Below are 72051 nucleotides of genomic sequence, written 5' to 3'. Positions count from 1 at the left end.
CAGGATACAACTAGGCTTGAATCTCAAGAGAGTCACTGCTTTGCAAGGACAGATGATCTCTACCACACTTGTACTCAGCAAGCCAAATCAAGAAAAAGGAAGAAGAAGATTGGAGAGTCAGAAAATTCTTGTGTTTTCAAAAGACGAAAATAGAAGATATTTATAGACTTTTAGAGAGGCCAAAATGTTTTGCGATAAATGAGATTAATGGCCATAAATCTGACGGTTTGAAAATAGGATGAAAAGGTACCTGAACGATCACCCACCTTTGACTGTCAATCAAAGGCCTTCAAAACCGTCCAACAGTCACAATGCAACATTAACTCGATATACATGCAACTTAAAGCCTTTCAAACGGCCAGATAACTCAAAACCGAAAAGTCAAAACGAACATTTTCACCTTGCACCGCTGCGAGCATGCAAAGTGCGCCATCAAAATGCCACATTGTGCCTCAAGCGCCCTTGCGCACACATGCGCGTGCGTGAGAACGGCGCGTCCGTTGCTGCACGATGCGCAGCAACGTCCGCAAGCCACCCAAAGACTCAAGGCTTACCAAAGTAAAGAATAGAGAACAAAGCCTATATTTAAACCACTAGAAAAACTGATTTCTCTTAGACATGAGACTAAACCTTTTAAAGCACTTTTGGTGGAAAGAAATCACCAATTTTAAAACTTTCCTAACATGTTTTACATATGCTGATATTTTGGCAAGATTTTCCAAGAAAAATCAAAATTTCTAGAAATATCTTGCCGAGATTTTCCTGACAACCAGATTTGTCATGACTATGGTGACAATTATGCTTAGGCGGTGGAAGATCTTTTTTTTTTTTTACAGAGATGAAAATTCATTAAACAGTGTGAAAAGTTACAAAGACATGGGCAACCTTGTTTTAGGTAACAACTTAAGTATGATTGCCTCCCAATTAATAATTTTCAGTGATTTTTTTGATGATTTTAGATTTGTTTCCTATTGCGATCGATCCTTGCACCTTTCTTTGCATTGATTGGGTACCACGAAAACCTACTTTAAATTAATTCTGGATATTATTCCTGATTTATATGAATTTAAAATAGATTTAGATAATCTTGAAGTCGATCTATGGACTTGAGATACTAATATGATGATGGTGATAAGGTAAAGAAAGATGGTAGCAGGTAATGGTAATGATGAAATAGTAGTGATAATTACAATGATTTTAGATTTGTTTCCTATTGCGATCGATCCTTGCACGTTTCTTTGCATTGATTGGGTACCATGAAAACCTACTTTAAATTAATTCTGGATATTATTCCTGATTTATATGAATTTAAAATAGATTTAGATAATCTTGAAGTCGATCTATGGACTTGAGATACTAATATGATGATGGTGATAAGGTAAAGAAAGATGGTAGCAGGAAATGGTAATGATGAAATAGTAATGATAATTAAAATGATTTAAAGTTCATGATTTTAATAGATTACTCTTTACTAGAAGGATAAGTTTGCAAAAATTTCAGCCTTAAAGCACAATTTGTGATAAATCTTAGACAGAAAAACCAACTTAGAACTATGGTCCAAAACACACTATCTTTGAAAAAAAAAAATCTAAAACACATGGATTATAAAAAAAACACATTGTTTAAAGGTGACCAACGAGAGGCCAGGTTTGATGCCCATGTCTAAGTGACATGAGCTGGGCTTGTAAACGAACCGAACAAACCCAACATGGCATGTTTGGGCGGGTCGTTTACCAGTTGACCGAGCTTATGCTCATGTTTAACCATCTGATATATATATATATATATAAATATATATATATATATATATATAAATATATATATATATATATATGTATAGAGAGAGAGAGATCTACTGGTTCGGTCTACTTTCGTAGGTTTTTGGTGTTTTTTCTCACATCTAACCCCATAAATGTGATCTATAAGTTTCATTTAGTGGGAACCGCCTTTTGGATCACCAGAATCTGACCTGTATACAAGTTTTTCTGATGATCCAAAATCAATAGGTATGAAGGTTTTTTTGGCTCATAAAAATGTGTTTTTTCATCCAAAAAAATGATCCAAGAGCCGATTCTTACTAAATCATGCATGATAAACACATCTAACGGTTTAGATCTTTCATAGGACACTTCGAAACTATGGGGCAAAACAAAAAATGGAGCCTAAAATGTTTAGTTCTCTCTCTCTCACACACACACGTATATATATATATATATCTTAAAAAATAACCATACTGACCTCTAAAAATGAAGCGTTCTCTCAAAAACCAAGAAATATGTCAAAATTCTCGGCATGTCCAAGATGATTGATTTTTTACTTATTTAAGATCACTTTATCCTTCACAACATATTTGTGCGGGCCTCCTTAACGTTCACACAAATATGTTGCAAACCTTCAAATATGGTTAAAATCACTTAGGTGATTCACAACATATTTGTGTAGACCTCCTGAGGTTCACACAAATATGTTGCGAATATCTGAATATGATTAAAATCACTTAAAAAATTTGTAACATATTTGCTCAAACATCCTCATATTCGCACAAATATGCTGCAAACTTATGAATGTGGTCAAAATCATTTAGAAGTTTCACATAATATCTGCACGGACCTTCTGACATTCACACAATTATCATGCCAACATCTCTATATATGTATATTAATGGGTAGGTGCTAAATTAAATATGCTAAATGATACATGCTAAATGGGTTTTTCAAGTTTTTATTTTTATTTTTAAATTCTGACCATACATATGTGATCTATGTAGTTGATTTTTTAGGGATCAAGTCTTAAAGTGTTCGATTCTGACACATGGGTAGGTTTTTATAAGGCTAAAAAAATCAACGGTACAAAATCTTTGTAAATTTTTGAAGCTCCAAATTTTATTTTTTTTGTTGAAAACACATGATCCAAGTGTGGATTCCTTGTAAATCGACCATGTCCAACACATTTATAGCATCAAAACTGCAAAAGAAACATTGAAAGAATAGAAAAATCCATTTAGCACATGTATATATATATACACAGGGAAACTGAAATATGTTCACCAACCAAATATGTTGGCTGGTATGAATTGAGATTTTCATAGGTTTTTTTTGTAAATCTAACCCTGCAGATGGATTCAGCATGGTCCATTTGCTAAGAAACGACTGATAAAACGTCGTAATTGGATCGAAAAATGTGATTTTTTATGCTTGAATATTTATGAAAATCCTAATCCACTATAAAACCAAGCATCTAGATCACATCCTTACGGTAATTTTTTTTTAAAAAAGTACAAAAACTTATGAAAATCTTGGTTCATACTGGTAAACATATTTAGTTGGTAAACATATTTTAGTAACACATACATACACACATAAAAATAACAAAAAATGATTGTATTGTACAACAAAAATGACATGTTTCTCCAAATGCTCTAATTTTTTTAAAATTGGTCTGCTGCCCAAAACTGCAAATAGGTAATTTTTTAGGACCTTTTTACCCTTCATACATTCAAACATCATGAACTTCACACAATATATTGTTCCACCTATCAGCTAAGGTAAAAACTCAAATGTATATTCACATGTAGTTTTTGTAGTCATTGTCAATCATAAAATTGCAAATACCGTAGTAAAATTGCATATTTTATACCAAAATTGCGAGAAACTATGTGAACCTTCTTTCTCTTTTCTGTAACCCTCACTTAAATGTATATTTGCACTTTTTTTTTTGCAATCATCACAAAGAGTGCAAATATATTTATGCGGACCTCCTTATGATCACAACTTCACAAATACCTTAGTAAAACCATATATTCTATATCAAAGTCATGAAAAACCATGTGAACCTCCTTATCCTTTTTGTAACCCTCACTTAAATTTTATTCACACCTTTTTTTGCGGTCATCACAAAGAGTACAAATATATTTATGTGATCCTCCTTATGATCGTAACTTCATAAGTACTTCAGTAAAATCACATATTCTATGCAAAAGTTATGGAAAACTGTGAGAACATCCTTATCCTTTTTGTAACCCTCACTTAAATGTTTATTCACACATTTTTTTGCGGTCATCATAAAGAGCACAAATATATTTATGTGAACCTTCTTATGATTGTAACTTCACAAATACCTTAATAAAATCACATATTCTATACTAAAGTCATAGAAAACCATTCAAACCTCCTTTTTTCTTCCAGTAATCCTCACTTAAATGTATATTCACACCTTTTTTTTTGTCGTCCTCATGAAGAGTGCAAATAAAATTATGCAAACTTCACGTCAATCACAACTTTGTAAATAACATAGTAAAAGCGCATATCTTAGAGGCATAAATAAATTACTAACTACGTAAATACCATAGTAAGACTGCATATCTAAATTATGGTTTTCTTTCATTTTTGTGGTTTTTCTACTAAAATAAATACAACTCTTCGTGTATAAAAAGTGATTCTCCGCACCCCAATTCTATTTTTGCATATTCTAGGTTTCTTTGTGGTCTCCTCTCTTGACCTTCCATAAAAAATCTAGCAACTATTTTTGGCTACTCTTTTCCAACGACTCATTGACGTCACTTCATCATTGAGTTTTCTAGATTCATTGACAGTGAATTTTTTGGCAAGCACATTTGTAGTAACAAGTTCTTTTGGTAAGCACAATATTTCTGATGAGTATTTCAGTAATAATTTTCCTTAATATTTATAAAATACTGAGAACACTAACCCTATATATTTCAACAATTTTCTATATTGATGCATATTCTCTCTTGTATCTCTTTTTAACCTTCAGACAAAAAATATGCCTACTATCAATACATTGAAAAATGTAAGAAACTATAACAATATTAATTTACCTTACTAAACGCCAGGTTTGATGCTTTTTAAGAATGATTTTTAGTTTAGCTTTTATGTAATGCTTAATTTTCTTTAAGTTTTTTTGTATGCAGTGGTGTTCTTAAATTTTTTTTAAGCATGTTGTTGCTTAATTTCCATAAGCTTTTCTAGAATGCTTAATTTTATATCTATTGTTAGATCTTTTTTTTTGAAACTTCTTAAGGTCTATCTGTTACAAAAAAGGTTTTATGAGTTACTTGGCTTTTGTTATAGGTAAAGGTTTTTGACTTTGACATAATAGAGAGACTGAGAAGTTTGTGTTTGAAAAGTCCACACCCATATTGTTTGCTAGGGTTGGAGTGAAAAAAAATCAAAGAAGAAAAATTATGAACTGGGTCATTCTATATACTATGAAGTATGTAATAAACTTGACACATGGATATAGAGATAGCCTACTCCATGGGCAAAAGACTGGTTGTTTGACATTTACCACAAAAAACACAAGTTTAATTATCAGGCACTCGTAAAGGAACAACAAAAAACACCTGAAATGTTGACCAAATTGCAGTTAACAATTCCTAGGTGGCACAAAATTGAAGTAGAATGTACAAAAAAGGATAAGGTTTGTTATCACAATCATGTCTCATATCTCAAAAACATTTAAGGAGGGGGAAGTGGAGAGAGATTCAATGAACCAGAAGTTTGACCCATGCGCTTACTCTGACGTTGTTGATAACCTCAATAACCAGATAGACGAAGTTGGAGATGCCGTCACAGAAAATATGGATGATAGAGGGGCGCAAGAGGCACCTTTGTAAGGAAAGGAGACACCAATATTAGGGGAGGTTGCAAAGAAGAAAGTGCAAGCTTCGAGGAGGAGATCGAAGCAAGGACGAAGGTCTGGTGCTCTTGGACATGTACTTTGTTCATTTATTATTTTATATATACATGTTTCTAAGACGTTTGCAATCATTTTCTATTTGGCATTCAATCATTTATTAAATTGTCATATATATTATAGGAGCAATATGACGATGAGAGCCACATGCATCGGTTTGACTGGTTCCAATCACAACAGTGATTTCAAGTACTATCAGAGGATGCAAAGGTCATGCATGCATTTTCAAAATTTCTTGGTGATCACACCATAGAACATTAGTCATCCCCTCTTAGAGGTTGTTGTGTAGTTTGAGAATGCGATAGCCAATACATTCTAGTTCAAAGATATTAAAATGATTATCACATTGGAGGATGTGGCACAAATCACTGAATTTAAGTATCATAGAGAGCTAGTGAGTGGACATCGGTACAAAGATTTCAAGCATATGTAATCTTTATTTGAGAGTAAAGGAGGATGTGCTCATAAAAGAAAGCCTGAAATTATCATGGTGAGGAATCACCATGACTGCATCAAGGCGAGTAGAATGAAGGAGAAACTAACGTGTGTTGGAGGGAAGGTCAATAGTAGCTGGAAAAAAAATATGAGAGCATTCTTGTTCTACTTCTTGGGCACATGCATATTCATCGACAATGGTGATGCGTTAATCTATAGTTTGTATATTGAACTAGTGGGAGACTTGGATCATGTCGATCAATACATATGGAGAGCAGCCACACTTGCATACCTCTATACTAGTCAGTATAACATAAAGACTGTAAGAATAAATATCACTGGCATGATGGTGTTTTTGGAGGTAATTATACTACTTGAAAGCTATAATAAGATGAATGAGAAGCTACAAGTGCGCTTGAGGCATCTAGGATAGCGAACCATATTTGGTAATCACAGACTATTGTAATTTAGTAAACAATATTTTATAAATATTTATAGATGAAATTGTAATTCAATTCCTATTTCATAGTTTAACTTTGAATACCTATAGCAGTTTAAATGTATGCTGAGAATGAATGTATGTAGTTTTGAATATTAAAGGTAAATTGTATATAGTTTTTAATTTGAATGCTAATGTCTGCTGAATTATAATGTAAATTTGAATGTTTATAGTTTTAAATGTCTGCTAAATTCTAACAAGTGATAAACAATAAAAAATGTCTTATAAATTTGAATGTTACATGTTACATATATGTGAATTGTGATTTTAGGGAACTTCGCAAATAATAATTATGATTTGAGGGATATCTATAAAAAAAGATTTGTGTTAGATGTGAGAATGAGGAACTACATAAAAAAACTTTTGCGAACAAAAAGTTTTGGGACTTTCACAACAAATATATACATTTTTCTAGGAACTCTACAAATTTTTTTTGCAAACAATGATGAACGTATGTGATTTTAACATAAATATACTAATTTCCTATGTTTTGAAAAACATTAAACCTGAAAACTTGTAAAACATTACACTTGAAATATTTAAAGAATGATAACGAAACTCATAATTTACATAATTAAAGTTTGACAATTCATAGATAATCAACTATATGTTTTGGCCCAATCAAACATTCACAATTCAAAGAACAAATTTAAGTCTATTATAATTCATAAATTTTAAAGTTTGACAAATTATAATAAACAAATTTAAAGTTTGACAACTCCAAATCCTCCATAATTTATAATTTATAATTTAGGTCCATTACAATATTAATTATAATATTAATCAACTTATGATGCCCATAATTTCCCACAACTTTGGATCCACCGTTTCCACAACCTCTGTCTTGATAGCCTCTGTCTCCACAGCCTCTGCCTTGGTTTCTGTAGCCTTCGTCTCTGCAACGTTTATCCTTTTGGTTTATGCAGCTTCCACATGACATTGTTGTCACCCTTTGTTTTCTACTGCAATTCATTTTAGTTCTTTGCCTCCTTCGCAAGATTCTTCCTCATTGTCTTATAGAATGAGGCCATATGCATCCTACATTTTGTGACATCATTCTGAAAAAAGAATTATTAGCAACCAACTAATATGGCTTATCTCTCATAAACATCACAAACAAGGACATATAAACATGTACATGGGTGGAGGTCAATTCCTCAATTTTGCCCTAGTAGTGCATGTATAAAAGGACAAATATATCACAATATTTGATATAACAATCATATTCCAAGTCAAAAAGTCTTTCACAAATAGAACATTAATTGAATTAACAAACATATAAATAAAGTAATTACTCATTTTCTTGTCGAGGAATACCATCTGCAAGTGAGACCATCTACTCGAAGTAAAAATAATAACTCATTCACGCTACAAAGAAACGAGCCTGCAATAAAACATTAAACCTATTGAGTATGAGAGAGCAATACGATCATGTTTAAATAAATAATCTTAACTTACTATGTTGTCAACATTTTTATCTGCACAAGATGTGCTATGAATTGAATTGTACAACCCAAATTCCTTCTTCTTCAGGTTTATTTCCCAAAGAACCCAATGATTGTTGCCCCAATTGATAGGAACTAAAATCTACAACATAAATTAGGTTTAAGGCCGCATTAGGCACCCTAAATTTATGTTTGGTATGTATGAAACATTATCCCATGGATACCTTGTCAGCTTCAAACCAAGGATATAACATGTTATCATCATCCAAGCAATTATGAGCCCCATTTGCTGCCCTTTAGCTGTGAGCATTTGTTGTGACTAGTCATTGTTTATAAATTAGCTTTTGTTAATTGATAGTAAAATAACATAAACATCAAAAACATCAACTTTCAGACTTATAAAGAAATAAGGGGTAAGGTAAAGGGTCTTTGATAGTTTATCTCCTTTTTTCATGTATTTTTTGTGGGCGCATTCGTGAATTATGCTAAATGCTACATATATGGTACATTCATGCTATATTTAAATGTGTATACATACAAACATAACAAAAGAACGGACAAACAAACTTGCAAACCTATCACTTATATAACTTGCCATGCAAGAATCTTCGTAAAATTCATAATCTTTCAGTTTTTATTTTTTTCTTTGCTGCACATTTTGAGTTTCCTGACCAACTTGTTCTCATCAACAATTAAAATTGAATATAAACACATACATGTCAAAACCAATACTTGAAATTAAATGTAAACACATAAACATGAGTCAGGACATTCACAAGTACCTCGGGCACCACAATTGCTTCCTTGCTTGGGCCTGGGAATGAGAGTTTGAACGACTTTGTGCTACTATGTTTCTCTTTTGGTTTATAAGTATTCATTCCGATCTACGTAAGATATACATATAAACCATATGACATTGAAGCAATTCATTAAAAAAAAGACTATAAATACAAAGAAGTTCATTAAATAACTCCCAACAAATATAGATTTTGCAAACCAAAAATACTCTAACATACTATTATCTGTGTTTCCACCTATTGTGGATAACCTCACCACAATGACTGCACTTGTATGGTACAACATCCTTGCGTTTGATTCTTCATCTCTTCTTCTTAGGGCACCCCAGTTTAGTATCTACTTTTAGTGGTAAGACAAGAATAAAGTTCAGAGGAGTGATGTATGGGACATTATCCGCTATCAGCATGAATGAATTAGTATCATATACAACTTGATATGATTCAATAGTGTACCACTTGTTAGAGTAATCCTCTGGTAGCTTGACTTCATATAATATGCATATGATCACATGTTTGCATAAAATCCCACTAACCTGCCACCGTCTATAAGAGCATCTCTTTTTCAAGATTAATATTATAACCATGAGCTTGGTCGTGGGCTTCATATCGACAATGGAGGCAATGCACTACTTGCACATATAGCTTTTATGCTTCCTTCTTATCATCCTCCAACTTGTTTTCTACCTTAGGCACCACAATTTCTGACATCTTCTGCATATCATTCTTTTAAGTTTTAAAAAGTTTTATCACCATGTGATGAAGTTTTTCAATAAAAAGAATTAGTGGTTTGTCACATATTGTGAGAATCCACACATTGAAGCGCTTTGCTATATTAGATGTCAAGCACTCATACCTTCTAACTGAAAAGTGATTGCTAGTCTAATGTTTCTCTTTTGCGTCTACGACTGCATACTTGTATGCGTCTTCCGTTGCTGTAAGACCCGCGAATTTTTCTAAAGAATTCACTGTTTGCATAAAGTTGAAGGGTATACTTTCATGTGTTTATGATTGTAGCACGTAATTAGATATAATTTGATTATGCTTTGTATTTCAGCTCATTATGCGCGAGACCCAAATCACGTAAGTACAATATATGAGTAAGAAGAGCCCAATTCTGGACGAATTAACTTCTGAAAATTTAAGGATAAGTTCATAATGTATGCATTTAGTTTGTCCTCGAATTTGAGACCTATACAACGAAAAAACCCTGTCAGTGCATGTGAATTACGAGAATTGCTTAACGATAGTACGCGAGTCGTAACAAGTGTATTTCTCGCAAACGAAGGGAAATTTCTTTAAGGAGCTTTTAGCATTTCATGTCAATCAAGAATTTGAAAATGAGTATATGATTTATGTAAGTCAAATTTTATTTTAAAATCATTAAATGAGCATTTGTTTTTACAATATTGCATTATCGTTTTTGAATCTGGAGATGACCTAGATCCATGGATGACCCAACCCCTTTGTGCACTCCTCTAGGTGGACGTCCGTGACCATGAGGACCAGCTGGTCAATGGTTGACCAGCTAGGCGGTGGTAGGGGTGTAAAAACCCCAAGTTGGATTTGAATCCCAGCCATGGGTTAGCCAAGTGGGCAGCAACCCATGGCAATTTTGAAAAGTGTTTAGTGCAGCCAAAAGGGTGCACATGCACTGGTTGTAGGGGGCGGCAACCCTAGGACATCCCTTGTAATTTCTTAAAAACGTGAATGGCACTTTAAAACTTTAAAGAATGGCATTTTTGAAAAAAAATTCAAAGATTTCAAAAAGAAGCTTTTGATTGGCATTTTGGGCGGTTATGGGGAGGTGTGGAGCACCCTAGCCCTCCATCTTCCCACAATTAATCCCAGCCACTCCTTTAGAAAACCTAGGTATTTATCCCTTGAAGAAAGAGAGAGAAAGCCCAAAAAGGGGCGATTTTCCCTCTCTCGCTCTTCCACTCCGTCCCTCTCATTCCTTTCTTCTTCCCTAAATCGTGTAAATGGATTTGTGTGGGTGCTAAGCACCACTTTGGTTGAAGCTCCTAAGTTTCACTCTCATAGCATCCTCTCTATCGTTTTGAAAGCCTTGAAGGTGAGATTTCGACCATTTTCCCATTCACATGTCTTCTTGTTTTTGTTAAAAGATGAATATATTGTTCTTTCCGTCGTAATGGCATGAAACTGAATTCCCTATTATGCATTATATGATATGCATAGAGATTTTTGGTGGATTAGGTATTGCATGTTTGTTATTTTGATTCAGAAATGCTTTCTTACATTTAGTCGTGCTTTGAATGGGTTTGTTGCATGAATTTTTCCTTTTTCTCAAATGATGTGTTTCAGGGATACTTGTGCTTCTTTTTCCCATTTCGAGATGGTGGCGTGGGTGTGGTCTGCTCGGTTGCAGCCACCACTCACGGTGGGGGAGGTAGCAGCAACACTGCCATCCTTGTGTTTGTAGTTGGCGGTTTGGGATTGCACTTAGCCAAACTCACCATCCCCTTCTCTCTCTCGGTTTTGTCTCAGTCTGAACCAAGTTGGTTCAGACTGGACATTGGCACCCCGGGTCTGAGCACGGGCTCAGACCGGCCTGGGGTGGCTTTCGGTGTGCCCATGCCACGCCGAGTGCTGGAAGCACACTCGGTTAGCCTGTGGTGCTGGTGCCCATGCGCCAGGCTCTAGCGCCCTTGTGGCGCTGGCACTCATGTGGCAGGCGCAGGCTGCAGCGCCCTGCCTCTTTTGGTTGGTGCGCCTCGCACCCCTGCTGGTCTGGACACCTCTGTCTGGACCTGTGCTCAGGACCCCCGCATGGACCCAGACCTGTACCAGGCCTGAGTCAGACGATTGCAACACCTGAACCAAATCCGGTTCAGGTCGTGCACTTAGGTGCTTGCATACGGGCAAGTCTGGACCGAATGTCCAGACTTGCTGTCGGCTTTCTGGGGACCATCTGGTCCATTGGCGTGGGTATGGACCTTTGTCCAGACCAGTGGGCTGCATGACCTGCAGGGCAGCAGTATCCAGTGTGGATAGTTTATGGTGACTACGATTGGATTGTGTGAATGCCGGTTCAGGCAAGTCTGGACCGAATGTCCAAACTTGCCACTGAGTTTTTAGGGACCCAATGGTCCAGCTGCATGGGTCTGGACCTTTGTCTAGACCAATGGGCCGCTAGAATTTGCGTGGCTGCAACACTTTTACGGAGTTTTGTGAGGCCTTGCTCCCAAGTTGCACATTGAGGTGCGGCTGCGGCTCTTTGTCTGCAAATTGGGTTGATGTGTGTTGCGGTTTTGGGGCCAAGGCGTGACCTTAGTTGCCACCGGTATATGGGGTTGCTGCAGCGAATAGGGGCAGCATGTTGTCGGACTCTGTTCTCGCAATTTTACGGTTTTTCACGTATCGTGGCCTAAATGACCGTTTTGTTAGTAGCACGTCTCAAATGCACGACAATGGTTGTCATATCACCCCTTAGAAAAAGATTCTCCTTGATGCTGCTATGATAGCAAAAATATGTCGTTATATGTGTGCTTTTCCATACGTATGATGGCATTCCACTTATGTCATTACGTGCATCATAGTTAGCACTTTACGCAAATATGTGGTTTGCAAAATATGTAAAGCAAATTAATATTTATGAAATGATATAATTCAATGAAAAACAAGGAACTGAAAGTGCAGTAGAATTGAGGCAACGAGCACTAGAGCGGGGGTGAATAGTGCTTTTAAAAAATCGTCTTCAGAATTTTGACGGATTTTGCAATTCGCAAAGCAAACACACAAAGAACACAATAATTTATCCTAGTTCGGTCTTTCCCTACCTATATTCAGTCCTCAAGCAAAATTCGCTTGAGATTTTCACTATCAATCTTGTGTAACTATAACATCATACATACCAAATCTGGTCCCACTTTCAGTAACACACCTACTGAAAGCAAACAACTCCTTTAAACCAAGGAGTCCTTCCTTTTACAGAAAAAAAGAAATAAGTAACAACTTACAAAACAACCTATGAGCCCTTCTTATGAATGCAAATGAGATGCAATTGGCTTTTGAGGTTGTTGAAATACTCTACTCACGAATTCACTGTCTCTCAAAGGAATTTGAGTGAAAAACTGAAGTGAAAAATATCAAGTGAGTGAGAAACTGAATATGAGTGAAAAACAAAGAGTAATTCAATGTAATTATATTCGAAATTGATTGCTTTTGAGTGTAAAATGCACTCATATTTATAGTTGAAAGATTCCATACGTTGAGGGTATGAAAGGGTATCAAAACAGTCCATTTTGAATGATCAAAACATTTGAAAAATGAAAAGACATGTATTTTAAAAGTTTCAGGAAAAATGACAAAACTAGTCGACTGGAACAATAGTTAGTTGACTAAAAATTAACTATTAGTAAACTGACAGTTATCGTCGGTCGACTAATGTGTTTATCAAGCCGTTTGAAAATCTGAAGTTTTGAAACTTAGTCGACTAGAGAAAAAGTTAGTCAACTGATAATATTATCAGTAGACTGAAAACCTTTCAGTCAACTGCTGCTCAATTTTTTTGAAAATACATGTTCTATCTGGTCGACTGATAAAATCATTAGTCGACTGTTGCTAAATTTCCAGAAAACAGACATTCTGTCTGGTCGACTGATAAAACCTTTGGTCGACTAATTTGACAAAAATGACATTTTGTTCAGAAAATTTGGCGCGAAAGGATTAGTCGACTGGTGAGTCTATTGGTCAACTAATAAACACGAAAAATTAAATAAAGAGTTTTTTAAAAAGATTTTCATGAAGGGTTCTTTTAGAAAAGTTTTTCTAAAGATTTTTTTTAGGTGAAATGCAACCGAAATATGCACTCTAAGTAAGGCTCTTACAAGAATAAAAAACTTTTAATGAATTTTATATTTGCACACTAGTCTTCAAAGATTCTTCATCGAATTCTTCAATGCTTGTAATTTTTCTTCATTGCCTTAGTTGAAATGCAGTTAATTCACTTGTTCATCATCAAAACCTTGTACTTGAAGTATCATGTACGATTTCATTGTCGTAACAGAAACCACATGCTTAATTGCTCTTGCACCTTATCGGATTTATGTTGAATACATTGGTTCGATGGTTCGAACACTATGTCTCCCATTAAGTGTTCATGACACTTGTCACTTGCACATTTCTCGTCGCACATGGCTCTTGTTACGTAGTCATGGTAATTCTTGATGTGTGAGATAACTTGGGGATATCAACATGTATGGATATCTAAGTCTTCTGAGACTTATGTGATAGCTAGAACTCTTTGGCGAGTTTTGGTGTGGGTGATGGCCCCACCTCGTGAGACAAACTCACTTATGTTAGAGATATATAGTTTATATGTTTTTACACATCTCATGTTTCGTTTCTAGAGACGCCTTACCGTGGCTATATGTTTATAACTGTCTCATCATGATGCACCTTGCTCCGTAATGTTACATGGCTTGTTCACGTACTTGTCGCAGAATGCACACGTATGTTCACATACACTTGTGCTTTACTTGCATAACTCGTTTATTTGTATTGAATCATGAAGCATGCTATCACCCGATTGTTATCAAATATTGTTTCGTACAAACTCTTTAATGCCTCTTACTGGCTTATAGTTATGCCTGTTCAATTATTGAAATGAATGATAATATTATGTTGGCAAATGGATTGTTGTGGTTGATTTCTCACCAGCTCGCAAGAGTACTAACTCCGTTTTATGGGGATACAGGTATTTGATTCTAGGCGTGTGATGGAGCTCGATGTGCAGCGGAGGTCTGAACCCACACTTCTACAACCTCAAGATCTTGGCAGTGTTTTTGAAAAAGGGAATTGTTGTACTATTTGTGAAATGTGACAAATAAAAGATGTTTCATAAATGTTGTTGCTTCTCTCTGTAATCCGCCCAGAGTTTTCCACTTGTTTTCCCTTTTTGGTATTTCCGCATTTGCGCAATGTTTTAAAAAAAAATAGTTTACCCCAAAAATCTAAATGATTTATAGAGTCGAAAATTCTGGGGCGTCACAGTTGCTCCCAAATCTTTTCGAGAAAATAATTACATTTTTGTTTCGTCGGTGCTTCGGTTGTGCTCCACCAAAAGTTGATTGAGTGGTAGCCCAAAGTTATGCTTAAAGTTCTCAAATGCTTCATACAAAATTCAACATGACAATTTGGCCATATGTGGGGAACAACATATAAGAGCCCTGGGTGCCTATCTGAGATAACTATTAATTATTTTTAGTTATGGGTATGTTATCATCGTAGTGATTTAATTGTGTTTTCAAATACAAAAAAAACTATGCCCATGACTCGTTCGACTCCTTATCCACAATTTCAAATGCAAACCAAAAATCTCACTACAAGGATCAATACCATGGGCCAACAATAATATACTAATGTATTTTTTTTAGGAATGTGTCATCTACCATAAAAAGTGAAAGGCATCCATTCAAAAACCCATCGATGCATACACGAAAGGATACACACATATACATAAATCGATGTTGCCTATCAGTCTCAATGAACACCCTTGATCTTTGGTTAGTCATCATTAAATGATGGCAATAGGTGAGAAGCATACTAAAGGACTCTTCAAATGAACCATGTAGTGTTACCCTGGTCAATTTCTATCTATGTTGTGTTTATTTGTATTGTTATTCATGATTTCTCTTGGAGTTATCTTCGAGTTATCATGCAAGTATCCATGAATAATACCTAAAATCCACTTGAAAGACACCTTTTCTACTACTAGGTTGCCCAATAATCAATCACATGTATGCTCGCTTTGATACTTCTTCACTTAAAGGAACACTTTTCTCTATATCTTTGTGCAATGAAGCCTCTAGGTACAATCAACCATAGTATACATGTTCTTTCTCATGCACACCACATTGACTCAATTATCACAAATCTTCATGAATTTTTTTTTATAGTTATTATTGATCACATGATCTTTCACAAATTTATGAGAATACTTAAGAGCATTAAATATTTTGGCGATAGCAACTTTTCGATCAATTGACTCTATTCATAGCCATTGAAATTGTTCACAACCATTAAGTCTTTCATTATAACCTAGTAAAATGTAACATTAACATAAAAACATATGACAACTTTGTTGCCCAACAAATGCTCATATATCTCATACAACATACCAAGCTTTGGGCTTCTCATATGTCAATTATTTATTATTTTCAATAGCAATTATTCATCTCATGTCATCAGTGTCTTCGCCATCTCCTATCGTTTATGAGTCAGACTCAGTAGTTATGGTATAGTTATCATTATATTCTCCACCATGTTAGTCATCACTACTACCACTAATTGACTCTTCAGTTTCACAAAATAAGTCAAAATTAATTAGTTTATCATGTATTTTCATGCACGCAACAATCTAGCATTTCCAACTTTCAAGATAAACTATAAAAATATCACATCCATCCTCACACTTACATCAAAAATGTAAATTCCAATGTCCAACGACTTGTAGCAAACTTTGCCTTTAGCTCTGAAAGGATAGATATCATTCATATTGTTGCGATGAAGATCACTAGCACCGGGCTGCCCATGTGATTTTACATCTTTTTTAGTGATCTTATGATCATGTACACCATTAATTGTTCTTGAAAGTTCTTCATTGTTTGCATATCGAACATCTATATTTCTAACCAGTTTCAGCAATTGCATGCCCTCCACATGTATAACATTACTATCGTTCATTGTTTGAGACAGTTGTGTGTTTGGGACATCAACGTCATTCACTGTTTATGATAGATTATTGTTTGACAACACACTGACGTCGATAGATTATGCTTGAGATAGATGCATATTCTCTATAGGATTCTCATCATTGCATTCATCATCAACTTATTCTACATCCCTTCTAAGTACTTGTTTAACTATGCGAACCAGTACGTAAACATTGACAATAAATAACATCAATTTTATATCATCATCGTAAAAAATATCTACCCATATCTGTTCGTCATCTATCTTTTTGAAAATAAGTATATTGGAGGCTAACTAACTCTTCACTATATTCAGTTTTACTATACAACATAATAACAAATTTCTTAAAGCAAATATTTTTTGAGACCACTAAAGATGTCCAACTATGTTCATCAATAAGATGGTAGTATTGTTTAACAAATATTAACCAACTACCCACAATAACCCCCTAACCTTGTGCAAAGTCAACCTTAACCTCATTATATCATCACAAAAACACCAAAAATTAAATAAAGGACAAGCCTAAATACATAAATTATCTATAACACACACATATATTATTTGTATGAAACTGACCTTTCGACCTAACTAGGGAGACGATGCGAAGGATGCTACAACCTCGTCAGAATGCAATGATGAATGAAGTGTTGCCGATGAATCGTCAGAAAAGAGTAGTCAGAAAGAGTAGTAAAAAAAATCACTATTTTTTTTTGCAAAAGATCAAGCAAGTTGGGGACTACAAAGAAACACTAGAAAATGTTAAAATAATAATCACTTTTTATACCAAGAAAAACCACAAACATGAAAGAAGATCGCATTCTATGGGTACCTGATATATGCGTAGTTACTAACATATTTTCATTTCTCCACACAATTTGATATGCAATATTCTTATAAATTATGCACTTTTATTGTGTTATTTGTGGAGTTACGATTAATGTAAAGTCCACATAATTTTATTTGCGATCTTCGTGAGAACCTAAAAAAAAAGGTGTGAATATACATTTAAGTGAGGTTTACAAAAAGGAAAAAAGAGATCTGCACAGTTTAACATAACTTTGGTATAGAATATGCGATTTTACTGAGGTATTTGCGAAGTTACGATCATAAGGGTGTTTGCATAAATATATTTGCGCTCTTTGTGATGACTGCAAAAAAAATGGTGTGAATATACATTTAAGTGAGGGTTACAGAAAGGAGAAAGGAGGTCTGCATGGTTTTCCACTACTTTGGCATAAAATATGTAATTTTATTATGTTATTTGTGATTTTATGATTGACATAAAAGATTGTGTAAATAACATATTTATTTATGCGATTCTAAAGGACCACGTGCAAATATACATTTAAGTGAGTTTTTGCCTTAGCCGGCAGGCAGAATGATATATCATGTGAACTTCATGACATTTGTTCATGCAAAGGATAAAAAGGTCCTAAAAAATTACCTATTTGCTGTTTTGGATAGCGAACAGATTTAAAAAATTTTAGAACATTTGGGGAACCATACAATACTGTCATTTTTCATAGAAATAATGTATTCTATGCATTACAAATAATAGTTTATATTATATATATTTTTCATACATCTTCTTTGTATCTATATCTATGCATTCTTCCCTTTATATATATATATATAATATACATATTTTATCTATACGAGTTCACCTAAGCCGAGCTTAACACAGGATGTTTGGGCTTGACTCATTTAAGCTGAACGAACTGCTCATGGATCGGCTCACCAGTTATACGAACCAATCACAAAACAAGTTCATGATGAGCCGAACCAAACTGAGTCCTGCTCAGTTGGTTTAACATGAGATATGACAAACAATGCTGGTTGACACATCATGACACCGTCTACATTATTTTGATATTTTTCATAATGTGTTTAATACTAAATGTATTTTTAATGTTAAAATATAAAAATTATATTGTTTAAAAGGATCCGTGTCCTCATGTTCTAGCTTTGAAAAGAATCGTGTTTTAGTGTCTCCATTTGCATCGAGATGTCCATGTTCTAGTGAGGCTAATTAAAGATTCGGAGATCTCAAACAGCCAAAAATTGCATCATCCTGAACCTGACCCATTTTCATCCCTACACCATGTCCTTGAGACATGGTAAGACATTTATCTTTCAAACATGATGAGAAAATAAATGCCTCTTTTGGTACCTCGATGTATGCGTGCATGTCCCTCACGTTTTATTTAACAAAGTCAATGTGTAGGTGCCATCACATGGCACACTATTAGTGTACCTCTACACCTGACTGCCCTTCATCTGCTTTGCTTTTGGGCCTCATAACTGACCGACTGTCAGCCAAAGATAGAGGAAGGGCATCAGGTGCAGTGGCACACTTCAAAGTGTCATAGCGGCACACTTTCAAAGTGTCTCATGTGATGGATCGTGACTCCATTTTAGCCTTGTGCCCTAGTAGACTTCTCTCGTTTCGTAGGAGCAGCTAGTGCACGTCACCTTGTGTTGGGACGTTGCAGGTTCAAAACTCAATGGTATAATTGTATAAATGATAGGGGTCTTTCTAACCCCAGCTTGCCTTTCAAAAAAAAATGAGCGAACACGCACTGACATACAGATTAGGACTTATATTTGTGTACCAATTATTTTAATATCGATTAATAATTTTTATTAGTTTTTACCGAGTGGTAGTAGGCCTGGGGGAAAGGTGTTGACATCGGGTATGCAGGTGCCTGACATTGGGTAGTAGGGCTTTGGGTGTCCATGACCCCACTCAGAGATTATCCGCTTTGGCAGGAAACTTTATTATTAAAAAAAAAAATGGTTCTTATTAAACAACAACAAAAAATTGTGACCATGTGTCCTCTTTTTTTGATTTTTTTTTTTTGAAGTAGCGAGTTGAACCTGTATCTCGTGTTCTCCTGTCCACACATCTTCATTTTATGACGTGTGTGTGTGCATAGTTATATCACTTATTAAACTTCTTGAATTATGTCAAGTTGTAATCTCTTTTATTCCTTCTAATTTAAATGTTTTTGCTAGGCAAAGGGATCCCCTCCTCCAATGACCCACCGCACAGTAATAAGCTTTTAGTTGGTAAATCTCTTGAGGTCCTCCCTGGACATATATATGAGAGTACACCCAGTTTGGACATTGCGGCATGGACGCCCGTGGTTGTCACGTCAGTCAAGTTTGGGTGAGCCCATGTGGGCTCTAATTTAATTAAGACGATTTAGAACACAAGTTTATTCGAGTTTCCTGTCACTTTGTGCCTTTAATAGTTGTTAAACATACCTCATATTGTTATCATAATGATGCCTCTTGTGGTGTGGATGGTAGGACAGCCATTTATCCTAGAGAGAGAACATTTATCATTCAACATTACCAAAATACATCCAACCGAATATTGGATGAGAGAGGAACATAAGAGTAAGACAGCCACCATCTAGATGGTGACTATGCACAGTTTAGAGTACAAGTAGATCCAAACCCCCGTCTCTACTATGTAATTTAAGAGTCAGATACACATCAAACATAACCCGCTGACGTAGCCTTTCAAAATTGAATTTGATGCCCCTGAAAAAAATATCATTTCTTTCAGTCCATATCACCCACCATGCTGAAAACAACCATACCCGCCACAATAATCTCCCTTTTTTTTGTTTCGTAAACTCATGGGACCAAACAAGAGGTCCCGAATAACAGAACTCAAACGCGTTTGAACCGGCGGTGCACCCCAAGTTTGAAAGAATAGGTCTAAAACTACCCGACAAAACCAAAATAGGTGAGTCGTGTCCTCTACCGCCTTCTCGCAAAGAACACATGCTTGGAAACCAAAGCCCCCGTTTCCTGACATTAATCTGGGTTTGAACACGATCCAGAGCCACTAACCACGCCAACGCCTTTGCCCTTGGAGCGGGCCCTTTACGCAATTACACTTACCCTTGATGAATACTGAAAAGATTTTTTATTTCACAAGGCAAGACCCTAAGAGAGAGAGAGCCGAACTATAACCATCAACATTACATTACGAAACAGGTTCAACCAACATTGAACCTACCAGATAACCCACCAGGCCCAAGACATGCCAAGGAGCCCCAAAAAGTAGGAAAAAAGAAGAAAAAGAGAAATGAAAAATGAAAAAAAAAAGATAACAGAGAAACATGAAACAACTACAGGTTCCTGAGAGAGAGAGTTAGGATCACTTATCCATAAACTGATATATATATATATATATATATATATATATATATATATATATAGAGAGAGAGAGAGAGAGAGAGAGAGACGAAAGTAATTCAACATTACCACTCATGAAGATCAACAAAATGTTGAACCCATGAACTGAACAAGAACAAAAGCCAAAACAAATAAAGAAAGCACAAGAGAAAAGAACATTAGACAGATAAAAATGGGCTCACGCCATAGCCGCTTGCCCAGATTGTGACAAAGGATAGGTAGCATCAGTAGGAGGGAGTGGAAGATCACTAAGATGCATACGCAAGATCGCATAAACATCTACCAAAATTTTATGCACCAGGTTTTGAATGTTAACTCGAATATGACGAAAATGAGCATTGTTTCGCGCCATCCAAACAAACCACCAAGAGGTAAGCAACCACGTCCGCCAGATGAACCTCCACCTCTTGCTGCGCCTAATACAAACCGGCCCCAAGATCAGATCTAGCGCAAATGACTCCTCCTTAACAAATATTTCCGGATGCCTCCAGGTCCTACTAAAGATTTCCATAAATATTGGGCAAGACCAGAACAAGTGAAACGTAGATTCTTCTGCAGCTTGACAAAGCACGCACCAACTCGGGAGTTGAATGCTCCACTTCTTTAAATTACTGTGGGTTTGGATCCTATCGTGCAAAATTAACCAAGCCAGGACTCGCGAACGGGGGGAAGGACCCTTCGCCCAAAGCACATCCTCGGGGAACCAATCAGCCCCTGGCGGTAGCAACGATCTATAGACTTTTTTGGTGAGAAACTCTCCGCTTGGTGCCAACGCCCACTGCAACCACTGACCAAAATTTCTGGAGACCTCAAAATGGTCTCTAAAGCAGGCTAAAGCCCTCAACCACGATTTACGCAAGTGCGAGAGCGCCAAACCTCGGGTTCCCAGACGAACCAGAATAAGAGTTGGATCCCCATATTTAGCAAGAAGAAAACTAGCACAAGGGTTATCCGGTTGGTGGGCCAACCAACATTGCTTGGCGACAAGAACAATGCTTCGCAGTCTGGGCACCGGGATGCCTAAACCACCCATACGCTGAGGTAGAACCACCGAACGCCAACCAATCAAGTGACGCTTACCTGTGAGTTTACACCCAGACCAAAGAAAGCCTGCCAGCAAGCGCGTCAGCTGCTTCTCTACTCCCACAGGCATCACAAACAGAGACATGAAAAATTCTGGAATAGTTGAAAGAACATGTCTGACTAAGGTTAGACGTCCAGCGCTAGAGAGATAAGACGACTGCCACGAAAGCAATTTGCGCTTCACTTTTTGAAGCGTCAGAGCCCAAGCCGCTGAAGATAGAGGCTTCACTTGTAACGGCAAGCCAAGGTACATAATAGGCAAGTCAGAAGTAGTGCAATTAAAAATTATTTTTCCAGTTGCAAGCATATTGCCATTAACACTGAACATGGTAATAGAGCATTTGGTCTCATTTAGAGATAGCCCGGACATGGAGAGAAAGAACTGAATGATAAGCTTGAACCTAAGCATCTGTTGAACATTTGCACGACCAAAAATGATCATATCATCAGCATAAGTAAGAATATGACCCAGGAAGTTGGAAACCTGCAAAAGATCAATGAAACCCGATACAACATCCCGCTTAAGCAAGACCACAAGACCCTCAGCAACTGCATTGAACAACAAAGGTGATAGGGGGCACCCTTGCCGCAAACCCCGCCTTAGCTTGAACCGGTCTCCTCTAATACCATTGATATTTAACATGGCCTGGGCATTTGAGACCAGCTCTCTCACCCAACCAGAAAAACGATGACCAATACCAAAATTTGCTAACATTTGAAATAAGAATGGCTAATGCACAGAGTCAAAAGCTTTATGAAAGTCTAATTTAAGGACAAAGTAAGGTTGACCGTTATGTTGCAAGGAATGGACCACCTCGGACGCCATGATGAACGAGTATTGGACCCTCTTATTACGGATAAAGGCGAACTGAGAGTCTGAAAAAATCTGGTTAGCCATCGATTTCAGCCTATTCGCCAAAACTTTGGCAAACATCCGATAGAGAGCACTCATAACTGAGATAGGTCGGAATCGAGAAATATCATTGGCCTCATCATCTTTCGGAATGAGCGAAATAATAGCAACATGCAAATGATAAGACAGTCTGGAGTTACGATGAAACTCATCAAACATACTCACCACGTCTGATTTAACACAATCCCAAAAGATTCTAAAAAAGTCGACATGAAACCCGTCAATGCCAGGCGCTTTCCAACCCGACAGATCCTTAATGGCCGAAAAAATCTCATCTTCAGAGAACCTTCTTTGCATATATCTGGCTTGCTCTAGCTGAATTGAGCCAACTAGGATATTACCAAAAACACCGTCCGCAGTTAACGAAGCAGAATATAAGTCCTTAAAGTATAGCGAGACTGCCGGAAGAGAGAGAGAGAGAGAGAGAGAGAGAGAGAGAGAGAGAGATATGCTCACTTATCCATAAACTTGTTTCGACAGTGAAGGAAGAAATTCTTGAAAACCTGCTTTCAAAATATGAAAAACTTGATTCTCGTTAGCAAAATCTATTTTTCCTCTCCTTGATTTTTTTTTTGGTTGGCTAGGCCAAGGGAACCTCTCGTTCTCCCAATCACCAACCCAGCATTGGCAGGTCTTCTGTTGGAAAAAACCCTTGAGGTCCCGTCTCACTCACTTATCGAGGAGTAGAATCAGCATGGACCTTGCGGCAATGAACACCCTTTGTGAGCTTTGAACTCATAACATGCCTTCAACTTGGAGACATTCACAAGTCGCCCCTTATCAAATGAGAACAACCCTGGTGGGTTTCCTCTCCCAAACTTAAAGCCATGAAAAAGGCTTCTTTTTCGACGGCCAACTTGTGGGAACAGTTGATTCTGTGATCTTCCAAGGAGAAAAGTGCCACACACTGAGCATATTCATCTTTATTTAGCTCAGTTCAAGCCAACCACAATGAACAAGTGCTGCAGAAATTCACGTTTTATTCTCTAACAACGATTGACAAACGGTGCCACTTGCTAACGAGCTTAAGGGCATGTTTGGAAGAGAGAAACTTTCATAGGAAAAAAAGTTTTGCCTATGAGAGTCTTTGATATGAAAAGTTTTTCAAAAGAAAGTTTTTTAATTGTTTGTGTAGCATGAGAAAAACAGAGTGAGAAAATGTGAAAATGAGAGAGAGAGGAGGAGGAGGGTAGCGGTGATGGTGAGAAGGTGGGTGGTGGTGAGATAGATGATAGGAGAGTGTAAAAATAAATTTTCTTTTGGTTGGAAACATTTCTCCACCACGAAAAAGTCTCGCTTGTTTGAAAGGGTATTCCTCATTTTGCATCAATTTTCCTACATCTTTCTTGCTTCCAAACGTGCCCTAATTGAGGAACTAGGGTGGGCCAATTGTTTCCTACGGAAATCTTGACTATTATATGCATCTTTTTAATGCCAAAAAGACACACGGCTAAGGAAACTAAGGGCCTGACATGGAAATGAGTTTCAGGAAGAAAAAAAATCCCACGCCTAGTAAGTTGTATAAATCTTTTCCAGTGTAACTTTTCGCTTGTTTTGTTTGATGGCCTTTCCTAGTACGACTAAAGAGGATCTTTTCCCAAGGGCTCGTTTACCACGACAAGACAGAGCGACACCCGCATTGCCGTGAAAGTAGCAAATGAGCGGAAAGTCATGCCCTGGTCGCAACTTGATTTAAAGTGGTGGGGGCCCCATGGCACTTTCCTGCTGTGGCGTTCGTTCCACGCAAAGCAGGAAAAAGCCTCACTTTCACCTGAAAGTAGGCCTCTTTCCCCATATTTAGGGTGAAACAAACATGCCCCAAGGGGGCGTTTGTGTGGCAGGGAAACACCTGCCACGCAGAGCGTCCGTGAGACTTCATTTCCACGGTAAATGGGGGTCAAGCACAGAAAATAAACAGAAGTCGGGGGACTTTCAGCGTAGAACAGAGAGTTCCATTGTTTGCATTTGACACACCATCACGTGTGGACCCCATAAAAAAAAGCCCTCTTTACCGTGGAAAGAATGTCTTTTTTGTGACATGCAAACTCACCCTAAAGTTTGCTTGTTTTTTCTTGTAGTTACATGGAGAAAACCCACAACCTGGTAACAGGTCATAGATCTCTCCGTGGCTAGGACCCTCACCCCAATCACCCCAAGGACCTATGGTGGGAGTCGGCTTATGCAAGGCATTGATTCCCAAGAGATTCGAACCTTGACCATCAGCCTGATAGCCAAGGCCCAACCCCACTACGCCAACTCCCTTTGGGGCGAACCCTAAAAGTGGTGAAACAAACATTTCAACAAAAATATCGTGGGACCCACATAATAAATGTAACAAAAAACAACTATTGTGTTTTTCATCAAAATGAGGTCATACCTCCTCCGGTGGGAGAGCACTTTCCAGCCTGGGCATCCCTTTGGCAGGAAATTAAGTCGCTTCTCATTGACAGGAGTTTATTCTGTTGATTTAGATCGACGTGGCAAAGGATTTAAATAAAGTGGAAACTTCGTACACCCTTATCAGGGTAGGGATAGATCCAAGGATCATGTGGCATGAGGTCCGACCTGATCTTGAGGCCCACACCAAATCCAACACTCAATGTAAACGGGGAATCTGGAATCTTTGGATCCCGAAAATGCCTTGAATCCAAAGCTTTATAGACCGATGAAAGGGTTAAAGATCACAAAACCAAAGATATGATACCCTAGAACCTTAGATCCAGATCTTCGGATCTAAGATCTAAAGACGATTCGGATTGCACCCTCAAGATTGTATTAAAACTTGAGACGAAATATCTTGCATGATCTATTTTCAAGAGTTCACCAACGAATCAGCAATGTAAACCAAGTAATAAATAGTCCTCCTTAAACAGGATGAAACTGCCCACATTCAGCTTGAACTTTGTCTCCCAAATAGCAACTAGATCCTGTAAACTTATCCCAAAGGCCATAACGACTACTGATCAGCTAAACCAGGAAGCATACATGTTATCCTATTGCTTTTTATTGATGAAAGTATCATTACATTTTTGTTTTTGGGTGTATATTAAATATCAGTACTTCTCAACTTTAGTAACATCCAAACCATCTAAAATCGTGAGATTTTACAAAATTATGTCGATCAAATTTCACCAAATTTACATGCACCATCTAAAATCGTGAGATTTTACAAAATTATGTCGATCAAATTTCACCAAATTTACATGCTATCACATTAAGCTTATTTACTCCCAACTTCTAGCCTAGCTTGATAACATGATGGATGCAAACCGACATGAAAAAATGTGCTCTGCACGGGCAAAAGTCCAATCTTTATCTCATTTTCATCAATACCTGCAAAATTCTTTGATCTAACACTTTTCATTTTGTACCTTTAGATTCCATTGATTCAAAGATACAGAACCAGTCTTTCCTACCACTATCACCCGAGTGTTTTATCAATTTGATGTAAATAAATGCAAAAATGGTCCACAAACACAGCCCAAAGGGAAAGCCCAGCCACTCTCTCAACTCTTTCAATCAAAACAATTATTCAATGGTAGCCTTCAGCAAGTCAGTTCAGTCATTACTTGGGTCACTAATAAGAAATAAATAGAATTGAAACCTTTTTGAGAAGTAACAATGATCTGCTAACAGCTATACAAGTTTCCTTTCTCACTCGCTTTGATGTATTTTACATGGATGAAGAATACAAAAACTGAAAAACTGTCAAAATTCATCAAAACACCAAAAACCACACATCGGCTGTGGATGCCTGAATCAACTTGTCATAAACAAAATAATGAATCATGTACATGTAGTTTTGTGGAAGAAAGAGAGCCATGGTGCCTCCATGAAATGAATGAATACTCATGAATCATGATGGTATGCAAAATGAGGAGCTGAGAGCTGGAGGCAAGACACAAACGAGGTGTGGCCCAGCTGGGTTGCAGCTTACATTAGCCACATCAATGTTTGGCAAACTAAGTTGCGGAGGTCGGACATATCCAGCTGCTAATGGCATGCATATGATGGTGATGACTATCCGAGAACCTGAGCATTTTACATAGGAAGATGGAAGCTTAATCAAAGGAATCAGTGGAGATAATCATACCTCAAGACGAAAGAAACTGAACTATCAAAGGAATGCATTTTTAAAACGACTCCTTCAAAGGCATGTTATCAAGCATGCCAACCAGTGTTCCTAAAAGCATGACTTGAGGCACAAAAGGCACACCTCGCCTTGAGACGAGGCCCTCTGCACCTCAAGGTGCCGGCCTAAGGCATGCTTCATCAATAAAGTATTTTTTTAGTATTTATTTAGATCTTCTATTTCTTATTGCTTGTTGCTTCATCAATAAAGCATTTTTTTATTTATTTGTATTTTTAATTTTTTTATAGTTTAATCCTTAGTTTTTTTCTAAGTTATATAATCAGTTTCATGTTAATCTCTCATATTTTTTAGTATTTTATTTTAGATTTTCTATTTTTTATTGCTTGTTGCTTCATCAATAAAGCATTTTTTATTTGTATTTTTAGATATTTTTTTATAGTTTTTTTTAAGTTTATTTTTTTTTTGAGGCTTACGCTTTACGATCAGTTTCTCACTTCCAGTTACTTTTACATGTTAATCTCATATTTTTTAGTATTTATTTTAGATTTTCTATTTCTTATTGCTTGTTGCTTCATCAATAAAGCATTTTTTATTTATTTGTATTTTTAGATATTTTTTATAGTTTTTTTAAGTTTTCAATTTTTTTTTGAGGCTTACGCTTTACGCCTCGCCTCAGTTTTTGGTGGAGCGCCTCGCTACGCCTCAACGCTTTTCACAACATTGATGCCAACTACAATAAAATCGTTGGGCATTTTCAAGGAGGCTGCCTAACCTTGTGTGTGTGTGTGTGTGTGTGAGAGAGAGAGAAAGAGAGAGAGAGAGAGAGAGAGAGAGAGAGAGAGAGAGAGAGAGAGAGAGAGAGAGAGAGAGAGAGATGCCTTGTTTCAGTGATAGTAACACATGGCCCCGCTTTCTTCCAGCAATCATCCAGTTTTCTGAATTAGCATCAATTTCGTATAACACCTCATCCTGTCAATAACATAAACAATCAACTGTGGCCGTCAGGAACTATGAGGTCCTTAACTTATGAATGACATAATTATCTAAAACTGGTTAAGACAAGCATATATACATCTGAAACTTTAAAATCTTTAAAATCTGAGACATAGCAAGCAAATAGTAGTGTTCATGAAATGTGAAAATTTTTGAAGCAGCAATTTTTGCTTCTCTCTCTCTCTCTCTCTCTCTCTCTCTCACAAAGAGCCCAAATACGCCTTTAAAACAAATGGAAAAACTTAAATGACATTAAAAATATCATTTTTTAATTTCTCACAAAGAAAATGAAGTTTGCACTAGACTACCCCTGCATCAACATTAATAGGAATTAATAGAAGTTTTTACACAATCATGTAGATATGTCCACCGTACTCACTTCATTAAAGCAAGACGAATCCTTCTCAAGGTTCTTCAGTCTTTCTATTCTCCATTTCATGTTGACCAGTTGCCCAACTCTCAGACTATCAGATGCAAAGGGCAGGAAACCAACTGCAAGACATGGATCAAGCACCGGCCTTTGTAAGGCAAGGGCACACTTGAACAGTAGATTCTCCTTTCCATTGGTAGCCCCAAATTCATCATCATCCAGTGCCATAGGTACATGTGCACCAATTACTCGGTTGCCAGAAATTCCATATCTGACATTTAATGTGCTATCAAATTCAGATAGTTTCTGCCCATCTGCAAATCAAACACATTAGTAACTCCCAGGACTGCCAAATGGATAACCGAGCAACTTCTACAGTATTACCATGAAGCAGGATCCAATACCTCAAAATGAAACAGAAAAACAGATAAATTATTGTTCAGTCCGTAAGAAAATAAAAAAGCTAAAGACAAGCAAAATTTTTAGGCCGTGCTGCATTACATGTGCAGCTCATAGTAAAAGTGTACTTCCTTGCAGAAAGCAAATCTGTAATGCATAGTTGGCAAACCTGGCAAGTCGACTTGGGAATCGCCCGAGTCTACCCATATCGGACCCCAACTGGGTCACAATTCAGGTGTGCCGATCCAACCCATTAAATATATATTTTTATCATGTATTTTATTATTTTAGTGCATAATTCTTATATAAAGTCACTTTTTATGAAGAATGTAATATTTTTCAATGAAAAAAGTTAATAATCATGTATAATTATATGTTTTTGTAACTTATCTATTGACATATTAGCTTGAACTTTAGTTATTTCCATGAATTATTCATGTGCTTACACTATAAAAATTAGAGTCCTGACTCATCCGAGTCACCGAATCAACCCGCTGACTCGGTGACCCAGTAGGGGTCCTATCCGAGCCCGAGTCACGAGTTAGCCAACTATGCTGTAATGTGTTCAACGTGCATTGCAAATAGACCAAGGAGAAGTGAGCAGCCAACTAAATGCATAATGTGAATCATGACTTCTAAGAGGATAATTCAAAAGAGTCACCAGGAAGAGTCCTCACTTGGAGACCAAAAGCTGAGACAGAAAAGCTGCTACAAGTCAACATAAACTTAAAGAGAACAGACTCGTGTCCATAATGGCCTGTTAACAGACCAACTAATTTACCGAAACAGGATGATCCAACCAACTAAATGGCCCTACAAAGTACTTGTGCCGTTCACATGGTTAATCATCCCCTTTTGACCTATGTGGAGTTGTCAGGATTCGCTGCATTATCTGCAGACTGCAGGCTGTTCAACTAGCCACCACGAATGCACTTCGAAATATTATCTCAACATGAAAAGAAAAATAAGAGAACAGGAGTTTCAATTGACTTTAAAGCCTTCATTGCTGACAAGAGACAACACCCATGCCCATCAATGAGAGGCCTCACGGGAATTGATTGTTACAGACCAAAGCAAAATATCAAGCATAAATCAGACAACAAAACCAGAAGCTGATAAAAGTTTATTACCAACACATGCAAAGAAAAAACCATCATATTCAAAGAGTTAAGAGGTATATGCAGAAAGGAAATAATGAATTCTCAAAAGGCTCATGTACATTGACTTCTCTCCTATCACTTCCCTATTTTTTTAATGTAACACATAGGTCACACATTTGACATAAAGTTCCTTGAATAAAAATCATGCTTCCTGTGGCCATGGACGGTATAACATAGATACTGCTAAGAGAAGGTTACCTATGGGAGAGATGTTTTCCAATTGGATGCAAAACATTAGCCCTGCTCTTGAAGCTGAACAGATGACAAGTGGAAAGAATTCTGTCATCGGACGTCCATCAACCTTTCCCACGTGAACAAAGCCATCTTGAAGATCTAACCATGCATCATAGACTGTCACTGTTCCCTTCACTTGTGAATGTAAAATTACCTAGAAAAATAAACCACAAAAATGGATTACTTGTGAAAAAGAAACAAAGCCGAATTGTTAAGTTATTCAATATAGAAAATCTAATGAACAAAAATTTCAGTTAGAACAATCAAAGGGACCCAACAGATTCTAACTACTAAATCAGCAGCAGATGACTACGTTTTGGGTATTCAATAATAAAAACAAACCTCATATCAAGTCATTAGCTTAACAAAAGCATACAATAAACTCACTTTCCAATTTAAACATGACTAAATGGCAAAAATAATGCAAAAGCCTTTAAAGCAAAAGAGAGTCCCTAGGCTCGAAACTGAACTTATGAATCCCAGGAAAAATGAGACAGCTGGCAGCATTTTGCTATGAGAAAACAAAAATCAAAGTCGACAAGCTATGTCATTCACCTGCAACAAAAGATAAAATAAAACATGCAATGTTTTCTTGAATATGAAGTACCTGTAAAATTAATGTGCCATCATTGCATTTATCAGCAACACGCATGCTCACATGAAAAGGATCAGTAAAGTGCACAGCAATAGTCCTGGAAATAAAACTTGCATTGTTTCAGAAGGTATTATAGAATAGATTATAAGAGTTAGTCCACCATAAAAGAAAAAAAAGGAATGCCTTTCAAAAGTCTGATTATGAGACGCTCCAAACTCAAGCTTCAAAGCAATCGTCCTCATTCCATCAACAACACTCTGTCTCTGAAGGACAACTGAGCATAATATGAATACCAAATCAGCTTATAATACAATTAGCATGACAAAATACTTAAACAAAAAACAAGACTAACTTTCCGAAATGATCATAACCTGAATAAGTTGCTCGTGCCAATTTGTCATCCACGGCACGTACTGGAAACCACAAAACAGAGGTTACATTGCTTGCCCAGTCTGGCAATTGCAATTTACCATTTTCAAGCACCAACTTTGCGCATTCATTTTCATCAGCACAAACACCATCCTCTTTGGTATGTTCTGTATTTATGGACTGTCCTGAAACCTGAAATGCCCTATGATATGTCTCCATCTCAACCATACACGGTTCTTCAATATTTAATCCTGGACCAGTATCTATGTGTAAGACAGCATCCTTAAGGGAGTAGTTAATAGGCCTTATAATTAAGCCAACCCACTGAACTTCATTCATTAATAGGGCAGATGAAACAGCTGCGGCAATATCAACTAAAGGCCTTGGCTTAGAAACCTGAGCAAAATACAAATTTATCAAGGTCATACATAATTAGTCATACTTTTTTTCATTCTACAGCCTCCACAACAAGAAAAACTAAATTTCCTAGAGCTGTAGTTCGAATTTGGAAAAAATCCAATACATGTGACTTGTCGAACTATTGTCTACCTCAAAACTACTGCCAGTGCCCACACAGCTGATTTAAAATATGAACTTTATTACCTTCAAAACTGGCCGAGTCGGCTTCTCATATGTCATAAAATCATCACTATCCGTAAGGCCTCCTTTTGAGAAGCCATGTGATCTAAACCGCAAGTGTCCTATCTGTCCAGTTAAAACCCCCAGCACATAGGATCCTGGGTGCTGGGGTGGTAAAAGAAGTTTAACATTATTTTTGCCTGGCTTTAATATAGGTGAATCAGAGCTCCTTATTGCCTGAAACCAACAATTGAAGAATAATAACATTAACATAACAAGATTTATGACAAGAAAAGCTTCAAACAAGATGATCTGAAAAAGAAAATTAAAAACAACTGCAAAAAGAAAACCTTAACGCCTTCATCTGCACTAAACATTGCTATAAGAGTCAGACTTAGTGATTCGAGAGAGATATCATCTGGAAATCCACTCCATACAGACACAGACAGTGTACCAGGATCCCCATCACACAACTCCAGTGGTGGACCTGGGTTCCCTGAAAACGTTATTAGTGAAGACACATCCAAGGGAACTGGATGCTTCATTTCACTGTGGGCAAGCTGCACAACCTCTGACTGGAATGCTTGGCGCTCCTTAGTTAGAAAAAGGCCTTTATCTAAAGAAAGCAATCTGACACAAGAAGAAAGATAGCCAGCTTTATCGTTGAGCTTCTTCTGGCACTCTGCCAAATTAGGAAGGACTTCTGCCAACAGATCATGCCACCCCTCACCAGCATGAAGTGCACAGACCTTCTCATATGACTTTGCAGCAAGATCATAGTTCCCATTCCGAAGAGCAAGAGCTGCAATCTCACCATCAAGAACAACTCCATGCCTTTTCCACCATGAAAGATGGTAATTATCAGCTGCACCTTTTGTCAGCTCCAGATATTTTTTCTGCATTCACCAAAAGTAAAGTTATTTGAAGCATCCTCAGAAAAGTAATACTTAGAAATGCAAAGGAAATGTAGAGAGAGAGAGAGAGAAAGAGAGAGAGTACAAGTTTCCTTTCTAAGCACAGACAATTTGGAGAGAAGAAAACTAATTTCCTGAATCCTATTGATTGTAGAATTATAAAATGTAATCCAAGAAATTGAAGAGATGTGTTGCCAATGGATGCATATATTGAGATTAATTGGTATATTGGCTCCAAAAAAGCATGGAGGTCAAGACAAAACACTGCAGTTCACCCACGTGTATATGGTTAAAGGGATAGCTGTGAAATTAACAAAAATGTTGAGGTAAGATCTAGAAAAAGTACATGACCAGAACTTCATAGGTTGTAATGCAAAATCAAAGCTTCTCTTCAACCTGACTTCCCAATCACAAATTGATTTTCCTATATCAAGAGGCAAAGATCAAATGTTTCTTTTTGATAATAATGTTGGCATTGTCTCGAGTAACCACACCTAAATCAGTTAGCGGTTTTAATCTTTATATGCTTTATCTTGCACTTGCCAATTTGACTGTTCATATTTTAGCTATCTTATGCTGTTATAATAAGTGGATATGCACTAAAGTGACGTATTGTAGTCTTAATACGTAGCTCTTATATGTTTGATCTAGGTTTTTTTTCTTTAGGCTTCATAATTAGTCGACACAGGGAAATCCTTGCTTTTTTTTTTATGCATGGAATCACAGTTTTAAGAGTGGCAGAGGACATAGATGGCTTATTAACTTGGTTTTTTACATGCTCTTATAAACTGTATCCATTTTTTTTTAGACTTCATATTAGATCTATTGATGGCAATGGGAGAAAGAGATACATGTTCTAGAAATAACTCAGTGTGGTGATTTTGCAGATGAGATGGGGAAAGTTTAATATACTGTCCCATAGCCAGTTTGCAAGAAATGAAGAGAAGAAAATCTTCACTGCCAAAAGTTATATATAGCAAATTTTGAAGAAATGTTTGAGGAATATGAACATAATCATCGAATAAAATATACATGTAGCATCAACCTCAGAAATTGAGGAAAGTTCTTAAGCATACGGAAAACAAAAAATAGAGTTAGAAATGAGATGCTAAAGATTTACTTATGATAATATTGGAATTAGTCTAGCCTTAATAGTTAATACATTTTGAGTTAGACTTTTAAAAAGAAATTAGAATATTAGGATATTAGATTTGAGGCAAAAATATTAGCTTATTAGGATATTAGATACATGATATCTTCTCAGGTTGGCATGATTGCCATGTAATATAGTATTCTTCATATATCACCTTAGTATTTTTATGTTATCATGAACTATGACCTTATAACTTATTAATGTTAAGATTGTTTTAGGTAGTATTTTCATTTTATTGCTTCATGTTAGATTTACATAGATTGTAAAGTTATCCTTTTAGAGTCACCTAAATACATAGTTGCAGGCTTGCAGCATGGTTTTAGCATTTTAGTTTATTTCTTATTTTTTTAATATCTTTTTGGGTCCTTAGACAACACCAAGGCATCGAGTAGATACCTATCCTAGTGCACAGCCGACGCCAAGCATTTTTTACTATATCACATTGTCAACCCCTAGCGCATTTTACTATAAGTGGAACAGATATGGACAACTCACACAGCATATTGTCATATTTCTATTGTGTTTCTCAGATCCTAAGATTAAAAGGGGTAGCCCCTGGGACAGATGTACTCCGTGTGTGTGTGTGTGTGTGTTAGATCCAAATCAAGTTACAAAAAGAACCTCAGCTGAAAAGGTCCTAGAGTCCTAGTTTCCTACTTACCAAACATGTGGGCAGATGTTTCATGTTTTTGGGTCAGACAATAGTTCAGTTTGGTCAATACCAGACCTACATCCATTTGCCCCAGAATGAACAGTAAAATGGCCTCTAGAATAAAAGCAGAATTCATCAAATCTGGGTCTAGAAGAACAAATTATATGTGCTTTAGATTTAATTTAGGATAATGGAATCTTATTCAACTAATAAACGAAGTAGTTAGTTTAGATCTAAAACCAATCCCCATAATCCAAATTTCCTTTAGTGGACAAGGATTTGTCTTAAGATATGGATTTGAATCCACAAATATGAATTTCCTTTATACCCTAATCCATTCCAATGCAAAATGCCCATTGGTTATAGAATTGGGTTTTTTATACTATTCAATACCAGAAGTAAAATAGAAGCACCCACTTCCAATTGCATGCATGCACACGTTAGAGCACCACTTACAATTGCATGCATGCACACGTTAGAGCACCACTCCCAACTGCATGCATACGTGTGTTCAAGAACTCCAAAAATAAGAAAACATTTTCCTTCATCAGTTTGAAAGCTAATTGGTATTCGTGCAATGGGGAAAATTTTGCATGAGAAATGCAGCCAACAACAATGTGCTATGGCCTCCAAAATTATACAAATCAACAGGTCAACCAGTATTGTGTAAACCTATGATGGTCCAACTCATAGGTTTAAGAATGAAAATTGAATTTGTGGGCATTCTCACATGTACACACACATAGTCATTAAATAAAAAAAATCAAATACGGTACATATTTACCTCAAAATCTTGAACTGAAGATAGGGATTTCCATATATCAGGATCTGATATTGTAGAATGCAATGCATGTTCTGCAGCAACATAAATCTCCGAGAGCTTCATCGGGTGATCAACATGAGCATGTGACAAAGAGCCTTCCGTATTTCCAGGTCCTGAATTTGTTCGAGACATAGAAGTTGTTGGCACTTTATTTAATGGAGATGTCATCGGAATACCATCTGAAGCTGGGCTGCCACACATTAACTGTCTAAGGAACTAAATACAGAAAAATGCAGAATCAACCATGAAAAGAATACAGCAACAAGAATTTCCAAATCAGGTGTCACTAAATAACCAGTTAACCATTTAGTTTTCATTACCCATCCTTGGCCATCAGACTTTGACGACCCTCGATAAGCTCATATATGTTTCCAGCAGAAAGTGATGCCCTACGTCGATTTGCTTCACGAAGAAGCATGGAAGGTTCAAGAGGTAATGGTTTCCTCTGAATTCCAAAATGCTTGACTCTTGGGCTTGATTGAAGCATCTGCAAGTATGAAGGTCACACTCCAGGTGATACAACCAATCAATGCAAATATCACCACAAGATCTAATCAGTTGCTATAGTCGCTTCAACTTTTTTTATCGGTAGCAGACTAGTAGTACAAACTCATGTTCCAGAATTATGCCTTTGAGAAGACACAGGTCCAGAATTCAGTCAAAGTTATCTCTGAAAATCATACATCCAGACAGAAAGATTTCTATAAAGTTACATAATTCTAGGATTTGCAACCAACATATTTTAGCAGAAAATAAGTAAGATGGCTCATATGTTAAACAAAATAGTTATTCATGCAACTGGCAGAACCGACCTGACATTAATGCACAGAAGAGAAGAATGCTATATAATCATGCCAAAAAACTGACTAGACTGCATATAGACAATAAAAGAGATCAAAATTAAATGGCACTATAGGACAAAGCATGTTAACTGTATATACTCGGATTACAAGCTGCAAATGGAAAAAAATAAAGTCATCTGAAAGAAGCAGCCACTTGCCTTCTCCTTCTCAAGTACCAAGGGTGAAGCATCTGGAGGAACTAATGGCCAAACAGCAGGTCTGGGCCAGGGTAACATGCTCAATGAGGCACTGCATGACATAGTAGAAGATACATTTAGCACATGCCAATAATGTTACATATAAACAGTTGTTAAGGCGATGGAACCACTGAGAACAACTTAATCAAAGAAATGAACAGAAAAAACTTGCAGCAGAACTACATAACTTTACCGAATTATTTATATGCTTGAAAATGGTCACCAAATTGGCATTCGAGGCAGTCAAAGTTAATAGCAACTAATGGAACTGAGACCAAGTCATTCAGACTCTCGACAGACAATGTGTAGCATTTCAGCCAGTTGGCACAACTGTGAAGTCCTTACATCATAAGTACCAAGGACACTTGGAGACACATATCGGTGGTAATTGAGATAAATACCTGTTAGCAGGACTTCTTTCTATCTCCATTCCATAACCAACCAAACATGCAAGCCTCATGAACTGCAATCCAAATTAAAATTTTAAGCATTAAAAAATTCCAAAGCACTAAAAGAAAGAATCTAAACAAAGAGGTAGAATTTAAAAAGTGATAATAGTGGCTGACAAAGTTAAAGTAAATAATGAAGTCCTACAATTGTTCAAGAGCAAAATTAGAAAAAACAGACAATCTAATGAAAATAAATGGAACCGATTGATGAAACACACAATATTTAGAAGAATTTTAAAGGAAAAAAAGCCAAATGATATTCCATTAAGAGAAAAATTCCTCCACATGACAATCAACTGCATCCATATTTGCATGACATTAGGAGACAAACTGAAGTAAGATCTTTTGTTGTACTTTGTGGTATCAAAATTCATCAGAGTATTGTCCTCCCTCGCCTTCATCAGAGCATTGTCTATACATCATTTTCATTCAGTGAATGGAGATTTAAACCTTCCACTTTAGTTGAAAAAATACTAGACTATTACCAATTCTAAATAATGAAAAGAACATCCACCTTTTATCCATCCGTAGAAGTTTCTGATATCATAAGAGCATTCTTTTTCCATCTTGCTCAATGTATTCATCCATTCACAATAATATTCATATGGGGCATAAAGGCCATAAAATATGGCCAAGCAAGTCCTTTAAATCAGTTGTGAATTTCAGTTGTAGAAGCATTCAAGCATATGTCATTACCTCAAAAATTAGGGTATGTCTCCAGCTAGATCAAGATTCAAAATAATCTTTAACTCTTAATACTGAAGAAGTGTAACAGCAAGATATTTGATCAAGTTTAAGACATCATGATTCCACGAAAAAGAAAGAGTATTTGGTAAGATATCGAGGATCTTGAAGTCATAGCCCTGCAGAAGGGCACAACGAACTCAAAAGCATCAAGGATATGCAGTTCCTGCTTTTGGGAAAGTGTAATTCCTTTTAACCACAAATAGAGCTTTCTAAACAACGAAATGAGGTACATTGAGTTTGGAAGCTTGATCTCAGCTAAAGGAAACGTGATTCCTCTGAAATACAAATGATTCTGAAAGCCCCTTTTTAACATGTCTAAATTCTAATAGAGGGTAACATTTTAAAAATAAGGACGCAAGTGACTTAGAGCAAGGTTGCCAGTTGAGGAAGCGGGAGCGGGAAGCGAGGCACTTTCAAAATTTTAGGAAGCGGGAAGCGTGGGACTACTTATACCATGTAATAAACCCAAATATTAAAACAGAATTTTTTTTGAACTTCAAAGTACCACTGCGTGAGGACTCAGATCCCTACCAGTCATACAACTATACCATTAGATTTCGGGCAGCTTCCATATGAAATAAGAAAGATGACCAAATAAACTTAGTTAAAACTTAAAACACAAAATGTGAAATGCTTCTCAACCAATATATTGTTCTTTTCTTTCATGGGACTCACATAAGAATATAAATCACCATCGTATTGATAACACAAAAGATAAAGACCACCATGTTATTGCAACAGGAAAATGAAACAAATAGTCTCTAACAATCCCCTATTCCCTAAATGTACCTTCTAGAGAGAATGAAGGGATCAAACCTGCAACACAAACCTCTACTCACGAGTTGAACCTCACACAGGTCAGACTTCAACCCTATATCACTTGAAAACTCTTCATCAACGCGAATTACGGGCCCACCATTTGGGGGAAACAATTTGGATGGGTCAAAACAGGTCTAAAGTCTAAACTCATTGTCTGACCTTATTTCCCCACCTTAACGCCCTCTGAGTAGCCACACAAATCTCAGATTTCCAGAAAGTGCACCAAAATAAAATTAAGTTAGACAATGATGTCCCAAACCCTAGGTAGAGAATCGGATCTCCAAGGACCAAAACTTTCAGAAAATAAAACTGATAAGCTTTCCGTTTTTAGAAGATCAATGTTACGGTTACAAGGCAACGGTAAGCTATAAGCAACCCAATAAATAATGATAAGCATAGATAGAATAAATTGTTTCCAACAGCATGCACATGAATAAGCAATTCTGCAGAACAGACAAAGAGTGTAAAACATATTCCCATTTCGTCATGCTATTCATAACCTAAATGTCATATTGTATGACTGCAGAAGGATTGCTTGTTCCCTGGAAATGAAAGGGAGAACAGAGATGGAGGGAAGAGATGGAAAGAGAGAGGTCGTGGGAGATACAGAGAGAAGAGATGGAGAGAGGAGAGTACGTACCTGAATGGATTCATCGTCGTGGAGGTCGCCGGATGTCGGCGAAGGTCGCCAGATTTTGGGTTCCGCCGATCGGTTGCCAGAGAGAGGAGAGAAGAAGGGAGGAGACTCGGATTGAGCTGCGTGAAAAAACCCTAAAGCCCTTTCGTGTTTTGTTTTCACGGGTTTTTCAAAATCTCTTTTTTGCCCCTTTTAAAAAACACGTTATTTTAATTTTTTTTGGAAAAAAAGTTAAAAAAAAAGACAAATCTGTAAAATCGCCCCTTTGTACCCCTTTAATGGGGGTGCGCATACCCCTTTAATGGGGTACGAGCACCCCCATTAAAGGGGTGCGCGTACCCCATTAAAGGGGTACACGCTTCCCAATTGAAATGTGCGCTTCCCCACACGTTTCGGAAGCACGATGTTTCGCGCTTCCGAAGCACGTATCGGGGAAGCGCGCTTCCCCTTCTATAGGGGCGCTTCCGATAATTCTGACTTAGAGTAAGACGAATACAGTAACAAACAATGGAGATGGTTGATGGTTTTCCACTTTAGGTTTACTATATCAAACAAATATGAAATACTTCATATATTTGTTCTGTGATTCCTGTGTTATACAAAAAGAACTTGGTTATACATATGCAACTCTTTATCCAAATATGATAACTGCAGAGCTCATACAATATCTCAAATGCTGCATAAAATTTTCTAGTCTTTTTTTAATACCATGATCTACAAAGTAATACTACTATTCTAATGTTTTTCCTTGATTGAATGTTGCATATATAATTACTGATTTTCTTGAAACTTGGATCTCTATATATTTGTTATTTCTTTTCCAACAGGGATTCAGGGATTACCAACATAATTACAAATTCTGTTGCCCAAGTCTAAAAAAGTTATCAATTTTCACAGCCACTTTGAATTGTCAATCACATCACCAACTGAAGTCTTTCACTTTTGGAGTGATTCCTCACATCATGTCCCTTCCCTACCTCTTCCCACTTCACAAATCCTCTTAAAATCTACATCCATTTCTTGTTGCTTCCACCTCTTGCATTCTTCACAATTTAACATTGCAGCAACTCTGGTTGAACTAAATCTAAGGCACATTCATTGGGAACTCAACGGGCTAATTTGAACAGAGGCCAGGGCCCTAATCTGAATTTGATTGGATCTATGAACTTCTGCAGGAATTTTACATTTTACAATACTCTTTTGAAATAGACATAGATAGCTGTGAAATTGTCAATGAAGAGACAATACGCATACAAGCATAAATACTTTATAAAAGAAGTGCACGAAGACACTCTCACAACACTTGAACAAAATACGCAAAAAGCGTAAAAGTAACAAACATGCAATAATGCATGTATTTCATAAAAAGGAGCAAATGCTTGAGACTCTCAAGCTTAAAGAATTACAAGAGGGAACACCCCTATTTATACAAAGCAAAAGGGTGCAAAGGGGGGGCTCCTAAAGGAGTCGTTGGGGAGCCCCCAACGGTCACATTTGTGACCGTTGGGGGCCCCCAACGACTCTATTGGGGGACCCCCAATGCACCTTTATGAAATACAAAAAATGAAAAAAAATGAAAAATAAAGAAATACAAAATACAAAATACAAAAAAAAATTACAACATATTCCCAAATGGAATATGCGCAAGATTACAAGAATACCCTTTTCGGGTAAGAAAATAAAATATGTATAAATATAAATATTTATATATGTAGAGATACATATACATATAATATATTATATGTATATGTATCTCTAAATATATAAGTATATATATTTATACTTACAACAAGGTTTTGGAGATACATTTTAACACCCCCCCTCAAACTTACGGTGCGATAACCGCAAGTTTGTCAAGAAGAAAATGAAATCTGGGCGAACATAGTGCTTTTGTGAAGAAGTCTGCAAGTTGATACTCAGACGTCACGTATGGTAGATCAATGACCTTCTTCAAATATTCTTCTCTGACATAATGGCAGTCCATTTCTATATGCTTTGTTTGCTCGTGAAAGGTGTGATTTTTGACAATATAAATTGCACTTTTATTGTCACAACATAGCTTTGTTGGTTCTCTGATAAACACTCTCATATCTTCCAAAAGGCGTTGAATCCATACAATTTCCATGGTGGTAGATGCCATGGCTCTATATTCGGCTTCAGTGGATGACAGAGAAACCTTCTGTTGTTTTTTGCATCGCCATGAGATCAAAGACTCACTTAAGAAAACACAAAAGCCAGTGGTGGAGTGACGGTTACTAGGGTCACCTCCCCAATCTGAGTCAGTATAAGCAAGTAATTTTAATTCAGAAGAAGAAAATAGAAATACTCACTTATTCATTGTTCCCTTCAAATATCTGATGATGCGAAGCACAACACTCATATGAACGGTTGTAGGAGCATGCTGAAACTGACTGGCGATGTGTATAGCATGTGACAAATTAGGTCGAGTAATGCTAAGATACATTAAAGAACCTACCAACTGCCTGTAAGGAGTAGGATCGGTTAGAAGAACACCGTCGTCAATCTTCATTTTTGCTCCCACAACTTCAGGAGTTTCGCATATTTTGTCATCAGAAATTCCTGATCTGTCAATAATCTCACAAGCAAGTTTAGACTGAGATAGAAAATAACCCCGTTGTGAATAGGCAACCTCAATTCCAAGAAAATATGTCAGAAAACCCAAGTCTGACATCTCAAATTTTGAAGTCAAGATGGACTTAATACCCTTGACTCCTTGAACATCATCCCCTGTAATTAACATGTCATCAACATAGAGTAATAATATCACAATCCCTGCATTAGGTTTTCTAGTAAATAGAGCAGTGTCGGTATAACATGAGGAAAAACCATTTTCCAGCATTACATTGGTAAATCTGTCATACCAGGCTTTGGGGGGTTGTTTCAAACCATTGAGAGCCTTTCGAAGACGAAGAACTTTATCTTTAGGAATCTTCATGCTTAAGGGAGCATCCATATACACTTCTTCGTTAAGATCACCATTTAAAAAAGCATTTTTCACATCCATTTGAAAAATGTTCCAATTTTTAATAGATGCAATAGTAATAAGACATCTAACTGTAACCATTCGGGCTACAGGAGCAAAAGTTTCTTCATAATCAATTCCATACTCTTGCCCATACCCTTTTGCAACTAAGCGAACTTTATACCTTTCTAGAGATCCGTCACTCTTAGTTTTAACCTTAAAAACCCATCGACAACCTATAGTTTTCTTTCCTATGGGTAGAGTTTGGAAATCCCAAGTTTCAGCCCTTTTAAGAGCATTAAGTTCATTTTGCATAGCTTCTTGCCATTCTATACATTTTTTAGCTTCTTCAAAATTCCTTGACTCAAAATAAGAGTGAATGGCACTAAGACAAGCCCTATACCGGGGTGAGAAAGAATCAAAAGAAACAAAACGAGTTGGAGGTCTCCTATTCCTTTCAGATCTTCGGTGATCGAGGGTAGGAATAAATTCACTATATTGGTCCATAGCACTTCTAAAGGTGTCTTGATTTCTACGAGAGTAGGTTATTGGATCACTTGAAATTCTACTTTCTTGTTCATTGAGTGAGTTATGTTCACCAACATCACCATCATTTTCCTCATCATGATTTGATGATACATCATCATCACTAGACATATCATCATTTCTAGACAATAAGTCAAATAGGAAAGAATAATCAAATTTTTTTTGTTCAGAAACATTTTTTTCAAAGCCACTTTCATTTTCTAAAAAAGTTACATTTCTAGAGACATATAACTTATCATCTCGAAGATCATAACAACAAAACCCTTTTTGAGTTTCGGAATATCCAAGAAAGGCGCAAGGGATAGCCTTGGGAGAGAGTTTGTCATTCTTATCCGTAAGTATAAAACACTTACACCAAAAGACTCATAACCTACTATAATCAGGTTCAAGCTTATATAAAATCTCAAAAGGGGATATTTTCCCTAATATTCTAGATGGTAAGCGATTTATCAGATAAACAGAAGCAAGAGTTGCTTCTGCCCAAAAGTTTTTAGGAATGTTTTGGGAAATAAAAAGGGTCCTAGTGGTCTCAATGATGTGCCTATATTTTCTTTCGGCTAACCCATTCTGTTGAGGAGTTTTAGAACAAGATTTTTGGTGGACAATTCCATGATCCTCAAGGTATACTTTAAATTGATTGGAGAGATATTCCCCTCCAGAATCACTTCTAAATATCTTTATATTACTGTTGAATTGATTCTTGATCATTGAATGAAAGGTTTTAAAACACAAAAAAACTTCATGTTTGAACTTAAGAAAATAGATCCACGAATATCGGAAAAAATCATCTACAAAAATGACATAATAAGAAAAGTCTCCTTTTGAAGTAACAGGTGCGGGTCCCTAAACATCCGAATGAACAATTTCGAAAGTTTTAGAAGAGAACATAGTTCTTTGCTCAAAAGATAAACTTTGCATTTTTCCGAGATTACAATCATTACAAGAAAAAAACTTTTACATAGGTCTTTTGCAAAATGTAAATAAGACAACTTGGCGATATTAGGATGACCAAGTCTCTTGTGCCATACATTTATATCTTTGTTTTTTGCCACATTACAAAAAGATTTTGGAACTTGAAGAGATTCCATATAGTATAAGTCTCCTTTTCTAAAGCCTTCCCCAATCAATTTCCCGGACCGACGATCCTGTATTAAACATTTATCACAAGAGAATTTAATATCGCAACCATGGTCCGAGAGTTGAGAAACAGAGAGAAGGTTTAAGTTTAGTTTAGGTATAAATCTAATTTTTGGAATAAAAAAATCTTGAGTTTCAAAATTACCTATTCCTTTAATTTCAAGAGAGGTTCCATTCGCAGTGGAAACAAAAGAGGGAGAAACATTTTTTACGTAATCGGAAAGTGAAAACATGTTTGGGGACATATGAAAAGATGTACCGGAGTCCAAAAGCCAAGAGACTTTACCTGGAAAAGATGAAGTAGACACGACGGCACCAGAGGTAGCTCCCTTGAGGAGAGGTTGAAGGGCTTCCACTATTTGATTTAAAGAGAGTGACCCACTTGATGATGCCTCCTCCTTTTGTGGTACACCGATGGTAGCCATTGCGAGAAGCTTTTTCCATTTGGGACATATGGGTTTGATATGTTCGGGTTCTTTACAAAAATGACAAATAATTTTGCTATAGTCCATTTTTCCTCTTTGCCCAGCATTTTCACCTTGATTTTGTGGCTTAAAATGAGGGGGACGATAGGTTTTAACATTATTCCCGGGTCTTGATACGGCATTGACCTCATTGCTTTCTTCATGATTACAAGGAACCACAAGAATACTTGATCCTTGTTTACATAAACTCATACGAGTCTCCTCACCACTTAATTTGGTGAGTACATCTTCAAGAGATGGAGGAGTAAATGAGGATAGAAGAGAAGACCTTATTTGCTCAAATTCGGGCCTTAGCCCATTAAAAAAATTGAAGAATCGATCTTCTTCAAGTTGCTTGTGACGGAGTTCAATTGCCTCTCCACTCCATTTTGGTTCAAGCATGGCAAGCTCATCCCAAATGGAGGAAAGATCGGCAAAATATTCCCTAATGGTCATTTCACCTTGAGTAAGAGAGAGAGCCTTCTTTTGAAGATAATACTTATGAAATAGATCCCTCGATGTATACATTTTCTCAAGGTAATGCCAAGCTTCCGATGCCTTTTTGAACTTAATAATGTTGGCATTAATCTTAGTTTCAACGGATGAAAAGAACCAAGAAAGAATCTTGAAATTCTTCATTTCCCATTCATCGTGCTTCTTACAATACTCTTCAAGAGCTTTAACCCTTTCTTCTCCTTCAAGAATCTTGATTTCACTTCCGTTTACCACAGTTATTTTGGGTTCCGGTTCCAGAATTGTGCCTTGTACATAACCCCATAGCCCATTTCCTTTTATGTGAGCCTCCATGTTTCCGGCCCAAATATGATAGTTGGACCCATTTAATTTGAAGCCAAGAGTAAAATGAGACTCTTTTTCGCCCATTATAAAGTAAAGAGAAAGAGAGAAATGGCGTACCAACACAATATTTCAAATGCTAGCTTGCGCAAGATTCTTCTAAAATATTTGAAAAGCAAGATCCACCACTCCAATCTCCAAAGATCCGAAGGCACACTTTTCGAGGCACTTGAAAAGAAGAGAATCCCACAATCCTCTATCACCAACCAAGCTCTGATACCATGTGAAATTGTCTATGAAGAGATAATACGCATACAAGCATAAATACTTTATAAAAGAAGTGCACGAAGACACTCTCACAACACTTGAACAAAATACGCAAAAAGCGTAAAAGTAACAAACATGCAATAATGCATGTATTTCATAAAAAAGAGCAAATGCTTGAGTCTCTCGAGCTTAAAGAATTACAAGGGGGAACACCCCTATTTATACAAAGCAAAAGGGTGCAAAGGGGGGGCTCCCAAAGGAGTCGTTGGGGAGCCCCAACGACTCTATTGAGGGACCCCCAATACACCTTTATGAAATACAAAAAATGAAAAAAAAATAAAGAAATACAAAATACAAAAATAAATTACAACATATTCCCAAATGGAATATGCGCAAGATTACAAGAATACCCTTTTCGGGTAAGAAAATAAAATATGTATAAATATATATATTTATATATGTAGAGATACATATACATATAATATATTATATGTATATGTATCTCTAAATATATAAGTATATATATTTATACTTACAACAAGGTTTTGGAGATACATTTTAACAATAGCATAGTCCAAACAAATATATCTAAGGTGGAGTTGGACAAGGTTTCACAAAGGAGTGTTTAAGATGGAATTTAATTAGTGAACATAATAGAATATTACTTAGTTAATATAGTACAACATGGATGAGTTGTGGAGCAACTAACAAAAGAAGTTGCAGACCAATCAGTTGTGTGGTCAATGATTAACCTGCCAACAACAGTTTGCATGTCCTTCATTTGACAAAAATCTTTTTATGGTTACACATCTTTGTCTTTAGGAAATTCCTAAAAAGGAAAAAATCATAATTTGAATAACTAGTGATGCAGCGAGGATCGGAGTTCTGATGCTATTTAACTTATTTATTGAAAGGAACAAATTACAATGAAGAATAATGAAGAAAATAGGGAATGCAAGTAATGGCTGCAGAAGAACAAATGCTGGCAGCAAAACAGAAAACAGAAACAATAAAATAAAAGAGCAAATCTTTAAAACTTCTCTAACTGCATGCAACCCTAGGGCTGGGCACTTAATAGGCTATGCACAGGGTCTAAATCTCGGATCCGGAACCCGGGACCGAGACCTGATGCTTTCAACTCTTGTTGGGGCTGTTGACGTGAGCTGCACAGTTTTCATTCTTCGTTCGCCTGGCGTAAGTGCGTCGGGGCACGTCCCTGCATTGTGGTGTCGGACTCGCGATCGGATCCATCACCTGGGTCCGATAGTCCATCCCATTGGAGCCGGGTTCCCTGGTCGTGTCTGGGTTATGCGGTATGGATCCGGGTCGGTCCTGCTCTGCATCATTCTCCCCTGGTTGGGAAGAAGTCGGCTCTAACGACTTGTTGTCACCACAGTAAGCATATAGATCAGATACATTGAAGATAGGCGAAATGTGCCAATCTTTGGGCAGTTTAAGAAGGTAGGCATTCAGACCCAATCGCCAGAGAATCTTGAAGGGGCCATGCTTCGTAGGACTCAACTTACCATAAGTACATATTGAGAAACGCTCAGGACGCAAGTAAACTCACACTAACTGTCCTACTTGAAACTGGCCATCTCGACGACCCTGGTCCACAAAGGCTTTGTAAGCTTCGTAACTTTCAACAAGCTTGGCTCTGACTTGTCTGTGAATATCACACATGTACTTAACGACATCAAATGCGTCTGGGGCTGGGTATTGATGACTAAACACAGGTGTTAGATCTACTACATGGGTTGGTGAACGACCAATAAACCACTTTAAAATGAGACTTGCCCGTAGACCTGTTGATGGAACTATTGTAGGCGAACTCGGCTTGCGGTAAGACTAGATCCCAAGTTTTGACATTCTCCCCAATTAGACTCCTGAGTAGGTTTCCTACGGTGCGGTTTACGACTTCGGTTTGGCCATTGGTCTGCGGGTGGTATGCACTGCTGAACTGGAGCTTGGTTTTCAATAATGCCTATAATGATTTCCAAAAATGACTCATGAAGCGAGTCTCACGATCTGAGGTGATCGTGTGAGGCAATCCATGAAAGCGGGCCACGTCCTTGAAGTAGTAAGAGGCTATTAACGAGGCGTCAATGGTTCGCTTACACGGGACAAAGATATCCATTTTGGAAAATCGGTCAACCACAACTAAGATGGAATCAAAACGACGTGAGGTTCTGGGAAGACCCACAATAAAATTCATAGAAACGTGTTTCTAAGGCTTCTCAGGGATGGGCAAAGGAGCGTACAAACCACTATTCTGACGTCGACCCTTCGACACTTGACATGCTCGACAACTCTGGACAAACTTGACAACATCTTTGCGCATTTTGGGCCAAAAGTAACGTTCATCTATCAGAGCGAACGTCTTATCATGTCCAAAATGCCCAGCTAGTCCCCCTTTATGTAACTCGGAAATCAATTGTAGCCTAAGAGAGAATTCCGAGACACATAACTTATTACCTCGAAAGAGGTAACCGTTATGTATAACGAACCGTAGGTCTGTTGTGTTGGGAGAGGAGAGGCACCCTTCCCAGACCTGCTGAAAATCAGGATCCGTTGGGTACAACTCCTTGCATTGCTCAAACCCAATGAACTGCACGGACATAGTCATTAAAAGACTATTTTTCCTGCTAAATGCGTCAACTACCTTGTTCAGAGTACCTGATTGATGGCGAATCGTAAAAGTGTACTCTTGTAAAAAATTGACCCACTTGGCATGTCTAGCACTCAACTTATTTTGGCTATTTAAATACTTCAATGCCTCATGATTCATGTACAAGACTAACTCTTTATAAATGAGATAATGCCTCAAGTAACGAAGGGTTTGCACAACGACATAGAACTCCACATCATAAGTGGAGTACTGGCACCTCGCCTGAGTCATCTTTTCACTAAAAAAAGCAATGGGCATGCGGTTCCGACTCAAGACGGCACCAATTCCCATTTTAGAGGTGTCACACTCAACCTCAAAGACTGTGCTAAAATCAGGAAGGGCTAGGACGGAGGCACTAGTCATTTTCTCTTTGATGAGCGTGAAAGCTTTGCCCGCGGCCGAAGTCCAATGGAAACTAATACCCTTTAGGCATTCCGTGACAGGGGCCATGAGGGTGCTAAAGTTTTTCATGAAACGACGATAGAAAGTGGCTACCCCGCGGAAACTACGGATCTCTCCTATAGTCCTTGGGGTAGGCCATTCTACAATCGCACGGACTTTAGCAGGATCCACTTTCACTCCATCAGACGACATAATAAAACCCAAAAATACAACACTTGACGTCATAAACTCACACTTGGCATTTACATACAACTTCTCCTTAAGATCTCGAGGACTTGACGCAAATGATTCAAATGATCAGACAATGAAGAACTATAGACCAAGATATCATCAAAATATACTACAACGAACTTCCCTATACACGGACGCAACACCTGGGTCATCATGTTCATGAAAGTACTCAGGGCATTCGATAACCCAAAAGGTATGACTAACCACTCATACAACCAATCATGAGTCTTGAATGTCGTTTTTCACTCATCCCCCTCTCGGATACGGATTTGGTGGCACCCACTTTTTAAATCGATTTTGGAGAAAATGGAGGCCCGAACCAACATATCAAACATGTCATCTAACCGGGGAATGGGGAAACGGTACTTGACAGTGATGTGATTGATCGCTCTACTGTCGACACACATGCGCATGGATCCATCTTTCTTAGGAGTGAGAAGGGCGGGCACTGCGCAAGGACTCGCACTTTCACGAATGAAACCCTTTTGCAGTAACTCTTGAACCTGTCTCAACAGCTCGACATGCTCAGATGGATTCATGCGATACGCGGGAAGGTTAGGTAGACTCGACCCCGGGACCAAATCGATGGCATGCTGCACCACCCTCATGGAAGGTAGGCCATCGGGAAGGTCGTCTGACATAATATCGTGAAACTCCTCGACAAGGGGTGCGATGTCCGCGGGAACGGGTAACAATATACTCATAGACGGTTTGGCCACCAGGGCATAACAATAACCATTCTCCCTACAATGACTCAAGAAAGTTCGGTATGATAGGCCTGCGAGCCAGAGAACTTGCTCAGGCTTATCCACAGTGGGAAAATCGGTCTTCTTGATAGGGAGAAGGATTACTTTATGACCCTTAAAAATTAATGAGTACGTGTTCCTACGACCATCGTTAATGGTCTTGCGATCAAACTGCCAAGGATGTCCCAACATAATATGGCACACACTCATAGGTGCTACATCACACCACACCTCATCGTGGTAATGCTCTCCCATAGAGAACCGAACTAGACAACGTTGGGTAATGGGGACCTCATTCCCTCTTTTGAACCACACCATCTTGTATGGTTGGGACAACTTTTTCGTTTTCAGATTCAGGGTGAACACGACACTCTCGGAAACCATGTTCTCACATGCCCCAATGTCAATGATAACATCGCACACATGCCCCTCATAGTTGCATCGGGTTGTAAAAATGTTGTTCCGCAACCATTTTGTAGGAGCCGACTCGCGGAGTGCAGTCAAAACATGACGAATGGACAATAAATTCTCCACGTTACCATCGAACTCTACGACTTCCCTCTTATTCTCTCCCTCAATCTCACTATCAGATGTTGACTCAACAATACTCTCGATGAAATAGGCATTTTTGTTCACGGTGGTGCACTTGGATGTTATGTGTCCTAACTCTTGACACCTAAAACAACGGATGGTAGGCTCACTAGGCTTGGCCTTGGATCTGGTATGGTATGCTGGTCCGGACTGGTCAGACTTGCTAGGGTCGACTCTTGGGGTGGACTTTGAGTCTTCCTTCATAGGGGAGCTTGCTCCCTTAGTTGGAAAACTCGACTTGGGTCGACTGGGCTGATCACTATAGGTGGCCCCTATGTCACAGGGATTCGGCTAGGAGGGTGCCACACCCGCGTCGACGCCACTCGACGCGGGTGCGGGTGCTGCACCGGGTGCGGTCAACCCGATCCTGGGTGCGTTGACCGCACCCAGGATCATTAAGGTCCATTTTTTTAAAAAAAAAAATTGCCCAAATGGGCTTCTCGAAATTTTTTTTTCAAAAAATTATGCTGAATCAGCTGCTGACAGCTGCAAAATAAAAAAAACCCTTATTCCCCGACCCCCTTTATATATATATATATATATATATATATATTACATTTTTGCCCCTGCCGCACCCCCGCACCCGGGTTTTTTGGAAGTGCCGAATCCCCGCACCCGCACCCGCGCCCGCACCCGCACCCGCACCCATGTGACATAGGGTGACCCGATATTACTGCCTCCTTTTCAACTTTTCCTCCACATTCATGGCATAACTGCTAGCCTCATCCAATGACTCGACTGTGACACAACTGAAGTTATCAGAAATAGTAGAACAGAGACCAGAAATATACCTCATGACCTGTTGGCAGGCGGTCTCCTTGATCTACACTCGCAGGGATAGACGATGGAACTCAGCAGTGTATTCCGCCACGGTACAGGTACCTTGACGCAGGGTCAGGTACTCCTTGTAGGCTCTCTCGGTGTGGTCTGAAGGCACAAACTTGGACTGCATCAATCTCTTCATCTCCTCCTATGTCTGCATGCGCTCCTATCCTTGTTGTTCCTTCGACCTTTGCAGCTGAACCCACCATGTCTGCGCTAGGCCCCTCAACCGAGTGGACGCTAGAGAGACACGACGATGCTCAGCTACAGTGTGGTAGTCGAAGAAAAACTGCACAGCATAGGACCAGTCGAAGAACTGCTCTGCGTCAAATCGTCCCGCGAACTATGGAAGGTCCAACTTCACCTCGTAGGTAGAGGGATGCTTTGGCATTCTCTGTTGGCGAGGGTCCACTATTCTTGGAGGGTACTCGTTCCAGAAGGCATCATCATCCATCAGGGCATTGTCATCTTCATCACGGTACCGCTCGCCTGGGGGTTAATGCTGACGCATGCCAGTGACATGTGGTCGACGCTCAGGTTGCACCGGTCCCTGCTAAATCTGCATAGCCGCTGTTTGAAACTACCTCGGTCTGGCCCGTCCTTGGGTGGGAGTCGTCTGGTGCCGACGTTGAGGCGCCGATATGATAGGTGGTAGGACTGGTCGGTGAACTGTGTCTGGGTTGGTGGGAATGGGGTAGTATGGATTTGGGTTATGGTGAAAGTAGTGGGTTGGATATGCGATAGGGTCCTGAATCGGGGAGGGGATAATGGGTTGGGTCATGTTTGGGGTTTGGTATGGGTATTAGGTCTGGTTTGTGTAGTACTGGGATGACTCACCCGATTGGATCTGGATCGGGTCAAAACCTAAGCTATTTGTCGGACCCAGAATGGGGAGGGTAGGATCATGGATCGAGTTGTGGTGTGAGACGATCTGGTTAGAACTCGATCCATAACTGGATGAGTCTGGTTTTGACCCGACTCAAATTCAAATTGGAGCTCCGTTCGGGTCCGATATAGGTTTGGGTTGGCAGGGGATCTGAATTGGGGTTCAAAAGTAATAGGTTGGATCTGGTTCGGGGCAACCCGCGAACCAGACCCAACTGAGTAGGTCAGGTAATGGGGTTCGAAGCTCGGACCCGCTCCCTGGGACCCAAAGGATGGTCCCCGGGATCCGGGTCTGGGGCCCGATAGAACCGGCTCCTGGCCGGACCCTATCGGGTTCGGTCCGACCCACAAGGGTCCACACCCCCCTGCTAGCTGGTGGGCTGCAACTGACCCACCATACACACGCAGCGGGAGGGTTGTTAGGTCAGCCCCGGCCCGGGCTGACGCAGTCACGCCTGCCGCCTGGCCCATCGTCATGGTCGGGCCCTGCAGGCCAGGTCTGGGCAGCAACCCCTGTGCTATGGGTCAATGCCAGGCCTGCGCACCCAGGCCGACGTTGGAAGGTTATACAACGACCCCCGAGTTCAACTGGAGGGCACTGACCGCCTGAGTTGCAGTCGTCACCGAGGCAGGATTCAGAAACGGTACCAGTTGCGAGGCATTTGTGCGACCAATTTCCATGCGCAGACCCATCCTGACGCCCTCTCCGTGCACAACCGACGGATGGAAGGTCAGAAGGCCTGGGTTGATTGCTGCGACCTTTGCTGGACCATCTCCCATTGTCGCTCATGTTTTTGGCATTGACGTCGCGTACGGCTCCACCGGTGACTCAAGGACGACGATCCGACCTTCGATCCCATCCAGGCGTTTTGACATGCCGACTACGTCCTTGCTTACACGTAGCAGATTTTCTTAGATCTTCGTCATCATATCGATCATCCGCATCATGGGGTCTTCATTGACGGTACCCGATTCCTCACGCTCCTTCCCGTTAGTAGGATCGTCCCTCGCTTCCTACGCCATGCCGTCAACCAAGGAGGAGAGGCTGGGCTCTGATACCACTTTGATGCAACGAGGATCAGAGTTCTTATGCTATTTAACTTATTTATTGAAAGGAATGAATTACAATGAAAACTCCGCCTGTGTAGTTATACACTGCCGGTCCCAAGCCCGGATAAAGGAGGAGGGTTACGGTAGGCCTGTGACAGCCAGCATAAAAACTTTGTCATATCCTATGAAAATGAACCAATATGAGAATTTCGTTGGGGCGTTCCCTACTGAGCGACGCGTTGTACTCTCTAGGCCCGGAGGCAGTGATAAATGTGCAAGGGTTGCTAGGTCGTCGCCCAGAAGCGACGCGTCACACCGGCGCCCAGGTGTGGTGTCAAATAGGCAAGGATTCCCTCACTTTGTTGGACGGGTGGGGGTAAAGAAGTTAGTCCAAGACCATAAAATTAGGTTAGCCACTTGGAACATAGGGTCTTTAAATGGTAAGTTGGTAGAGTTAGTAGATGTTATGTGTAGGAGAAAGATTGATATTTTATGTCTTCAAGAGACCAAATGGGTAGGTGAGAAAGCTAAAGTGATAGAACCTTGGAGATATAAGATTTGGTATACAGGAATAAATAGGAATAGGAATGGAGTAGGGATTGTTATGAGTCGTCAGTTTATAGATAATGTAGTTGAGGTCCGTAGGAAGGGTGATAGAATTTTACTTATTAAATTAGTATTAGGTACGGATATTATTAATATTATTAGTGTTTATGCACCTCAAGTAGGTTTAGATGATTCCATTAAGCATCAATTTTGGGAAGATTTAGATGGAGTAGTACAAGAGACATCTTATGGAGAAAAGCTTTTCATCGGCGGTGACCTTAATGGACATGTAGGCATTAGTAGGGATGGATTTGAGAATATCCATGGAGGCTATGGTATAGGAGAAAGAAATGAAAGTGGAGAAAGGATTTTAGATTTTTGTTTGTCCTATGATATGATCTTAGCAAACACCTGGTTTAGGAAGAGGGAGTCTCACCTAGTAACATTTAAAAGTGGGGTTAATACGAGTCAGATAGATTTTTTCCTACTTAGAAAGAGAGATAGGGGTTGTTGCATCGATTGTAAGGTTATACCAGGAGAAAGTGTAGCTACACAACATAGAGTCTTAATTTTAGATCTTAGAATTAGACAATGCCGCAAAAGGGATAGACATAGGATAGATCCTAGAATTAAGTGGTGGGCACTGAAAGGAGCTAAACAAGGAATGTTTGTAGAGCAGGTAGTTAAGGAAGTTGATTGGTGTCTCGAGGAGGATTCAGAATCAATGTGGAATAAGATAGCGGGTGGTATGAGAAAAGTAGCTAAGGAGGTATTGGGTGAGTCTAAAGGCGGTGCACCACTAGGTAAGGATACATCATGGTGGAATGAGGATGTCAAATTAGCTATTAAGGTTAAAAGAGAGTGTTATAGAAATCTAAGTAAGAGTCGTGATAATGAGAATTTGGAGAAGTATATGATAGCAAAGAAGGAAGCTAAAAAAGTTGTTCGAAACGCGAGGGCTAAGGTATATAAGGAGGTTTATGACAAGTTGGATACCAAAGAAGGCGAGAAGGATATTTATAGGCTTGCAAAGATGAGAGATAGGAAATCGAAGGATTTGGGTATGGTTAGATGTATCAAAGATGAAACGCAAAGGGTTTTAGTCAAAGATGAGGAGATTAAGGAGAGATGGAAAGATTATTTTGATAAGCTATTTAATGATAGTCATGCTCAAGATCTTAGAGACTTCTCCATTCCTTTTCATGAGATAAATCGTGACTTCATGCGCAAGATTCAGAAGAAAGAAATTGCAGAGGCTTTGAAGAAAATGAAATCAAGAAGGGCAGTTGGCCCAGATGGTATACCTATCGAGGCTTGGAAATGCTTGGGAGAGAAAGGTTTAGAATGGTTGACAAATCTTTTTAACTTGATTTGGCGAACAAATAAGATGCCTAATGAGTGGAGGAAGAGTACTTTGGTGCCTTTATATAAGAATAAGGGTGATATACAAGATTGCACAAACTATCGTGGTATAAAACTCATGAGTCATACTATGAAACTTTGGGAGAGGGTGATTGAGTCTAGGTTGAGGAAGGTTGTCATGATATCGGAGAATCAATTTGGTTTTATGCCTGGAAGATCAACTATGGAAGCTATACATCTTCTTAGACAACTTATTGAAAGATATAGAGAGAGGAACACAGATTTGCATATGGTTTTTATTGATTTAGAGAAGGCATACGATAGAGTACCTAGGGACGTTCTCTGGTGGACAATGATGAAGAAAGGTGTTTCTCTCAAGTACATTAGTATAATTAAAGATATGTATGAAGGAGTAGTAACCAATGTCCGCACTTGTGGAGGGGTGACAACCAATTTTCCGATAACGGTTGGGTTACATCAAGGATCTGCTTTAAGCCTTTTCCTATTTGCGATAGTGATGGATGAGCTTACGAGATCAATTCAAGAAAATGTACCGTGGTGTATGTTGTTTGCTGATGATATTGTTTTGATTGATGAGTCTAGAGCTGGGGTTAATGCTAAGTTAGAATTATGGAGACAGACATTGGAAGCTAGAGGTTTTAAGTTGAGTAAGAGTAAGACTGAATATATGGAATGTCGGTTTAGTAAGCAACGAAGTAGTGATGGGAGTGTAGTGAAGCTTGGTGAGCAAGATATACCGGTGAATGATTATTTCAAATATTTGTGATCCATCATTCAAAAGTATGGAGAAATTGATGGAGATGTAAATCATAGGATAAAGGTTGGGTGGATGAAATGGAAAAGTGCTACTGGAGTGTTGTGCGATCGTAGAATGCCATTGCGGTTGAAGGGAAAGTTTTATAGGACGACTATTAGACCCGCTTTACTATATGGTACGGAATGTTGGGTTGCCAAGAGACATCATATTCAAAAAATGAGTGTAGCTGAGATGCGGATGCTTAGATGGATGTGTGGAAATACAATAAAAGATAAGATTCGGAACGAAGAGATACGTAAGAAGGTAGGTGTTGCACCCATTGAAAATAAGATGCGAGAGAATCGTTTACGGTGGTTTGGACATATTCGGCGAAGGCCTAATGATGCTCCAGTTAGAAGGTTGGAGAAATGGGAAAATATATTAGTTAAAAGAGGTCGGGGTAGGCCTAGGAAGACTTGGATGGAGATGATAGGAAAGGATATGAATGCTTTGAACCTCACCGAGGACATGGCGTTGGATAGAAATGATTGGAGGAAAAGGATTCATGTGGAAGACCCAAAATGAATTTCTTTTTTGGTTCATATCGCTGACCCCAATTGTTTTGGGATGAAGGCGTAGTTGTTGTTGTTGTAATGAATTACAATGAAGAATAATGAAGAAAATAGGAAATGCAAGTAATGGCTGCAGAAGAACAAATGCTGGCAGCAAAACAGAAAACAAAAACAATAAAATAAAAGAGCAAATCTTCAAAACTTCTCTAACTGCACGCAACCCTAGGGCTGGGCACTTAATAGGCTGCGCACAGGGTCTAAATCTCGGATCCGAAACCCGGGACCGAGACCCGATGCTTTCAGCTCTTGTTGGGGCTGTTGACGTGGGCTGCACAGTTTTCATTCTTTGTTCGCCTGGCGTAAGTGCGCCGAGGCACATCCCTGCATCGTGGTGCCGGACTCGCGATCGGATTCATCACCTGGGTCCGATCGCCCATCCCATTGGAGCCGGGTTCCCTGGCCGTGCCTGGGTCATGCGGTATGGATCCGGGTCGGTCCTGCTCTGCATCAATTAGCATATATTTGTTTCTAACACTGCTTGTTTCCTTAAATAATTATCATCCACAGGAGAGTCCAGCACTGTAAACATACTTATTGATCTCAAACTATCTGAAGACTAATTAAACATATACAAGACTACTATGTTTTTTAACAGAAGACAAGAACATCCTTTCATAACTACATTCTGGATAAGTATCATTACCACACATACTCTGTATCTCAGTCATTCTCTACTGGAAAAAATGCTATAGTGGTGGTTGCATACCTACCTGGAAGCACTGGATTCCTTAACCAACAAAGAAAATTTAAAAAATGAACATATCACATTAAGACACCAACAATATCGGTTAAAATATAATTATATAAAATATTGAAATTGTTCAAAAATGATACAAATCACATAAATAACATGATATTAGTTTTCTCTCATCACAATTTTATCCATTCAAAATTAAGTTAACTTCCTGCCCCTAGTGCCCCACGAAATAAAACAACTAGCCTTGAGACAGCATTAAAACTTGTGCAACTTCTAAGGCTAACAACTATAATACTGCCTGCCTTACATCCTCCATGGTACAACAATATTTATACCTTGACCCGGCTGAGTGAATAAAGATCACCTTGAACACGATAGAATTCTTTTTCAACATCAGGTGCGACAAGTCCACCATTATAACGTGGTGCAGTCTCATTAATCAAAGCAAGGCAGGAAGTTATAACCCATGCTTCTCTCAAACAGAAGGGCAAGTTATTCTACATGGGAATACAACCAACAAATGAAAAAGAGTGCGTTAAAGTTGTGTACCAATGATTAACCAGGAAACAAAGAATTGCAAAATGGTAGAAAGAAGATACATTACATACTTCATGTAGTGATAATGCCTTTGAAAAACTAATTATAAATGAATAACCCCTTGATGCAACCTCAACTGGGCGATTTAAGTTGAATAAAAGCTGCATTCATCAAAGAAAAAGAGTCAAATACAAGGAAACAAGAACATCTATTACCTAAATACACCATACTAAGACAATTTTGGTTAAATATAAGAAAACCAAACCACCTTTCTTTGTTTTTAATTCCTCTGTTAAGAGGGCGGTTAGATAGGCTCGTATTGATAAAAGCAATAAGGAAACAATAAACACAAAATATGATTTTGTAAAATCACTTTATGAACATTGTCACCGTATAATGTTTGGATGATAACTTTCATTTCTCAAGTTTTATTACCATCACCCGCTATGGAATGGCTAAACCTTTAGGTGCCTGGCTTATCACATGGAAAATGGAAAAAGGAAAGCAGAAAACTGTAAAGCATATACACAGACACCAATATCAGTATCAGCAATTCCCAAATGAGGCAAATTCTTGAAAGATATTAATTTTCATCTTAAGAAAATCCCATAAATTTCCAGCGATTTTGCAAAAAAGAAAATAAATTAAAGATAAACAATTTCCAACAACACTAAAAAGTAGAAGAGAAAATATAAAAGGAACTGATAAAATGTTATTTTAAACAAAAAGGTTTTATGAATTGGAAATATCATGATATCTTGGTGATAACACAGGTACATTGAAGAAATTTGATTTTTTAATATAAGGACCACCCTTTCTATATCATTCAATCAAAATCTCATGATAATATCTTGAAATTTTAAAGATGGGAGATTTTACAACTACAGAATATACATCAAGAGGATGTACTAGGTAATCCAGGCTATGCAAATAGTAAAGTAAACCATAAAGCTCCACAAGATTTGTGCTTTAGAAAAGATGGTAATAAAAAAAATTAATATCTTTTTTTAATTATGTAACTAACAAAAAGGAGCACAATTAGGTTTCAATGTTTAAAACAAACAGTAATAGATCCAAAATTTCTGATATGTAAGTTAAAAAAATAAAATCTACAACAAGCAGTGATATTGTTACAAACTTTTGCGACAGTAAGGTAGACAAGTATCCCCACCTTCGACTGACAAGCAAAAAGATATTGCCGAAATTCAAACTCCCTGAATGTATCATCCAATACAATCTCTGATAAGGGCTTGCAACTCCGCTTCAAGATTGTTGCCTGATCATCACTTTTGTCCAGACCACCAAAATCCTTTTGCTTAACATTGGAAGTATTTACTGCACTTACCAAAAGATAACCTAATTAGACACAATATTGCATGAAACATAAAAGGTATCTCTAATTGAAATTCTTTTAAATTGAATCATAATTAAACTTAAAAACAGCATTAGTGCCACGTTATTCCCTGCCATACGTGGTAATAGGTATTCCTATCACACATATATATCAAAATTATTTATGTGATCATTTTACAACAATATTTGATGTATAGGATATTAAACATTTTGATGACACTTTGTTTTAAAAAAATTAATTTTATGAGTTTTAATTAACATATATAAATAGTTAAGTGACATAATTGCAAAAAGAAAATGACATGCAAAACTAACAAGATACATTTTTGTTCTCATATTAGCACTCAGGTCTGGGGCATGTGCAACAAGGGGAAGAACATCGTACAATTAAGCAAATCTGAATTTACATAGCCCAACATGCTAGCTGCAGCATGGTTCCTAGCACAGAAGAATCTGGAGGAGAATAGTTAAAGTGGTGTCGCAGAAGATTTGTACCACAGTGCTGTTAAGATAAATGTATCTCTGTGTTGTATTTACTGAGGTATACTTATTGGTGCTTCCTTTGCATTTGTAACTCTTTGTATTCTTTTTTATATTTTAGGTATATCCTTGATATACCTATTAGGTATTTAGTTTTTAGATTAAGTATACTCAATGTATACTTGTAGGGGTAGAATAGGAATTTTTATTTATATTTTTGTTTTTTAGTCGTCTCTTTTTCTCCCTCACTCTCTTATATAAAGATAGTGCGTGTGTAGGTTTAGGTGAGAGAGTGATGGGTAGATTAAGTGTGTGTATGAGTGTGTTTGTAGTAAGGATAACATGTAATTTTTGTGTATATTTTTATTAATAAAATTATTAATTTTTTACTTCTAGGGTCTTTCTCTTGTCTATGATATGTTTGTTGTTTATATCCAAAGGCATTATGTTAAGGCATTTGGATTTCATTTGTCTAATAGAATTTAGTGTTATTTTTATATTCTCTGTACCTTGGATTTCGTGCCTTTTCATGACAAGTGCATGCCAAGAATTAGATAATAATGTATAATAATTTATGGTTAGAAAAGACACAATAGCACCAAGACGGGTAAATAAGGACCAAGGAGAATGAAATGCTTCAATGAAAAGGTGAAAGAAGACAAGACCACAAGAAGAAAAGACTACACAAACCTGTCTCTAGGTAGCAAAGTTCTAATTCATCGTATTCACGCAATGAATCTTCATGGAGATGAGCCATCTCAAACATGAAAGCTAAGCTCTCCTGTAAATCATTAAAAAAAAGAATAAAATTCCAAATACAGATGCACACAAACACACATACATGAAGTGGGAACAAATACAAGCATAGGAACACAAACAAACATAGACATTAATCTAACATTAATCCCTTGAGTTTAATGTTACCAACGTCCAAACAATTAACTTAATGGTTTTCTGGCATCGGTAAGGACACAACCTTGATGAGGGGACTGACTAGAACATCTCCAAGTTTCATTCTGTTACATAGTGGAAAGTGGCTGAAATTTAGATGGGCATATAACTTAATAAAACTCAGAATCTCAACAATATTATAGACATTTCCTAGTATTGCACAAAATTTTGAAGGGGCGTTCCAATTTGAGTCCCTCGTCAAGATTGATATCTTACAGACACCAGAAAACAAATAAAATTAATCAACTTATATATATATATATATATATATATAGGGGTTAATATTTGTTCCTAATGAAGGTATGCAACCATTGAGCTGGAAATCATAGGTGCAAACTGTATAGACTTGATCCAACCACATAGATGTGTTCAGCAAGATTTGTTTGCTAAGGATAGGGCGTTAAATCATGTTTTTTCAGTGTAAAAATACATTTTTTTAGGTCATGAAGTTTACATATGTATGAATTATGATTTAATATTTTCTACAATCAATTGTACCTACAACCAATTTTACAATAGCTCATTTTTTTCCATTTTGGTAAGTCAAGCTTTATAGATGTGAGCTACATGCTCTTTTCAATAGCAACCAGCTTTTGGATCACTTGAATGCAACCTATGTCCAGGTCTTTCTGACGATGCAAAAACCATTGTAAATGCACAAATTTTTTCCAACTCAGGAGAACATGTTTTTATCAAAAAAATATGACCCAAAGATTGATATCTGTTAAGTGTGCTTAACAATATATGATGTTAGATCAAGCCAAAACTTGCATCATGAGATTTCAACTAGATTGTAGGTATAATACTATAATCAATTATAGCAAATATACATAAATAAAGAGCCCTTTGTGGTGGTACTGTACCGCCACAACTTATGGTGGTACACACTTGATTAGATCTAAGGTCCAAAAGCAAAATCTAACCTTTGGATCATGTTTAATATGTTTTATTTATCATTTCCATGCATTAGAGTTTACTTGAATATGATGTTTTATAACATTTTTAAACCACCCATATTTTCATGATTTGTGAGCCATTGATTTTCACCATTTTAAAAATGAAACTTTATGCCACATTAAACATAATAAAACCTTCTAATATAGTAAATGAATTTCCACAAACATATTTGTACAGTTAGATTTACCAATTGGTGGCTAGATCTATGCAAACAAGAGTATGTACCACCGTATGGTATCACGATATAGAACCACCATACATTTTCTCAGAAATAAACAAATATATTTATTTATATATAGTGTTTTTTGGCTTCGGGTTATGTATATACAAATCGTGATTTTTCAATGTAAAAATATTATTTTTTGGGTCATGAAGTTTTGGTATATTGTGGGCTATTGATTTTTGGAGCCCATGAAAAAAAAAACATGGTTACAAGTCACAAGACATGATTTAAAACATATTTCCTACTAAACAAACCATATGTATATTGTAACGGCCCCAACTCATACTCGTGAAAAAGTGATTTTTTTTTAAACAATTTGCGAAAATAAACCCAGAGACCCTGGAGTCTTACAGTCATAATACATCAACAACCACAAGGGATCTTACGCCACCATTATCCAAACCAAAATAACTTTATTCATCAATCAATAAAGTTTAAGAACGATAAGTAAATAAATGACAAGTAAACCAAAATATAGAGTCACTCTGTCCCAAAGTAAAATGTCAAATAGTCACGTCATTCTCGTAGTTCTCTATAGCAGTCTGTCTAATCACTGGGCATCAGATGCTGTGAAAAACATAAAATATACGGTGCCCGAATCATAGGTTCTGCGTACGGATTCCTCTAACAATTCAAATAGACATGAAAAATATAAATCAAATTCATGCAACATTTTAGACGAAATACAACAACAATTTGACAGTTTCTATAACCATCCATGCATTAGAAAAGAACTACCATGCAACAACAACATATCACAATTAAAAAAATTGGTAAAAATGCATGATATCAATACACATATATGAGTAACTTATTATTTTTTATCAAAGATTTTTTTTGTATATATGTGCCTATTAAATGCATACAATTTTAGTTTCACTTTCTATTAAAACCTGTGGATACTCAAAACGGGCACAATAATTTTTGAGTTTAATTTAGGTCTCCAGTTGTAGCTTAACACACTGTATTTTATGACTGAGTTCCACACTTAGCCCTCAACCGATATCAAGAATCAACACCATTCATCGGAACATTAAAAATCAATATCTAATGTCGGGACACTAAAAAAATCAATATCTACTAATGTCACTTTCTTGGTATACTAATAACATCAGCTGTGTCTAAATATCACCCCCAAGCAAAGTGACAGAATCTTCCTAAAATTATTGCCAGGAGGTGAACCACCTAATTAGGTTCAAGGACACAATCACACACGGAGTTTTAGTATCCTCACGGTTCCCCAAAACCGCCATCTAAGATTTTCACACTGTAGAAAGAACATCTAAGAAGAAACATTAATTACATTGTTTTGTTCATTTTATCTTTTTATCAAAAGACAGGTTCCGTACCCATCATTTGTTTTGCAAATCAACATGCAAAACCCAACAATAATATTCGTTTTGCAAATAGCACAATTCATTTTGCAAATCAACATGTAAAACACAACTCGGGACCTCTACCCATTATAATATTCAATAGTACAATTAATTCTGAAACTCAATAAATATAAATTTGATTTTTGCGATGCATATCACTAAACATAGAACAACACTTGCTCGCAACCCACACGACCGAAAGCAGTTCACTTTTGACCACTGATGCACCTTATACAAAAACTACAATGAGGATGCACATATGAAGTCATTCATCAATCATCATGCTTACAAAAGCACATTCATATAACCATAATGACAATGTACATGTATAACAATTCCACATATGCATATGATTACATAATTGCAAATTATATTTTTATTTTCATGACTCATTTCATGTACAATATGCAAATATGCATTTAATCATGCTAGTGCAACGACAACATAAATTTCATGATTTGCACGCATTTTTTACATGCCTAAGCATGTAACAACCTATGTCACAGGGACTCAACCAACTAGGTGACGCACCCACGTCGACACGATGGAATGCAGGTGTGGGTACGACACCCGGTGCGATCAACCTGACTGTGGATGCGGTCAACGCACCCAGGGTCATTTACGTCCAACTTTTGGACTTTATATATAAATATATTTTTATATTTTTGCCGCACCCTGCACCCGCACCCGCACCCATGTGACATAGGTAACAACCCATTAAATGACATAGGCATGCATAACCAACAATTCATTGTGCCATCTTGGGCAAATTCAGGGTACAACATATAAACCCCAAGTCCAAACCATGCTGCCCGTACACGGGACAACACCGGTAGTCTCATATAAATAGTCCAATGCTCATATGCAAGTGTGCATAACAGTGCATTTATAAGCATGCAAAAGCTCAATAAGAACAGACATGCAATTCTACATAAAACACATGCGCAGGTTTTTATATTCACATGCATAAAAACTAAACTTTTAACATACATAAATCTAGAAATAACATAGGCATTTTATATATGAGAATCTGGACAACTATCTGCATTTGACGTATATAATTCTGAACATAATCATGAGCACTAAATATGTAATCCTAAACATATATGTAATCTCTAAACATATATGTGAATCTGAATATATATAATTGTGGTCATATTCCAAGGCATGTAAGTCTGGACATATATGAACCTGTAAAACTAGACACACATAACATGTGAATCTGGTCAGGAGCATGTACATTTAACAGGGGAAACTTGTGGACATTTAACCAACATATTTATGATTCTTTTGAAATCTGTCCAGTTCATCTTTTTGTATATATATATATATATTTATTTATTTTTCTACTGATTTCAGTCCATATTCTCTTTTTGATGATTCTGCCCAGCCAAGTGACTGCCCAGAAATATTTTTTTTAACCTGTTAGGAATCTGCCCAGCCAAACTGCTGATTGGCTGGGGCTTTAACAACATGCAACACTGCCCAGCCGACCTGCAGTCAGCTGGGACTTTATCAGGAAATCAGTGCCGAGCACACATCAACAAGGTCATATTTCAAGTGAGACCTTTCCTTGAAAAGATTTTAATTTCTTTACAGCGTTCAAAAAGAGACACAGTTCACATAGACCTTGCTATCTATGCCTACAACACGATAGTACCCATCTTTAAATCCTAAAACACATCAACGAAGACATAATGAAAATTGAGAACCTCCAATGATGAACTTGCAAAAGAAGATGCAATTACATTAACATGATGAGCATGCAAAGTAGACTCCTTCCAAACAAGCGGAGACCCCTTTGGTTGCAATAGCAACAGTATAACTTTTCAAATAGTGGCATTCTTCAAATAGCAACAGTGTCTATTGTTAGTACTCTCTAGTTTACATGCATATGCTCACAATTTTGAACTCATAAGAGTTTTGCAAGTATGCATATGCCTCCATAGATGAATGCATGTGGATTTATAACTCTTATCCCTAACCATAGTACCCTTTCACTTGACATTTCCTCGCGTTATTCAGAGGCTTACAATCTTCAACCACATTTTATTTTGCAAATATGAACTAGAATATAAGACAGGTTATGTGTTTACAGTAGAAGCATCTTTCAAGTGGCATAAAATTGATCTTCAACAACTATAAACTTTGAGAGGAACAGGTCAGACAAGAAGAAGATATAACATGCCGATATAAATGGCCACAAAATTTAAAAAACCTTTATGAGAGTCAAGACTAGACAAATCACAGGAAACTTATTTTCTTGAAGACTGACAGATTTTTGACTCACCTCAAGCATGGATTGACAGAACTAAGAATTTATGATTATCTTGTAGAGCATATAATTACACAAATTAAGGATCTTTCTTTGACCATCATAACCAATAGGAACACAAGATTTTGTTCAGCCTATGTCACATGAACAAAGACACTGACTCATTCAGTACAGACACAATACAAACTTTTTTGAAAGATTAGGACACGAGGACACATAATCTTTTTTTTGAAAACTGCCCAGTCGATGCAGTCGGCTGGGTTCAGCAGGGTGTGAATCTGCCCAGTTTTTTTTTTAAAGCCGTTATGAATCTGCCCAGCCGAACTGCATGTCGGCTAGGGCTTTGGCAGAATGTAATACTGCCCAAAATTCTCTTTGACCCTGCCCAGCCGAACCGCAGGTTGGCTGGGCTTAACAGGGCATGAAATGTAATGAAATAAGCAAAAATAAACACAATGTCCTATAATGGACATTCACATGCAAAGAACAAGTCCACAATGGACATACACAAAGGCAACAATGGCTTGCTAACATAAAAATATTATAAAAGCAAGTAAAGGGCTTCTAAAAGCCATACATCTCATAGAGGATTACTCCTCTATTTATAAGAAAAGGAATGAGAGGGAGTGAGAGAAAGGAGTGAGAGACAGGATGCATTGGGAGGCACAACTAGGACTCGTTGGGCCCCCAACGGTCACATTTGTGACCGTTGGGGGCCCAACGATTCTTAGTTGGGACCCCCAATGCTCAATGCATTAAATGTATTTTACATTTAGAAAAAGAAAAATAAAAAATATGAAAAGGGAAAAAGAAAGAAAAAGGAAAAAATATAAAAAGACTAACATGCCCCTATTGGGCAGAATTACAGAACTACCCCTTATCGGGTATGATGATGATATATATATATATATATATATATATATATATATATATATATATATATATATATATATATATATGAGATTACATATATTTTAACAGAAGACTGCCCAGATTTTTCATTCATTTTTTTTTTGACAAGGACTCAGCCCCAGCTGAACCAGTCAGCTGGGACTGAACATTACACTGTTCTGCCCAGCTGACTGGGGCTGTGTACCTCTCAAGACTGCCCAGCCGACACAGTCGGCTAGAGCCATAGATCTGTCCAGCCAAATTAGTCGGCTGGGACCCTTATACAAGTCTTTCAAAACTTTCCAGCCTAATCTGCAGATCGGCTGGACTCAAATACACTCCCCACTTGCCTCGATATACATATATAATTCTGTACATGTACTGAATTTTGTTTTAATCAATTTATTGGTTGTGTAAACTCTTCTTAAACTGAAAACACTGGATGTATGGAAGGCACAGTATATCCAAGAGTATGACAATAAAAAAAAAGTAATGGAACAGAGCTGAGTAATCGTACAATGGCCGCGAATCTATGCATCCAGCAATATATATATATATATATATATATATATATATATATATATAAACCAGCCCAGCCGCACCAGTCGCCTGGGGCCCAAAAAAAATGAGTACAACTGCCCAGCCGACTGTGGGTCGGCTGGCCAGTCAGATTTTTAAGAAATCTGTCCAGCCGATCTATAGTCGGCTGGACTGCCCCAAAGGCCTCACCGTTCCTCAATATATATATATATATATATATATATATATATATATATATATATATATATATATAAAGATGTCTATTTGAATCGCAGCCGCGGTTTGGGCCAGATTCGACCCAAGTCAGGCCTGCTGCCGCATATATATATATATATATATATATATATATATATATATATATATATATATATATATATATATATATATATATATATATATATATATATATATATATATATATATATACATACGCACACACACAAATATGCATGAATCTTAAATAAAGCATGCTTTCATTATGAAATCAGATCCTAAATCTGAAATATACATGAACCACCACGAATATATCGATTTTCCCTAATTTGAACATGGAAAACCGAACCAGATTCATGGTTTCCTTCAAAAAATATCACCTAAATCAGATTTAGGCTCTTTTTCCCTATTCGAATCAAGAGAACGAACTCATACCTTTATCGAAGCTTGAAAATGATGAAAAACAAATTTCGGATATCCGAAGAGGAAGAAGACTTCTTCCTCTTTTCTTCCACACGATTTTAGCTCTCTCTCTCTCTCTTTCCATCCTCTCTTTCTTTCCCTCTTTTCCTTTCTTTCTTTCTTCTTCTTTTTTTGAGTTTATATAGATGCATCTAGGGGGTGACGCTCCCCCCCCCCCCCTTTTCAACACTTTCTAAAGAGGGCTGAAGATTGGACTTCCCATATAGGAGTCCATCTCCAACTCTTCTTTCCAATTTTTTCAAAACTCTTCTTGTTGACTTTTTCAAATTTTTTTTTTCCAACTCTATTAGAGTTCCCTTATTCTCCTAACTTATGCCTTTCTCATAACTATTATGGACTCTTTTAGAGTCCCCACCATTTAACAACTTCTGAAATTCGGAATTAAATAATATTTAATATTATTTATTTATTTATTTATTACTTATTATTAAATAAATATTCAAAAACTTTCAGAGGGTACCTTGTCACTCTGGGAGTCTTTTTAACTTTAAGAATCATTTAATTTAACCCTGTATATTGAATTTAAAGTTTTAATTTTGTTGGATCTGGATTTAGATCTGGATCTAAAATTCTAAATCCATATCCAAAATTCATATGAATGGGATCAGATCCTAATTAGTATGAGTCTTGGAGTGAGTCCAGATCCATATTAAATTGGATCATATGGATTGGATTTGGTCTGATCCAATCCGGACCCAGCCCCATCGAGACGGGCCTTTTTTGAAAAAATGCAATTTTTAGGCAAACCGTAGCCTAAATTCGAAAAAGTAATATACCGTTGAACTCATAATTTCGAGGTGCATCTATCAATATATAATTCGATTTTCACCTCCGCAATTCACCTAAATTTAACTTGAATTTCGCTTGATTTTAAAGGTTGAAAATAAAACTTTTTATCATGTCCTATTTGGCTCGTTTCAGTCTAGTCAATGAGTCTTGGGCCATACCCAGACTCAATTATCAGATCCTAACTTCGAGGGTTCTTCCTATATTTCTACAACACTTAGCCAAATTTCAGAAGTCTCTAAATTTAACTAAGTATAAAAACACGTGATATTACATATAACACATCTATAACTATGTCACATGGGTGCGGGTGCGGGTGCGGGTGCGGGTGCGGGTGCGGGTGCGACACGGGTGCGGCGCAATTTCAAAAATTTTGGACACGGGGACTCGGCTATATATATATTAAAAAAAAAAAAAAAAAAATATATATATATATATATATATATATATATATATATATATATATATATATATATATATATATAAGACTCGGTCAAAGTTGTGCCCATTAGGGGACAGGTGATGAGTTGTGAAGGCATTCTGTACACTTTCTTCATACAGGAATAATTCACTTTTGGGCACTTTCTTCATACACTGTAATAATTCACTTTCTTCATACAGGAAAAAACCACAAAAACTTGAGTTGTGCCCATTCTGTACTTAAAACTTGAAAGTGTACAGGTTTTTTAGTTGTGATGGGTTTTTTTCCTTACAGCTGTAGCCCAGAAAATTTTAAAAAAAAAAATTTCAAATTTTTTTTTTTTCAAAAAATGGACCAAAATGACCCTGGGTGCGTTGACCGCACCAAGGGTCGGGTTGACCGAGTCCGAGCCGCACCCGTGTCCGCACCCGTGTCGGTGCGTGTCGACACGGGTGCGGCGACCTTGGAGCCGAGTCCGTGTGACATAGATCTATAAGGTCCAATCTACAAAAAGTTCAAAAGAATACAAAATGAAGGTGATTTCTACTCTTCATCTTCACAATATCATTAGTACCAAATACTTACACACACATATATATACATACATATATGTATGCATGGTTTAATGTTTGCTAAAATCAATTGTACCTACAACCAATTTTAACATAGCTCATTTTTTGCTTTTTGGTTAAGTCAAGCCTTATAGATGTGATCTACATGCTCTTTTCAATAGGAACCAGCTTTTGGATCACTTGGATGCAACTTGTTTCCACGTGCTTTCGGTGATGCAAAATTAACGATCGTAAATGCACCAACTTTTCCCAACTCAGGAAAACATGTTTTTTTGTCAAAAAAAACATGATCCAAGGACTGAATTTCGCTCAGTGAACGATGTTGAACAGTTTACAATGTTAGATTGAGCCCAAACAACTTGCATCAAGAGATCTCAACTAGATCGTAGGTACAATCAATTGTAGCAAATAATACATACATAATACATACATATATATAATCTCATGATCCAAGCCAAAAGCTTTTAGTGTGGTTAATAAAAGGCTACCTTCAAAATAAAGAAGTTACAAAAATTCCACACAGGCGTGAAGCGATTTTCACTAAGTTTGTGGATCTCATCCTCATAAAACTGAATGCGTCTGTCCAATGTATTTCTAATGGATTCAACTAATTTGGCTTCGAGGTCTGCCCAAGAATCTGTATCACCTCCATGCATATCAAATTTACAGCACCTGGCCATAGAAAAGACAAAGAACATGCATAACGAACAACTCTTGAAGGTCCTAAGTAAAACATAATTATAACAAAAAACAAAATGAAAGACAAATAGACAGTCAGGTTGCATGTATCTCACCTTTCTCTCTTTTTTGAATTATATTCAACTTCAAGTTTGGCATATATTTTCTTCACCATCTTGGTTGCTTGATCATTGCTAGGGTGTGCTTTAGAAACAAATACAATAAACCACTCACGATCATCATTCTGAACAATTAATTTTAGCCGGTTTCTGAGAATATTCTTGAATTCATCAAGATCCTGCACAGAATGAAAACAAACATGAAATTTAAAACAGCAAACGATGGACTATACACCTGCCCACAAATGTAAACATAAAGAAAAAAGGAGAATAAAATAATTGCAAGCTTGAATAGACTAGCAAGCAAGATATTTAGGGTGTGAAATTTGTAAAAACAAAATTAGAACATAAATTCAATCATACATCCAATAACTACGAATTTGCAAACCGACTCCGTGGTTTGAAAGTTTTGCTGTTTTGTAACTTACATACTCGTAATAGAATGATCACAACTAATGCCCAATTGAGTCCAAGCAGCAACGTAACGACTGAAACACTAAAAGGGATACCCATGTTTCTGCGCTAGCTTTTACTACCATCAAAAGAATGATTAGCAATTAAAGTAGACTACCGTCATACCGCGAGATAATCACATATAGTAGACTACAGTCACATCGGGAGAGAATCACATATAGCTAAGCCGATCTTCGCTGACAATTAAGTAGAGATCTAATAATCAGTCCCCAAAAATCCCCTTACAAACATCAACCCTCACTGACTACGTCCACTGACCCCAAATTACAAACAAAAGGACTTTAGAATTCAGTAACCAAAACAGCTCACCGAAGGAAAAGAAGAGTCTCCACGAATGGAAACAATCGAAAGATCAAGCAAGCACATGCGAAACGAGAATCGAACTATAGAGTAGGGTCGAATGCCGAACAGAAACGCACCTCGCAGGTGACGAGAATGATGGTGGCATAGGGCTCGCGGAACCAGAAGAGGTACTGCTCCTGCGGGAAGCGGCTGCGGAGGCGCGAATCGGTCGTGAGTATGTACTCCACGGGCAGCGTGTCCACGAAGACGGCGTTGCGAGTCTTGTTGTTGAGACACGCCTTCTTGAGGGGCAACCGCTCCTCGAAGGCGCCCTTCACCATCGGCCACAGATCGCTCACATCCTCCACTGCAACACCATCGAAACCAACGCCACAATATATCGCATCACAGAGAGAGAGAGAGAGAGAGAGAGAGAGAGAGAGAGGAACCTGCTATAATGAGGCGATCGCATGAGTTCTTGATGGTCTGGAATTGGGCGAGGAAATTGGCCATCGATGGACGGAAGGATCGACTCTGAGATGTCAGATCCGAGAAAGAGGGGTGGGATGGAACCCTACTGGCGGGATCACCCCCATTCTCTGTGATCGGAGCGCCGAAATGCAGTCAGAAAGAGAGAGAGCTCTCCTTGGCTTGGCGCCAGCCGATCTATGTTGGTGTGAGAATCGCGTTTCGCTCTTGGAACACTGAAAATCAAGCCCGCGTTCAACCGTTGCCATGAATAAGCTATCTAGCTCAGCAAGAGATGGTGAACCAAATGAGTCATAATTAGGGGTGTCAACGGGTCTGGTTTACCTTGACCCGACCCGGACCAAACCCTATAGGGTCCGGGTATGGTGATAAATAATAAGATCCGATTAAGACCCAGGTCCGGATCTGAAGGACCGATTAATACATGGATCTGGGTATAGTTTGTGAAATTTTATACCAGACCCCGGCCCGACCCGAGTTCCGATTGAGACCCACAAATTTTCAATGTAAAAATAATAAAAAACATTATTTTACAGTGTATGGTTTGAGCTTGGTTCATGTAGTTCTTATCGAGTCCGGGTATGATTTCTCTTCTAATGGACCCGATTAGTCTAAGGTCTGGACCCACTACCATATCCAAAAATCGATTCACTGGAACCAAATCCGACACATTGACACCCTAGGCATAATAACACCTAAATTGTTTTTTAAGTAATTCAATGGAGAAACCCTCATCACTGACCGCATATTGGCTGACCTTTTTCTGAATTTATAACCAGAACAAACCGCACTCGACACCAAAACCTGGTCACTTTGGCTCAGCCTGCCATACCTACAATGGTCGTGCCGGCAGCCTAAAACTCCTAGGCTAGGACCCCTGCCCCTAGAGCCTATGCTTATGCTTGGCATTGTCTTGCTAAAAAGGGCCATGACCATGAGAATCGAACCTTGACTGCCCGCACATTGGCTGACCTTCCTTCTCAAGTCCTCAGTGGTCATACAGTAAAGAACAAACACCGGTCATGGATTTCAAACTTGTAACGCTAAAGTTTTAGTTAGGACCTTATGTAGATCAAGAAAATATTGTTTACACTCGAGTTAATGGTACACTCGAGTACTATATAACATTGTTTCTTTTGTGACTATATAGTTTGCTTAGTTAAAAACATGTTTTGGATCGTCTGATCGATATGTGTAAGCATGATTTTTAAGAGCTACAAAACTCAATGATATACAATGCTTTAAAATTCGAATATAAAAAATCACTAACTCCAAAATGTGTTTTCTAATAAATAACTATGTCTAACTTGTAGAGTTAAATTGAACAAATAAAGCTTGCACTTATAAAATTCAATAGCGGACCAATATTTACCTCAAGCCCATAGATTCATACCATGCTAGTGTCCAAATATACAAATCCATGACGGAGAAAAAGGGCGGTGCAGATCAGGTGCAATGACATTGCACATTTTCTGTCGCACTTCTCTGCCGTCCATCTTCTATCAGGCCCTATAACTGACAGGCAGGCTGTCC

At 37.7% G+C, this 72051-nt stretch overlaps 1 protein-coding gene across 1 annotated transcript; it reads right to left on the bottom strand.

Annotated features, from left to right (window-relative positions):
* Positions 1-26388: 26388 nt before the first annotated feature.
* Positions 26389-70758, bottom strand: LOC149834635 (trafficking protein particle complex II-specific subunit 130 homolog). Its single transcript, XM_090011508.1, has 21 exons — positions 70479-70758; positions 70167-70396; positions 69271-69452; positions 68965-69148; positions 59479-59569; positions 58127-58290; positions 57027-57116; positions 56754-56915; positions 36587-36648; positions 36147-36237; positions 35467-35633; positions 35108-35336; positions 31955-32500; positions 31629-31841; positions 31028-31421; positions 30840-30930; positions 30669-30753; positions 30026-30215; positions 28278-28582; positions 27784-27874; positions 26389-26844 (listed from the first exon to the last, which is right to left on the bottom strand). Exons 1-21 carry the CDS (start codon positions 70540-70542, stop codon positions 26669-26671), a joined length of 3807 nt encoding a protein of 1268 aa, XP_089867634.1. The 5' UTR covers positions 70543-70758; the 3' UTR covers positions 26389-26668.
* Between the last annotated feature and the right edge of the window lie 1293 nt (positions 70759-72051).

The sequence above is a fragment of the Nuphar pumila genome, chromosome 6, assembly GCF_984573655.1.
Source record: "Nuphar pumila chromosome 6, dmNupPumi1.hap1.1, whole genome shotgun sequence".
Classification (NCBI taxonomy): Eukaryota; Viridiplantae; Streptophyta; class Magnoliopsida; order Nymphaeales; family Nymphaeaceae; genus Nuphar; species Nuphar pumila.
This window is presented reverse-complemented; position numbering and strand designations above follow the sequence as displayed.

Excerpts from the sequence above, each read along its gene's own strand:
- LOC149834635 (XM_090011508.1), bottom strand. The coding sequence starts at position 70,542 with ATGGCCAATTTCCTCGCCCAATTCCAGACCATCAAGAACTCATGCGAT. Across the intron at positions 32,501-35,107 it reads CTTCAGTTCAAGATTTTGAG|AAAAAATATCTGGAGCTGAC; the intron begins GTAAATATGTAC and ends TGGTGAATGCAG. Across the intron at positions 31,842-31,954 it reads GTGCAGATGAAGGCGTTAAG|GCAATAAGGAGCTCTGATTC; the intron begins GTTTTCTTTTTG and ends TGTTGGTTTCAG.